This window comes from Bubalus bubalis, chromosome 14 (assembly GCF_019923935.1).
Source record: "Bubalus bubalis isolate 160015118507 breed Murrah chromosome 14, NDDB_SH_1, whole genome shotgun sequence".
Classification (NCBI taxonomy): domain Eukaryota; kingdom Metazoa; phylum Chordata; class Mammalia; order Artiodactyla; family Bovidae; genus Bubalus; species Bubalus bubalis.
In genome coordinates this window covers 29,840,551-29,892,287 of record NC_059170.1, presented here as the reverse complement: position 1 = coordinate 29,892,287, position 51,737 = coordinate 29,840,551, and the positions used below count along the sequence as shown (strand labels likewise).

Here is a 51,737-nt window from a genome sequence, read left to right as displayed (position 1 = left end):
AGCCTGGGGGTCCACAGGCCGCTGTCGGAGGGACCACAGGTCCCTGGGCTGAGAAGCAGGGGAGGGGAGGCAGGTGTAGGGGTGGGAGAAGTGCAGGGTGGGGGAAGTAGGGGAGAGAGAAGCGGGGTGGCAGGGGCAGTGGAGAAGGTGGGGAGGGAGGTCTGTTTCAACCATAACCCTCCTTGTTGTACCCTTTTCTTCCTGAATCATCTGTGCTAATGGCTTAGTTTCCCTCCCAAAAAAGTAATAATAAAATAAAGTATTTAATTGTTTAATCCCCAATCCTGCAATGTATCCACTCAGGACAGAGGTTCTGACCCTGGAGCCTGCAGGTGGGAACATCCAAGTAATTCTGAAACGCTGGGGGACCAGGGCTGGGGACAGCCCTTCTGAGAATGTTGCGGGTGTCTTCCACCCACTCCAACAAGAACCATGGCAGGCATCATAAGGGCAAACTCGGGGAGACACTGAAGCCCTCTGAAGGCTGAGTGGGCAGCCGAGGTCTGGGGACACAGGGAGGGGATCCCCAGGACCTGTGGGGCGGGTCAGGGCCACCTGGGCCTGGTTTTGTGTGGTCGGGCTGACAGCCCTTTCTGGAATGGCCGTGGACCCCAGGAAAGAAATGTGGCCAAGTCCCTGGGGCTCCACTGGCACAGACAGAGCTCAGGCGGGGGGATTGTGAGGGTGGGCAAAGAGAGGGTCCCCACAGGATGAGAAAGGGCCCACCGGGCTAGTCTCCTTCCAGTGTAGTCTCTACTTTCAGCTGTCTCACCCCTCCCCCACCCCCAGCCTCACCTGCTCCCCGTCACACTCCTCCACTCCTCCCCAATCCTAGGACCACAGCTTGAAGGCCACCTCTCAGGGCTGGCCCATCCAGACAAGCCTCTAGAGCAAGGAAGATCAACTCTGGATGGGAATTCCTGGGGGTGGGTCCACATGCCCCGGAACCCCCAGGGTCACGTCCCTCAACGGGAGCTCACACCTGTGTTGAATGAAGCCCTGCCGCCAAGCCTGGGGTTCCACCACAGGGCCTTGGCTGGGTATGTCTAGGGTAGACTTTGGGCTCCTGGGCTAGGGCCACAGGACCTTCCCCCTGGGTCGCCCCCAGGCCATCGGTCCCAAGTCCTCTGCAGCAGTGCTCAAAATTGGCCACTGGGGGTCAGGGTTGAGCTGCATGAAGAGAACCCAGCGCTGCAGGGAACAGAAAGACCCTTCCCACCCACCCACCCAGCCCGGGGGAAATGGTTACTGCTCCAGTGGCCACCAGGCAAAGCTGATCCAAGAGGGCCTCTTGGAAGAAGGGGGCTTCGAGTGGCTTCCCTTACAACAGAGCTCCACAGCTCGGGCCAGTGGCTGGCCTTCTGGTCTCCCAGTTCCCTGCATAGGCAGTGATTTCCCCGCACCACAAGACCACTGGGGACTTCTCTCCCCTGCAGCTCCTGACCTGTCAGTAGCCTCTGCTCCCTCACAGCTGACACAAAGCCAGCGTTTACTCCGAGCACCCACCTGGCCATCCGAGCCCAAGGCTGGAACCCCGGACCAGGTCCAGGGCAACAGGGGCAGGGGGAACTGGATAGGGTTCCTTCCAACATCACAGAGCCCTCACCCCATCATCTCAGCTAACCTCTCCACACTGAGGCTCGGATACTCTAATTCTCACCCGCACTCCCAACTGCCACCTGGAGGTGTGGACAGACATCAGGAGAGACCTGTGTCCACAGCACCAGCACCAGCTCCGCTCAAGTCCATGCTCCTCCGTGCTGGGAACAAAGCTGGGCTGTGAGTTTTCAGCTGCTCCAGGATCTGCCAGGCTCCTGGGAGCACCGGTGGGGATGGGCACTGGGGCCAGCCCCCTGGATGTCCTCCCATGGACTCTACTGATGGCGGCAGCTCCGCTAGCAGCTAACCTGCCTGTTGTGCTAGGACAGTGAGCACTCGCCAGGGGAGTGTCCGCCAGAGTCCCTGCCCTCACCTGGCAAGTAGTCAGCGAGGTGTGGGGGGCGGGGGGGGGGTGCAGTGGAGAAGCACATACTCGCGGGGCTCCGCCAGCAACTGGCAACAGCCGGCATTGAAACCAGAGGAGACAGACCAAGGGTATCAGCAGAGGGGCCTCTGCTAGGACAGGGTCGCCATGGTGACAGGGGCAGGCTAGGTGGAGGTGGGGGACAGGATTGTCTTCTGGCCACAGCACGCAGCCCTCCCTCCGGGGAAAGTGTCCTCTCATGTCCACCCAGGCAGGCCACCCCACCCCTGATAAGTGGTTCGTCCAGGACCAAGGGGTTTCCTGGAATGCGGATGTTCAGGGCTGAAACGTGGACAGTCACAGGTAATCTGGGAGGGCCAGCCACCCTCCCTCCATAAAGGGGACACTGGAGGTCACAGAGTCATAGGCAGAGAGGCTCTCGAGAGGACATAAAGTGGACACCAGGCAATGTGCCTGAGTGAGAACTGCTGGGACAGGATCACCATGGTGACAGAAGCACCCACACGTGGGCAGGGGCAGGTGGGAGCTGGCACTGATGCTGACTCACCAGGGCTGGGCATGGGGCCCGTGCCTCCTCCAGACCCGGCTGCTCCTGGAGCATTAAGAATAGGTCTGGGAAGGACGGACACCCAGGGCCTGGGCTTCACCTGCAGCTCCAAGGACACTGCTCGTTCTGTGGGCCTCAGTCCAGCGAGAAGAGAGAAGCCCATGGAGCACCCACAGGGCCCCCAGGCACAGGAAGGTGGCCCTGATCAGGGCGAGAGGCCACCATGAAGTAGGGTCCCGGCTGACCCCCACATGTCCACTGCTTCCTCCATCCCCAGGCTGGCCTGGGCTCTGCTCTGTTCCAAGGTAGGAGCCATGAACGCCATGCCCACAGCCCCTGCTGACCCTGATCTCCCCTCAGGGGCCCTTCCAGACAGCCTTGGCTTTCCCAAGACACCCTCACCCAGCCTGGCCTCTGACCTCCTCTTTCCCATTGCCAAGTCCACCACCTGCGACGCAAGGGAGCAGTCTGCACAGGTGAAGTCCCCACCCGCCCCGTGTTCCCCGCTGATGCCAACTGAAGCTAAAATTGTGGTGGGCGAGGTAAGGGGAGCTACCTGTCTGGATTCAAACCTCTGTCCTCTCCCTGCTCCAACAAGACAGTGCCTAGGGCCCTGAAACTGGACTGTCCCCACAGAGCTGTAGGACCCCACAGGCCAGGCCAACCGGGTCAGCAGGCTATCCCTCTCTCCCTACCGCAACCCATGTTTAGAGGTGGATGGGGGCTGAGGTCCCAGGCAAGGGAAGCTGAGCTGTGTCCAGGCCCTAGGCCTCACCTGTGCCCTGCACTAGCCCAGAGTCACCCTCATGGCCTCCATGCCCACAGCTGCGGAGGCCTGTGCTCTAGTGACCTCCAGATGCTGCAAACCTGTTCTGGGTCTTCATCTCCTGCTAGAAGCTCCTCTCACCACCATCCCTAAGGACACATGAAGCTGAGTGCACTGTGGTGCTGACGGGATGGCCCCAGACCCCAGCCCAGCGCTTTCTGGAGGGCGGACAGGTAGGAGAGATGTGCGTCCCACAGGACACACGGCCAAAAGGGCCCATTCAAAGGGCTTCCAGACCCGAGTCATCACTCACAGCTCCAACCAGCTCAGTCCCTGGACAGAAGCCCCACGCCGCCCCAAGCCAAAGGTTCCCGGCTGGGCAGAGTCACTGCCCTAACAGGGCCAGTAGGTCGCAGCAGCCCCTCCTGACACCACTGCCAGGGTGATAACAAAAGGGCCCCCCCAAGAGCCCTAGACAAAGGCTCTGCCCCCAGGCCGGGCCCACAGAAGGGCATCACTGCTCCGTGGACTAGCAGGGCTAAGCGGGGGTCCAGGGCAACCCCACCCTTAGGAGGCCCGCAACCCACAGCTGAGGCTGTCTCCTTCCCATCCTGGATGTAACCCCCACCCCCACCCCTAGCTCAGGTACTGGCCCAGCCCTGCTCAGAGTCCTGGATGCCCCTCCCTGGGCACCCTCAGCCAAGCCTCCTCCTTCCCAGTGCGCCAGCACATCCCCCTCTGTACTGCACCGCACCCCCAACCCTAGGCGTGGGCCCTCCAAGACTCCCACATGCTGCTCTGAGATCCTCCCACAGGACACCCAGAACCTCTCCCAGCTGTGGGTCTGGCAGGTCCTCAGAGCCCTGCAGACACCAGGCTTCTCCAGGGTCCCTCACAGCAGGACCCCAGAGGCCACAGAGAGGGCCTGGCAGTGGGCAGTGCCCTGGCAAGGGCCCCTCCCCAGGTTCTGAACCTTGTGGGAGAGCCTTGAACACGCCAACGAGACACAGCAGGGCGGAGGGCTGCTGCCACGTGCAGACCTAAGGGGGCCCAGAGGTGCATTAACGAGCCACGTGTGCATGTGTGTGTGTCAGCCTGAGGGGAGAAAGTAAACACAGCATATGCCGGCAGCACGCTGCAAACGTGGGGCATGGAACACACACGTGTTCACCATACCCATGCGACAGGTGCATGACCGTGGGGCTTCCAGCCTGCCCTTGCTACCTCCCCATCACAGATCCCCCTGCCAGAGATGCCCCCCTGCCCACACCCACCCCCCTGAGGAGGCCCAGTCTCTCAGTGAGTGGCCTGGACAGCCCAGATGGATCTAAAGGCACAGGCAGGGCACAGCCACGTGCAATCTGAAATGAATAGGTGGTTCACGCAGCCGCTGGGGGCGGAGGGCTGGGCACTAGGGTCTGTGTGCTGGGAGGGCACGTTTGTCTGTCTATCTGTGTCTGTGTGTCCGAGCCCGGGGATGGTACCAGGCAAGTGTGAAGGAGGAGGGAATAAGCAAAGCCAGAGGCCCGGCCCTGCAGGACCCAGTGCCCTGGCCCCACCAGCTTCATCCGTCCTCCCCATCCCACAGACAGAGGGCACCGTCTGAGGTCAGCAAGTCTAGCTTCTGGAGCATCCCAGACCCTCTGGGCCCAGAGAGTAGCTGAGCTGTGTGGCCTCTGTGAGGCCACGTGAGAGGACAAGCACTGCCCCCTCCAGCGTCATCAAGATGCCTAGCTTCCTGTCTGACTCACCTGCCCACCAACCTGCAGTAAGAACCACAGGTGAACCCGGAGGTCAGGTTCATGGACATGTCCTTCCTGGGTCTGGCTCTGGCCCAGAGCGCTCTGCCGCCCCCCACACACACTCCCACCACCCACATGCATGTCCACAGGCCCAGCCATGCCTGTGACCCTTCCAGCCTGAGAACCAGAGGCACCTGCTCCCTCCCTCCCAGTCCCGCCTATGCGCTGAGTGACCAGGGAACTGGCCCACAAACACTCCATGCGCATGAAGACTTCCCAGGAGATGGCCATGCACTCACATCAGGGGGAGCACCTTCTGGTTGGCCCAGGAGGCCTGTCTCTGGTTGCTGGAGTCTGGGCAGGAGGGAGGGGACAGGGCCTTACCCCCACCCCTGGGGAAGGAAGTTGGAGTCCCCTGCTAACACACCTAACAATCCCCCCAGGCTGAGAGGGCTGGTGCCCAGGGAGCCATGGGCCTCCTTTCTGTATCCTGCTTCTCAGCATGGGGTGGGGTGGGTGGGCAGGGCAGGCTGGGGGGCCTCCAAGCACACCCCAGCCCAGGCTGTCCTTCAAACCCCCGCATTCTGAAGGTCTCGGACGGGGTGGGCGCCCACAGCCAGCTGGACTCTGGACCCATCCTGACCAACCTTCCCGCCCCACCTGACTCCCAGGCCAGGGCTCCTGACCAGGCCCCTTGCTCCCCTAACCCCTCACCCGACAGACCTTTTCAGCCTGAGGACCTGATCCGCCCATGCTCCCCTCTTCATAACTGTCAGGAAGGCCAGAGCCAGTGCCCCAAGGGAGAACTAAGCCCCTTCCCCCCAGCAGCCTCCCTTCAGGCCCCAGCCGCAAGCAGACCCCCCACATCCTGTGCCTTCCAGCGCTGACCTGCCAGGCCTCTCCTACCTCCTCGATCTCAGCACAGGTATTGCCTTCTCAGCAAGACCACCGTGTGTGGACGGCATCTCTGCTTTCTTCCTCCACTAGCTCCTTACCTCGGATTACACCTGCGCTGCACTCGGCACTCCACACTGTCGTTTACTGCCTCTCCCGCTAAAGGGCCAGCCCTGGGAGGCCAGGGGTGTTCCCCTCCTGTTCACTGCTCTTCTCCTGGACAAACACTTGAAGGGCAGATGAATGACTCTGGACCGAGGACTGGGATATCTGCGAACTGCCTGAGCAGAGCTCCCATAGGACCCTAGCCTGGCTGCCCCAGGCCTGTCCTGCCAGCCCTGAACCCAGGACCTCCCTCTCGGCCTGACCCAACCACCGAGTGTGCCCTGCCCCTGGGGCGGCTTGGTGCCCACTGGTGCTGAAGTGCTGAAGAGGGAGAGGCAGCCGGGCACCGAGTTCTCTCTCTGCTTCCCTGGAAATGGGCCCGAATCACCTGTCTCTTCTCACTGAGCCAAGCCTCCCGGCTCCCTCCTTAGAGGCAGCACTACCTGCAAGGCCCTCTCTGAGCCCTGAACCTGACATCAGGAGAAGGGACGGGCCCGGACTCTGGCGCAGGGCATCTGCCCCCACCCACCGGGCCTGCCTGGACAGAGCCGAGCCCAGGTAGCCAAAGCACACACAGAGGCACGCAGGGGAGCACACACTCGCCTCTGCCTGAGGACATAGCTGTGTGTGTGTGTTAAGTGCATGCATGTGTGTGTGTGCGTGTGCGCGTCTGTGTGTGTGCGCGGTTTGTGTGTGTGTGTCTGTGTGTGCACGTACGTGAGATGAACCATCAGGGTCAGGTGGAAGGGGGCTGCCACACCAGACAAGTGACACACAACAGAGAAAGCCGCTGGACTGAGCTTGCTTGTGACTCACACTGTCTGGTCTTCCTGCTCTCTGGCCACACTGGGCAGGGGCAGGGGCGGCCGCACCCCCTCCCTCCTCCCTTACTCCTCCTCCCTTCCCTGGGGGTTGGTGAGGTGGTGGTAGGGTTCGCAAGGACCTGCTTCTCCCCACCCACAGTGAGCCGCTGTACAGAACACACACAAAGCCAGCGCAGACTCCCAAGGATTCCCACCACCTGGCCAGGCCCCCAGCCCCCGGCGACAAGGCGGCCACCTCCCCACCTCTCCCTCTACAGCCTGAAAGCCCTCATAGGCTAAGTGAAACAGCCGACTCATTTCTGAAAATGGAGCTCCTCTCCCCATAGAGACACGTACACAATGCCTGACCCATGTGCAGAAAAAGCCCCCTGCTGCTCCAAAGACCCAGAAGCAGAGGCTGGGGCACCCCTCCCCCTCCCCACTGCTGCTCCAGGGGATGAGGGACTTCTGAATGATGGACAACTGGGGGTCCCCATACCTGCAGGCCTAGTACCTCTTCCTCAACCCCCCAACCCCTACTGCCCCAGGGCCCCCCATCCTCTCAGCTTCCATTCTCAGCCCACCTCAGATGTGACAGGCTAGGTGGGGAGCCAGAGGCCCCCAGCACAGATTCAGGAGAGCAGAGGTCAGACTGAGAAGGGCTCAGAGCCCCAGACCAGCCATTCACTGGTGGGGTGAGCAGGGACCCCAGAATCATGGTTGGCCTCAAAGAGGCCAGGGTCAGGGTGGGAAACCACCAGGGAGGCACCCCTGGTTCTGACACCACTGTGCCTCCAGCAGCTTGAGGGGAGACCTGCTTAAAAACCTCAAGTCTGGAGCAAGTTTGGGGTGCCACTCAGTGACCCACAGAACTGGGGCAAAGAGAAGGAGGGGCCTGAGGGTGAGAATGCCCATCACAGGCCCAGGTCATGGGCCCAGAGGGACCACAGTCCAGAAAAGGAAGCAGGCCTGCCAGGGTGGCGTGATGGCCCCAAAACCCTGCAAGCAACAGCCCACCAGGCCCCCCCTGAGCTGGCAGCTCACAGACCCTTCGACCCAGACGTCTACCCGAGGAACTACCTGGGAAGGCACTAGATACTGTCACGAGGGCAACGTCACGGCAAAAGCACAACCAGAGACTGCCCAGCCGTCCACACGCCAGTGTCAGGAGTGTCCAGCAGAAAAAGAAAAGCAGAGTCGCCGGGAAACAGACGTGAAGCGGAGCAGCACGCAGGTCTCACCACCTATGCAGGGTCCTGGGAGCCCTGCTGGTGACGGCGCACCTCTCCGGGAGGGACCAGGCGCCAGGTGAGATGGTGCCTCCACCTGCGAGGTTGTTCACATGCACACGTTCCTCTTTGAACAACAGAAAAGAGGCTGGGTTGTGTGTGGGCCACAGATTCTATACCCATGTGAAGGCCCACAGAACCCCCGACCCCCACACCCAGCCAGGGACCTAAACAGACTCTCTCAGACACAGATACAGAGATCAGCGCAGAAAGCCCACGCACACAGACATGCACACTCACAAGGTCAGACACGAGACCCACCGAGATACACACATATACAGGAAAGGGTGCCAAGGCCCACAGGGACCCACAGACAGAGACACAGATGAGCTCACAGGAGCCCGTGGACCCACCCATGCCAGGAGGCCCCTGCAACGCACACCTCCCGACACACGTGCACACTCGTGCACACTCGTGCACACACACACCCCAGGGCCGCCCACTGGAGAGTCCAATCAGACAAGTGAGCCCCATAGTGATCCTGGGAATGAGAGTGCTGCCTCGGCTCCCCCACCCAGGGCTCCACAACAGCCAGCCGGACCGCCTTCCTCCCCACTCCTTCCCCCCTCCCCTCCTCCCTCCCCTCCTCCCTCCCTCCCTCCCTCTCTCCCTCACTGATGCAGCAGTGCTGCGCTGCCATCCGGCTAGAAACCTTGCGGGAAGCCAGTTCCTGCTGAGGCTGCCAGTGAGCAGGTCCTGAAAACTCCCCAGGTGATTAAGGACGGTCTGGGACCCTGACTGGGGTCCATCAGTGGAAGCCACACCTCCCCCGTCCACCCTTGACGCTGTCTGAGCTGGCCACCACCAGTGCCCACCAAGGACACCAACTTCCAGCCACGTGTCTCCGAACAGGTCAGTGAGTAAAAGTGCAGATGGCCACACATGGAGGGTCTACAGTGTGACTGGGAGGGCACCGCTCCAGGACTCCCCATCCAAGGGGGCCAGGGGTATACTGGGAGGTGCATTTTCCAAAGGCCTGCCTTGAGTAGCTTGTGCTTCTGGGTGTGGCTGGGACAGGGGCTGGGGTTGGGGGCAAACCCAAGCCCTCCCCTTCTGAGGGATGTGGTCAGCAGGGGCTGGGGTGGAGGCAGATCAGAGACCACCCTTCCCAGAAGGGTTATTGGCAGCCTCTCCAACAGGGAAGGGGCTTGGGGAGGGAGCTTGATCAGCTAGAAGCGCTGCCCAGGAGAAGGTATCCCCAGCACCCACCCAAGCTCTCTGAGGCCACTGGACAGGGTGGAGAGAGATTCCATGTGCCCATGACCCTGGCAAAGGGGCCACAGCCTCAGCCAGAAAACTTGAGGCCCCTGTTGTTCCAAGCTGACAGTCAGGTCCCAGAGATTCTGGTTCTTTCTTTCTCAAGATCCAGCCCAAGGAGGCCCCTGCCCAGAACCCCAGCTTGGAAGCACCTCCCACCTTCCAGGTCACAAACCGTTACGGCCTCGCCCCATGATGGAGAGCACCGGGCTGGAAGGCCTGGAAAGCACAAGCTCCCCCTGCCCAGGTAGCACAGGCACCAGCCTCTCATGGGACAATGGCACCAGACACAATGCCACCTTCCCCGAGCCGCTGCCTGCCCTCTATGTGCTGCTGCCGGTGGTATACTCCGTCATCTGTGCCGTGGGGCTGGTGGGCAACGCAGCCGTCATCTGTGTGATCCTGAGGGCGCCCAAGATGAAGACAGTGACCCACGTGTTCATCCTGAACCTGGCCATCGCCGACGGGCTCTTCACGCTGGTGCTGCCCACCAATATTGCTGAGCACCTGCTGCAGCGCTGGCCCTTTGGGGAGGTGCTCTGCAAGCTGGTGCTGGCCATTGACCACTGCAACATCTTCTCCAGTGTCTACTTCCTGGCCGCCATGAGTATAGACCGCTACCTGGTGGTTCTGGCCACGGCACGCTCCCGCCGCATGCCCCGGCGCACCGTCCGCAGAGCGAAGGTCGCCAGCCTGTGCGTCTGGCTGGGTGTCACAGTCGCAGTGCTGCCCTTCCTTACCTTCGCAGGCGTGTACAACAATGAGCTGCAGGTCACGAGTTGTGGGCTGAGTTTCCCGCGGCCCGAGAGGGCCTGGTTCCAGGCAAGCCGCATCTACACGCTGGTGCTGGGCTTTGTGGTGCCCATGTGCACCCTCTGCGTGCTCTACGCAGACCTGCTGCGGAGGCTAAGGGCCCTGCGGCTCCACTCCGGAGCCAAGGCCCTGGGCAAGGCCAAGCGGAAGGTTAGCCTCCTGGTCCTGGCCGTGCTGGCCGTGGGCCTGCTCTGCTGGACGCCCTTCCACCTGGCCTCAGTTGTGGCCCTGACCACAGACCTGCCCCAGACGCCGCTGGTCATCATCGTCTCCTATGTGGTCACCAGCCTCAGCTACACCAGCTCCTGCCTCAACCCCTTCCTCTATGCCTTCCTGGATCACAGCTTCCGGAAGAGCCTCCGCACCGCATGTCGGTGCCAGGGGGCATAAGCGCCCTCCTCATGGCCTGCAGACAGTAGAAAGGTTCTGTGCCTTTCAAGGACCATCCCACTGTTCACCTTCTATCACTATTTCCTCCAGACAAAGAAACACCCATGAAGCCTGGCCACTGAGCCTGCAGAGAGGGCCATGGACCTTCTAGACCTGTGACTCTGCCCCCTGGACAGCCCCTGGGCAGTCAGCTGTGGGGATTTGGGTCTTACCAAACCCTCCCCCCACCCTGCCTACCCCAGGAGATGATCCTGGCACAACAGATATCCTGGGGGACACCTCAGGCAACAAAGCCAGGTTGTTGTTCAATCGCTCAGTTGTGTCCGACTCTTTGAGACCCCATGGACTGCAGCATGCCAGGCTTCCCTGTCTTCACCATCTCCCGGAGCTTGCTCAAACTCATGTCCATTGAGTCGGTGATGCCATCCAACCAGCTCATCCTCTGTCATTCCCTTCTCCTCCTGCCTTCAATCCTTCCCAGCATCAGGGTCTTTTCTAAAGCCAGGGGTTGCTGCAGAAGCCAAAGACACATCGAAGGAGGCCACGAAGCTCTCACAGCCCGAAACCCAGGTGACATTCCACCATGAGGCCTGTGCTGCATCCCTTTCTGGCTCCCAGATCAGGGTTCAGGGGCCCCCAAGCACCCCATGCCCCTTGTGCTTTCTGCACCATTGACTGTGACCCCCTACTGTCCTGCTATGGGACCCAAGGCTCTCCTGCCAAGACTTCTGGGCCCCACCAATAACAGGGGGCATCTGTAACCTAGAAGGGCTGGCACCTGGACCCTTTCCTCCCTGACGTGTGGCCTGAGGGGCAGACTTGTGCTGAGTCTGGGGATGGAGTGGAACACTCATGGACTGGCTGCTCAGAGACCATTTCTGCCACTGGGGAGGGGGACACGGCAGGTCTCTGAAGACAGCCTTGGTGGGCCTTGGCCAGACCCCCTACTCTCAGCCCCAAAGCCCCCAGGTGCTCCCATGCCTGGGGCTCCAGCTTTACCATTCTGTGAGTTGCCTGCCTGGAGCCCAGTAACCTGGGCCCTTGTGGGGCCTCAGGTTGGCTTTGGTCCTTGTGACATGGCTCCAGCCGGTCTGTCCAGCTGGCAAGCAGGCCCCACCTTTCGACACCCCATGAGGTGGCTACCAGGGTGCATACCCACTTCCCCCAACCCAGGCATGTGGAACAGTTCAGGCACACCACCGCTCTCCAGCCTGAAACAGGTCAGCGGTTACCTCCATCCTCTCATCTTCCCGACCACATCGTATTAGCAAGCTACTGCTTGATGACAAATTTTCCCCCAAAATTAGCAGCTCAGAGCAACTCCATTCGCTCACAAAGAATGTGGGTCAGGAACCCCAGGGCAGGTCTCAGCTGGTTCCAGTTCAAGGTCTCTCCTGAGATTTCAGGCAGGACTTCAGCTGAGGACCCAGGAACCAGAAGGCTGAACTGCGGCTGGAGAAGCGGCTTCCTCACAGGTCACTGGCAAGAGGCCTCATTTCCTGGCCAGGTGGACTGTCCACAGGCAGCTCGGGCATCTCCCAGACATGGCACCAGGTGGGTCTCCAGGGCAGCATCAGAGAGACAGCCAGGGGGGAACCTCCACACCATCAAGGCCTATCTGGGAAGCCACTCCGCTACTTTCTGCTCCTTAGAAGCGAGTCCGCAAGTCCCCCCCGACACACACTCAGGGGCTGTGACCTTCTCCAGCCTCCACCAGCTCCCAGCCTCTCCAGGAAGAACCAGCTGTTCTCCAGGAAGATCGGCTTCCTCACAGCCTCGCAGTCACACCTCTCCAAGCAGCAGCCGTAATTACCTCGTCTGCGCTCATCCTGCGCCCTGTGAGCTCCTTGAGAGGAGAACTGAGACTCCCACACCCCAGCTGAGACCCCAGCGGCGCCGCAAGGTGTAAATGCGCTCGGCGGGAACACGGAGGGCGTGGGCCGGGCTGTGTCAGCGGGAAGCCGGCGGGAACACGGGGGAGGGGCGCCGCGGAGGGTCTCCCGCCCCGTCGCCAGCAGAACATCTCCTCAGCACTGGGGGGGCCAACCAAGCCTCCTCAGCGTACCCCACACTCTTTGTTCCCCGAGGTGGCCCCTCGACCCCCACAGCCGAGGCGGATCGGGCCGGCCAGGCGGCCCACAAGCCCCGCCCAGTCGATAGGAGGGAGGGTCTTCACGCCAGACCCCAAGGGTGGGGGAGCCAACCAAGATAGAGGGAGGGGAGAGTGAGTTACGGACCCCCGGGGAAAATGCCGCCCCCCCTCCACCGTGACGCCAGAGACAGGCTGGGGAGCGGGGAGGGGGTGTCCCCACGCTCTGGGCTCCTGGTCCCATAGAGAACTGGTCCTCTCCTCCAGTCCCCAGACAACCGCCCCCGCCGCCCGGCCCCATTGCAGGGACCCCGGCCCAGCACCGCCCGGCAGAGCCAGTGGGTGGAGTCTCCGCGGGCCACAGCGCCCCTGGTGGTCAAAGTCCGGAGCGCCAGGTGAGCCCGCAGCTTCCCCGGTCCAGCCCATCAGCTGACCCTTCCCCAGTCCCGCCTTCCCCGACAATCCCGTGAGGAGGATTGCGGTCCCTTCTAAGCAAGCAAGGAAACCAAGGCTCGCAGAAGCCAGGGGACTGACCGTACCCAGCTGGTGGGGGCGGGGCAGGGACCGGGAGGAGGTGCGGATGCAGGCTGGGGGAGGTTGGGAGCGCGGGTGGGGCTGGAGGAAGGTGGGGGAACCGAGGTGAGGTCGGGGTGCAGGTGGGGAGAGCGAGCGAGCCAGGGCCCCCCCTCCCCTTCCGAGGCCCCTCGGGCTCCTGGCCGACCCCTCAGCGCCCCCAGGACTGGGACGAGCGCAGACGATCCGATCGCTGTGGCGTGGGCCTAGTAGGCAGGATCAGCGCAGCTTCCAGGGGCCTACCCGGAGCCGCCGCCTCCGCTGGGACCTGAGTGCCCCCTCGCTAACGCCCAATGAGTGGCTCCTCCCTCCTAAACTTTACTCTGTTGCTAAAATTTTGTGTTAACTGCAATTTGCTTGTCATTAAAACATATGTAAAACCAGACATTGGCCCCTCTGCCTGTGCCCAAGCACTGCCATCCAGCCCTGTCTCTGACAGGGCTCTCTGCCCGAGGTTCAGCCTGCGTGGTACTGGTCCATTGCAAGGACCAGGAGGATCTCTGAATCTCAGGGCCACCAAAGGAGCAGTGCTGTCTGTCTGTCATCAAACTACCTTGGAGCCACCTGAGGAAAGGTGAAGGGGCGAGAGTGAGGTGGGGGTCTGCTAAGACTAAATGCAGGTGAAGAGAACCCGGCCCCCTGTCGGGAACCGCCCACCAACTTGATCCACAGGAACCACTGGCTGCAGAGGCACAGAGTCAGTGCTTGTTTGGGGAGCAACTCTGTGCTGAAGCAAAGGAGACAGGTCCCAGCACATCATGAACTATTCGACCCCCTCCCAGAGTGGAGGCCTCCCAGGAAGACCGTCGTCACACACAGAGCCTGGGCAGGTGAGGAGCAGGTTGGCATCCCATGCCCCAACCCCAGAAAAGCTACTCCCAAACCCCCCCGCAGGGTCAGAAACACCTTGTGGGCAGAGCGCTCTGACCAGCATGCAGGGGTTTATTCTGACCCTCTGTCATGACCCTGGAGACAGTTCAGGGCAGTTTACATGCAGGGGAAGTCACACTCTCGGCATGCACAGATACACGGAGGCATGTTACACAGGAACAGGCTGACACATCTTTCAGCATGGCGAGAAATGCCACAGTTGTGGTGGCTCTGGTCCTCCCAGCCTCTCGCTGCTGGCGGCACAGAGAGCCCCACCCTCCCCAGGAACAACCCCACAGGGCCCAGAACCCCAAAGCACGAGAGGCCAGTCCAGAGTCAGCATCGCCCCCTCTCTGCCTCAGGTCACCTGGCCAGGTCTGCAGCTCACCTTGCAGCTGTTTCAGCAGCCAGTCTGCATGGAGAGCCTTTGCCGAGTCACCGACCTACAGGCTTCATCTACAGACCAGGAGGGTGCTTCTCTAGGTGGCCATGGTGGGCAGGGTCCCCACAGCCCAGAGAGTCCTTGCAGCCTTGCCCCAGCTCTCCTACCAGCTCTGCATACGAAGCTGTCCTCTAACTGGCACTGCTTAAGACAAGTTGTAACAGTAGGAAGGTCCCCCACAGACACCTGGAGGCCTGAAAATGAAGTAGTGATCAGTCACTGGGGATGCAGAGCAGAACCTGGCCCACTACCATCCTTCCAAGGCCACTAGAACAGACAGGGCAGAGGGTTCTGCTGGCTGCACAGCCGCTGACCTCGGATGGAGTCTGAAACAAGGGATCTAAGGGGGAGGCTGAGGGGGGCTGAGGGAGGCCCGGGCACACCAGAAAGATCACCGCAGAGCCCTCCCCACTCCCTGCAGCTGAGACCAGGCACAGGGGCTGCTCCACAAATGACAAAGGCCTGCAGTGGTCCTCCTGGGCACCTCGCACACCTGAACAGCCATGTCTGCAGTGCAATGGTTCATGTGTTCTGGAGGAAACAGGCTTGCCGAGAAACCTCCAAAGGAAGTTCCACTCTCAGAACAAGTCCCACTGCCCGGGGATGCCCACTGGACTCTCCAGGCAGCCCCATGCCTGTCCAGCTGCCCAGAGGAGACACTGCAGGGCTCCCAGCAGACAGCACACAGCATGAGGGCACATGGGTCTGTACAGCTGCAGTTACACCTCCAGGTGTGTGTCCGTCCACAGCAAGATGTTGAGGGAGAGACCAGAAGGGTCCATGAGGCTTGACAATGCCAGCGCACCTCTGGCAGGCAGCTGAGTCCATGCATCTGCCCCCTGCCCTGCACTAGTAGGACCAGGGCCTTGAGGGCGGCCATCCTGCTCTGACCTGTCCCATGATGGCAGCAGACCCTCCGAGGCCACAGGGCAAGCCATGGAGGCTGGTAGTGCACAGTGACAGTGCGTCAGCCTAGAGAGCGGTGACCTGTGTGAGCTCTGTGTTGGGTGTAGATGGGCTCTGCGGGCTGACAGGCACCATGGGCAGGTCCACGCCTAGTCATGCTGGCCGTGGCACTGTCTCGGCGGTCTTGTGGGCGAGAGCCACGTCCTTGGCAATGCTGCGCACGCGGTCGGACACCTGCATCTCCCGTCGCAGGGTTGATGCACAGCAGAACTTCCGGAAGCAGGCTTTGAAGTTCTCATCCAGGAAGGCATAAAGGATGGGGTTGAGGCCGCTGTTGACATAGCCAAGTGCTGTGCAGAAACGCAGGATGGCCACTGCGGTCTCACTGCCCGGCTGGACACCCAGCCCTTGGACCAGCACAAAGACCTGGACAGGCGTCCAGCAGCCCACGAACACTGCCACCACCACCAGCACCAGTCGTGTGATGCGCCGCAGGTTCCGGTCCTTCTCCCGGGAGCCTGAGAGCAGGCGGACGCCACGCAGCCGCCGGATCATGAGGCTGTAGCAGATGGAGATGATGAGCACGGGGATGATGAAGGAGAAGAGGAAGATGCAGACGGCAAACACAGGGCCCCAGTAATCCTGTGGGGTGGGGATCTCCACCAGACACTCGATCTCTGCAGGAAGAAGAGCGGAGTCAGGGCAGGTGGGCAGGGAGGGAGCCACCCAGAGCCAGGGCAGCAGGGAGCTGGGGAGGAAACGCCACTGCACTGACCTTCATCCTCAACCTGTGCCGAGCCCATGATGGCAACAGGAACACCGACAACAGAGGCCAGGGCCCAGATGGCCACGTTGACGGCCTGGGCCTTGCTGGATGTCCGGACGTCAAGGGCGCGGATAGGGTGGCAGATGGCCACATAGCGGTCCACGCTCATGGCAGTCAGCGTGAAGGTGCTGGTGAACATGTTGTAATAGTCGATGGCAATGACTGTCTTACACAAGGCATTCCCAAATGGCCAGAAGCCCAGGAGGACATCTGTGCCCTGGAAGGGCAGTGTCAGCAGCACCAAAGTGTCTGCCAGGGCCAGATTAAAGATGTAAATGTTGGTAGCTGTCTTCATCTTGGTGTGTCTGCAGAGAGGAAAGAAGGCTTCACTTGGCCTGTGAGACCTGGCAGCAAAGGGTAAGGGGCCCTTCTTCTTGGCCATCACAGGGGCAACCACTCTGACCCCTGTCAAAATGTAGGCTCCTGGGCCCAGCCCAGTGATATGGAGCCTGGAGGCAAATATTTTAACAAATTTTTCAAGTACTTACAGTATACAAAACAGTTCATAACCTAAAGACTGCTCTGCTTTGGAAAAAATGGGTGTGTGGGCAGACCAGTATAAGCCTGACCCTGCATGAGAGCAGAGGAAGAACTCATAAAACAAAGAACCTGTCCTCCTCCCTTTTAAGGCTACCCTAAGACCCTTCTTGGACCAAAATGCTGGCCTTCCACCATCAAAGGTTTCCAGGGACTCCAGAATCTGTAAGAGCAGACTAAACCAGGCCTCACTGTTGCTTAGCAACTGAGACAGAAAATGGTGACAGGAAGGGGATGGATGCTAATGGGGTCTGATTGTATCCAAGAACTTGGCACAGGGCTGGGGAAATTGTGGGTGCTTAATATCTGCTGAATGAATTAACAGTTCTGAGAGTAGTGATGGTAGTAGTGTTGATGGTGGTGGTAATTATGGTGGAGATGGTGGTGATGATGGTGATGATGCTGATGGTGGTGGTGGTGGTGGCAGTGGTAGTGATAGTGCTGCTGTTGCTGCTACTCTTACTGGTGGCAGTGATGGTGGTGATGATGGTGATCGTGGTGGTGGTGATGGCGGTTGTGGTGGTGATGGTGGTTGTAGTGGTGATGGTGGTGGTAGCAGTGATGGTGGTGGTGATGGCGGTTGTGGTGGTGATGGTGGTTGTAGTGGTGATGGTGGTGGTAGCAGTGATGGTGGTGGTGATGGCGGTTGTGGTGGTGATGGTGGTTGTAGTGGTGATGGTGGTGGTAGCAGTGATGGTAGTGGTGATGGCGGTGGTGGTGATGATGGTGGTTGTAGTGGTGATGGTGGTGGTAGCAGTGATGGTGGTGGTGGTGGTGGTGGTGATGGCGGTTGTGGAGGTGATGGTGGTTGTAATGGTGATGGTAGTGGTGATGGTGGTGGTAGCAGTGATGGTGGTGGTGATGGTGATCATGGTGGTGGTGATGGCGGTTGTGGTGGTGATGGTGGTTGTAATGGTGATGGTAGTGGTGATGGCGGTGGTGGTGGTTGTAGTGGTGATGGTGGTGGTAGTGGTAGTGATGGCAGTGGTGCCGCTGCTGCTCTTACTGGTGGCAGTGATGGTAGGGCAATGGTGGTGGTGGTAACTCAGGTGGCAGTGATGGTGGTGGTGGCAATGATGGTGGTGATGGTAGTGGTGGTGGTGATGGCAGTGGTGGTGATGATGGTGGTTGTAGTGGTGATGGTGGTGGTGGCAGTGATGGTGGTGATGATGGTGCTGGTGGTGGTGGTGATGGCGGTGGTGGTAACTGAGGTGGCAGTGGTGGTGGTGGTGATGGTGGTGGTAGTGGTAGTGATGGCAGTGGTGCTGCTGCTGCTCTTACTGGTGGCAGTGATGGTGGTGGTGATGGTGGTGGTGGTAACTGAGGTGGCAGTGATGGTGGTGATGGTAGTGGTGATGGCGGTGGTGGTGATGATGGTGGTTGTAGTGGTGATGGTGGTGGTAGCAGTGATGGTGGTGGTGATGGCGGTTGTGGTGGTGATGGTGGTTGTAATGGTGATGGTAGTGGTGATGGTGGTGGTAGTGGTAGTGATGGCAGTGGTGCTGCTGCTGCTACTCTTACTGGAGGCAGTGATGATGGGGTGATGGTGGTGATGGTGGTAGCAGAGGCAACAAGGTTCCATGTCTATTAGGCTACCATGAAGGAATCTGGGGTTTAGTTCTGCATTTTAGAGAGGGATTAAGAATAATCCCAAAGAGGCTTTAATTATGACAGAATAACAATGATAATGATGATGGCACATGCCTGTGCCAAGTTCTTCATTTGAGTTTTATCTCATTTAAGATTTCAAAACTGGGGGGGTGGGGGAGAAAAAAAAAAGATTTCAAAACTGCTAGTTTGATGCCCACTCTGTACATGAGGATATTCAGGCTCAGAGGATCTAAATGGCCTTCTCAATGCCATAGAGCTGATAAAGGGAAAAGTGGGTCAAAAGGACTAGGAGAGAAGCCACAGACAGGAGAAAAGATTTGCCAAAAACACATCTGATACAGGACTGCTAATACTCAACAATAAGAGGCAACCTGGTTAAAAACTGAGCCAAAGACCTTAACAGAACCTCACCAAAGAATATATACAGACAGCAAATAAGCACATGAAAAAATGCTCCACCTCATATGTCATCAGAGAAATAGGAATTAAAACAACGAGATACCACCACATACCTATTAGAATGACCAGCATTTGGAGCTCTGACCCACTAAATGCTGGTGAGGACATGAAACAGTACAGCCACTTTGAAAGACAATTGATAGTTTCTTACAAAGCAGACTCCTTCCATAAGATGCAGCATCACCTACCCTTTGATATTTCCACAAATGAGTTGAAAACACACCCAAATAAAAACCTACATATGGATGTTCACAGCAGCATGATTCCTAGTTGCCAAAACTTGGAAGCAACCAAGATGTCCTCCAGTAGGTGGATGGATAAATAAACTGTGGCTTACCCATAAAATGGAATATTATTCAGCAATAAAATGAAATGAGCTATCAAGCCATGAAAAGACATGGAAGAAACTTACATGCATATTGCTAAATGAAAAAAAGCCAATCTTAAGAGGCTACAGACTGCATGATGCCAACATTCTGGAAAACGCAAAACTACGGAGAGAGTAAAAAGATCAGTGTTTGCCAGGGGTTGGGAGGTAGCAAGGCTGAGGAGGATTTTTAGGGCAATGAAACTATTTGGCATGATACTATAACTGTAGATGAGTGTGCAAGCTCAGTCGTGTCCAACTCTTTGTGACCCTGTGGACTGTAGCCCACCAAGCTCCTCTGTTTGTAGGGTTTTCCAGGCAAGAATACTGGAGTGGGTTGCCATTTCCTTCTCCAGGGGATCTTCCCAGCCCAGGGATCAAACCCACACCTCCTACGTCTCCTACATTGGCAGGCCGGTTCTTTTACCACTAAGTCACCTGAGAAGCCCCATAATTGTAGATACATATCATTATGTATTTGTCCAAAGCCACAGAAAGTATAACACCAAGAGGGAAACCTAACGCAAACTGTCAATTTGGGGGGATTATGATGTGTTGATGTAGGTTCATCAGTCGTGAAAACGTCCTGTTCTGGGAGGGATGTTGATAATGGGGGAGATTAGGCCTGGGGACCGGAGGGCAGGGACTATATGGGAAACCTCTGTACTTTCTGCTCAATTTTGCTGTGAACCTAAACTGTTCTAAAAAATTGCCTTTAAAAAAGAGCAAGGCCAGGCTTCCCTGGTGGCTCAGTGGTAAAGAATCCACCTGCCAATACAGGAGACACAGGTTCAGTCTCTGATCAGGGAAGATTCCACATGCCACGGAGCAACTAACCCTTGCACCACAACTACTGAGCCTGTGCTCTAGAGCTCAAGAGTTGCAGCTACTGAGCTGTGCACTGTAACTGCTGAAGCCCGTGCACCCTGGAGCTCATACTCCGCAACAAGAGAAGCCTCTGCAATGGGAAGCTCATGCTCCACAAATAGAGAGTAGCCCCCACTTGCTGCAACTAGAGGAAAAAGTGGGTGAAAACCCAGTACAGCTAAATAAATACAATTAAAAAAAGAAGGGACAAACCCACCCCCAGGTGCCACATTCACCCACAGCAAACCCTCCAGCCACAAGAGGCACGTGAGTCTGGTACCATGGTCTCAGCAATGAGGGAGGGGCGGCTGCTCCTCACAGGTCTGTGTCTGAGTGCACAAGTGATACACACCAGCACATACAAACGTACAAGGGCATGCTCAAACACATGCACACATATGGACACAGACACAGACACAAGGTCATGTGTACTTGCACTGTGCGGCACACTCACCTGTGCACACATGCATGTGTTCAAGCTCATTCATGTCCATGCTCACACATACAAACGTGTGTGCTCACATGTATTGTGGCCATGCACACAGATGCATGTACAAGGGGCAGTACACACTGAGTATGCACACACCCAGATGTGCACACACTCTCATGCATGTACTCGTGAACAGTCACATCTCACAAGTGCATGTACATATATGTACACACACACACGTGTGACCCCCATGCAGTCCCAATGCCATCCCCACACATTGTTCCCACCCTGTCCCCACACTCTCCCCCATGCCCTTACCACTCCGGTTCCCCATGCTGTGCTCTCACGCTGTCTCAGCCATCCTTCCACGCTGCCCCCACACTGCCACCTATGATGTCCCCTAGCAGCTTGGCTGTCACTCTTGACCCCACGAGTATTCCACTCTGAGCACCAGCAAATGCTGGAACCAGCCCAGACACCAGCAGTAAACTCAGCCCTGGAGCTGGAGGAAGGGTCTTCGTGCACCTCCCTGGCATGGGCCCTGGATCACCCCGACAAGAGGTGCCTCCTGGGATCACTGGGGGGCCCATGAGATACTTGCTCAGCAGCTTGGCCAGGAGCCTGGCCCATGGCTGAGACCTGGAAGTCATCTCTCAGGAGTCAGGGTGACACACCATCTGGGGCAGAGTGGCACCTCCTCCCTCACCCAGACTACCCCCTCCCCCAGTCAGGAGCCTCCACCCCGAGGAACTGAGCACCCAGGGCCTAAGGACTGACCCTTCCCAGTGACAGGATGACCAGGAACTGAAGGGGGAGGGGCAGAGCCCCCCTGCCAGACCCACCCAGAGCAGGCCCTTCTCCATGCCCCTTGGAGCTGCCCAGGACTCACCTGCAGTTAACTTGGGGGAGGGGGGGACACCCAGCTTACCTGAGGATGACGTACATGACGAGACAGTTTCCCAGCAGCCCCCCGATGCACACAGCCAGGTATAGCCCCACAATGGTGACCTTGAGCCCAAGGGGCAAGAAGGCGCCGTGGCTGGCGTTGAGCAGCAGGTGGGGGGGCAGCAGACTGTGGTTGGCGCTCAGGAGGGACAGGTTGCCCTGCAGGTGCTCTTGGTAGAGGACCTCCCAGAACGGGGCAGGGAAGAGGGACTCCATGCCAACACCCCGCACAAAAAGCCCACAGTCCCTGGGAAAGCACAGGGACACGTGAGCACAGCACCCCACACCTACCCAGCCCCAGGCCACAGACGTGGAGATACACGTATGTGCGCACACACACACACACACACACACAGTAGCAGCTGGAGACATGCAAACATGTATGCCCAGACAGGGACACGCAAACACAGGCGACATATGCACACTCAGGGACACAGTCTCAGCTGGCCTGAGGTTCTCTCATGGTGTGCGTGGAGGTGGTTACACCAGGGGCAAATGTCCAGCCACAGGGGCCCACGGACGCATAGTGCGCACACACACACAAACCCACCCTCGTGCACATGCAGGCACAAAAGCAACGAAGACACACCCAGAAACACCTGGAACACACGACACAGGGCAACCAGCGCAGGGCCTCCACCCGCCCCTCCCCAACCCTGCCTGAGAGCCGCAGCCACCTTGGGTCCCCTCCACACCAGCCCTCAGAGGCTCAGCCTTACCTCGGTAACCTCCGTGGAAGCTGGGAGCCCAAAGACCCTGACTCCCTTGGCCAACAGCAGAGCAGGGCTCGGAGCGCCTGCCTGACTCAGCCCTGGGTCCGGATGGGGCTGTGGCTGCCGCACAGTGGCAGCTGCTCCTGCTCCTTCTCAGACGCCAGACCAGACGCAGCAGCCTGGTGCGGAGCTGGGGGAGGGGAGGAGGCTGCAGCTCCACAGCGGGAGGGGCCATGCAGGCTGGAGGAGGGGGCCCCAGGCTGGCGGAGGACAGATGCGAGGACCAGGGTACACCCTCAGAGATGAACAGAGCCAGGCTTGGACACACGGACACAAGAATACAGCTGCACACAGGAACACAGACACATGGCCACGCACACACACACAAAGACACACAGGGACTTGGGGACAGACACACAAGGACACACAGAAACATACAAAAACATGGAATAGAGACTCAGGGGGACGGACACAGACAGACAGACATGGAGTCTTGTCTCACACAGAGACAGGGCCTTGTGTGGACTTGGACCTGCCCTGGCTGGAGTTCAGTGCCCAGAACACTGCCCCTCAGCTAGGCTCCCAGGGCTGGTGAGCCAGAGTGGGCTGGCAGGTGGGTGAATACATGGCAGGGCCCCTGCCCAGCCAGCCCCTAGCAGATCAGAACCTCATAAACAAGCAGGATGTCTGACTGTCCAGTGGGCCCCTGGGCCTCCTGTGTGCCAAGCCCATCATGAGCACAAGCTCGTCCATCCCCACTACCCCTGAACATTGCTCTCAGCATCACCTGTGTGCCCACAAGAGAAGTAAGCCTCAGCTTCTCAGCAGTATGAAGCCACCTGTCGAAGTGGCAGACACAGGGTTCAAACCCACGTCTGTCTGCCACTTAGAGACCCACCAAGGGCAACTCTGCCACAGCTGAGTCCCAGAGAAACATTTGGGCGTCATTCCCTCACAGCCTGGGCCCCCAGCACCCACACCACTGAACATGCCTCCTTCCCAGCACTGGGGTCACATGTCATACAGGTGACCCCTGAGCAGAACTGCCAGCCCTACCAAATCATGGGGTCGTTCTTCCTACCCAGGCTCTGCCCACACAGCCCGGACCCTGCTTGGAGCATGTGTCTCCAAGGATGGGGACCTGGTTGCTAGGCAACTGGCAGCAACGTTGCTAGGATACCTGGCGAATCAGGAGAGGACAGAGCAGACAGATACCCTAGGACTCAGCATCCCAAGCTGTCCCAGGATTTCTCTCTAGATCTTCACTGCAGTCAACTCAGGGACACGTGTGGAGACACAGGGCACAACCACAAAGGCAATCAGAACACAAAGACTCACAAACACAAAGATGCCCATACAGGCACCCGGGGAAATGCACAGACACAGCTACGTGCTCAGAGATGCACAGACATCTTTGACCCACAAACACATGGGCCACAGCCACGCAAACCCACACCAGGGTGCATGTGAAGCACATGGTAGACACGGGAGAAGAAACAGATCAAGGCCTCAGACACCCCCGGGACACGTACATGCATCACATTCTCCAGGCGAAGCTTGAAGCTCTTGGGAGCCCGGCAGGGCAGGAAGCCAGGGGGGCTCAGCCTCCTGCAGCCTCCCCAACTGAACTGGACTCCCCAAGGTCTGAGCAGCCAATCTCCTCCCACCCCCTACTGTCTGGGCCCACCTGGCTGCCAGCTTCTGGAGATGCATTTCCTAATGGCCTTCAGTGTGAGGTAGAAGTTGTGCTAGAAGGAGGCTGTGAGGCTGAATGTGAGTTCCGGTCTGGACAGACCTCCCAGGAAGGCGAATCAGATGGAGAAAGCACAGAGGGTGGTTGCAGGCTGACACCCGGCCCCTCAAGGGGCAGTCTCAGTCCAAGGACAGGGTGGCGGGTGGCCAGGCTGGGGTGCTGATGACATCCCCTGGAGATGGCAGCCCCCCAGCGCTGGACTCTGGAGTGTTCTCACAAAGGGGGCTGGCCCAGGAAATGGCCTTGTCTTTCTGGACCCCTGCATAGCCAGGATGAGACACAAAACGTATGTGTCATAGGTGGGGCAGCAGGGAACACATGTGGGCATTTGCATCAAAGCAAGACAACCCCAAACACACACACCACACGCAGGCAAAACAAAACACACAGGGGCACCAGGGATAGCCCAAGACACACAACTTCCACGAATGACAGCACCGACGTCCACAAGTGACAGCCTGACCAGGGATGCACTTGGAGGTCACAGGCATTTGGGGCAGGACACAGGTCCCAAAGTACCACTGATACCCACAAACACCTCACTCTTGCGCCAGGGACCCAGGCCCATCAACACCAGATGGCACACTGGCTGCTGCCCCTTGGTCCCCACATGTCTCGCCACCCCTGAGCAGGGCACAGGAATCAAAGCACAGTTGCTGGCAGCCTCCAGGGAATTCAGCCATCCCCAGGGAATTCAGTCACCAGACTAACTGTGCTGTTAAAAGGTAAAAGGATTTTCATAATTCTGGGCTTCTTCATAAAATATTACTTTTCCCTTGTGATCTTAACTTCTTAATATTTACATACAGTGACAGAGAATTGTAGGTTTGCAATATCATGTTAAATTTTGCAGCCATTTAATAATACTTATTAATATTATTTCCAAGTTTTCTTTTCAGGCCTTAGATCTCAGCAGTTCCATCTGCCCTTGACAAACACAAGACCTGGACACAGAAGCAAACAGGAGATGTGTCAGGGTATCTCACAGTGGCTGGTCCAGACAGCGAGAGCACCTCCCATCCCAGGAGAGCGGGGAAGATGGTGGAGAAGCAGGAAGAAGCTCCATTCAGGAATGTGAGCTCTGCCAGCATCGGGCCCCCTCGGGAATCAGGAGGAGAGAGTGTCCAAGGTTCTCAGTCCTACAAAAACAGAGTGAATCCCTTCTTGCAGGAGATTGTGCCCATTCTCCACACCCCACATCCACACCATAACTCCCACTCCTACAAGCCTCTTCCCCCTGCAGCACCCTGGCCTGGACCCAGGTAAGCTGAGAAGAGGGCCCAGACTTCTGGCTCAGAGAACTCCCTCCCGGGGGAGCACCAAGTAAGGGCTAGAGGTGGTCCCAGCCTGGGTTTCATATGTCCAGGAGGACTGCTTGAAGGAGGCAGCCTGCTAGGTCAGCCTGCCTAAGCCCTTACTGCTTCTTCTGGAGCCCAGAGACGTTTGTCTTCAAAAGCCACCAGGTGTAGAGTCACGGATGTAGAAAACAAACTTGTGGTTACCAGGGAATAAGGGGGGAAGAGGAGATAAATTGGGAGATTGGAACTGCCATGTACACACTACTTTAGAAAAAAAAGTGGATATATGTATATGTATAACTGATGTGCTTTGCTGTACACCTGAGACTAACACAACACTAAATCAAGTACACCCTAACAAAATTTTTTTTTAAAAAAGCAGCAGCAGCAGCTCCCAGGTGAAGCTGAATCCCAAGGCCTAGTGTGTTTGTTAGTCACTTAGTCCTGTCTGACTCTTTGTGACCCCATGGACTGTAGCCCACCAGGCTCCTCTGCCAATGGAATTCTCCAGGCAAGAATACTGGAATGGGTTGCCATTTTCTTCTTCAGGGGATCTTCCCAACCTGGGATCAAACCCAGGTTTCCTGCATTGCAAGCGGATTCTTTACCATCTGAGCCACCAGGGAAGCCCTATCCTAAAGGAACCAGCCCAGCTGCAGGAAGGGGAAGGTCCCAGGGACAGCTTCTCATAACTTGGGGGTGGAAAGGATGGACTGTTCCATGCAGCTTCAGGAAGGGGGTGGATGGCATGCCAGCTCTGGAGATACGGGGCTACCGAATCAGAGTTTACCCTCTCACCGGAAGCCAGAGCAAACTTTCAAAAAACAATGGGAACGGTCAACAGCCTCCTTCCAAAAGGCCAGAACCCCAGCTGAGACCCACCCCCCCAAAGCCAAGATAGTCCCTCCCCTCAGGGGCTCAGGTCATGAGCTCCCAAAAGGGCACCATCCACGGGCCCAAGTAGACAACCAGGAATGAAAGGGAGAGGCATGTCAGCACTGTGGGAGCCACCTATACATGAACAAATTATGGACCTAATGCACTAATTCTGGCCTAAGGTAAACTGGAATGAGTCCATGGATTAATGAATCTGGAATAAACTGATGAGTACATGAACAAATTAAAGAATCAAATTAAGTGAATCAGTTATAAAATGTTATGAAACTCATAAATACATAGATAACAGGAATCTAGGAGCCAGGACCCAGAGATTCGGGGTTCATCAAAGCCTGAGTCTTAGTCTTAGACCCCTAGACCCCAAACTTGCCCAGGGAGAGGGGAGAACCCCGTGTTCTGCTGTGGGAGGCCTCTAGGGCCACGTAGAGGGGAAAGGGGCTCAACTTGGAAGGTCTCCTCAGAGCTGCGCCCCTTAACCCCAAAACTGGCCAGCAGACAGCTCTCCAGCCAGGAAGCTGAGCCCACAGCCCTGGGGCGCTCTGGGGCTACTCGGAAAACAAAAGCCCGCACTCTGTCTGGAAAAGCTGTGGTCATCTCCCCCAGGGTCCTTTCACCTGGGAAGTCCCTCGGCGCAGGTGTCCAGGGCATCTTCGCTCTTGGACCAAGGCTGTAACTGCGCACCTTCCCAGGGGTCGCCCCGCCCCCGCTGGCATGGGGGAGGGGCGGGCCTCCTGGTTACCCAGCAACCGCGTCAACAAGTCCCTTAGAGTCCGGGCTGAGTTGGAGGTTCAGATCCGAGAAGGTGGAAATTATGGGGTGTGGGGACGGGATGCAAGGGCTAGGGGCACTCCACTGCCCGCTGCTAAGGATGGGGTGAGGGAGGGAGCGGCCGTCAGCCTCTGTCCCAGTGTGGGCCGGGAGCTGGCCTGGGGTCTGTGGGATGGGCTGGGTGAGGAAAGGAGCCCTGAAGGGACTTTCTGGGTATTTCCCTTTCCCACGTCGTGGGCCCTCCCTCCCCAACCCCTATCTCCTCCCTGGGCTCCAGTCTCCTTTACCCCATCTACACCCAGAGGGGACAGACTGGGAGGATGGCATCTCCCCCACAGCAAGCCAGCCTGTCCACTGGACTCTGAGCCTCCACCGCACACAAGTGAGACCTCTTACAGACAAACTGACCCACATAAGAAAATCAAACACACACACACACACACACACACACCCCTCCCAGAAAAGCATGAGTTGTCTGTTCAGATACAAGGAAGACCCACAACCTGTATCTCCAGTCCCTAACACTAAAACAGATGGGCCTAAGGCCAACGCAGGTGGTGGGACTAAACACAAAGAGGGTCCCAGCACGGAGAGTGTCCACCAAGCCTCACCCAGAGCAGTCTCAAGCCGTCTCCACCCCTGGTCAGTGCTTTAGGTCAACTCAGGGGTCTCAGCTTTTTCTCACTGGACAGAGAGACAGCCCAAAGGGAGTGGATCAGAAAGTTCTAGCGGACTGCCGGAGTGAGTAGGAAGGCTGAGCTGACTGGGACGTGTGCGAGGTCGGGGTAAAGGTGCAGAGATCAGAGGCCCAGGCCCTAAAGTGGGTTCCGCAGGGTCCAGAGGGGCCGGAGCTGGGCGCCCAAGGTGGGTCCAGGTCAGGCCAAAGGGGCGGGGGGCAAGGGCTGGATGTTGTCTTCCCTCCACAAAGCTCGAGGATGCAGCCGGAGCCAGCGAAGGAGACCAGGAGGAGGGGCCCGCGGGAGCGAGCGAACAAGGGCGCGCAGGGAGCAGGGTCCCGCGTGGGGCGCGCCCAGGCGGAGCCCCCCAGGCCGGGCTGGGCCCTCACGCTGGAGGGGCTGGCGGCCATGCGGCCCGCGCAGCGCCACAGCCACCTGCTCTTCGGCGACCTGCTGGAGGACGTGGGCGCGGACACTTGCCTCTTCCCGTGCGAGTCAGCGGAAGTGGGGTACCGCATGCCGGACTCGCGTGCGTGGACGCTGCCGCTTGAGCCACCCGCGCAGCGCCAGGACCGGCTCCTCGGCGTCCTTAAGGCCGCCGAGGCCCGCGGCCGAGTCCGCGCGCTTCGGCTGCGCTACGCCCGCATGCGGGTGAGGCAGGGACGGGGCCTGGGCGGGGGGACTGCCAGGACGGGAGCGCTACAGGCCAGGCGGGGCACCTGTCGTCGCTAAGGCTCCGCAACAGCCCGGCCCCAACCCCGATCCCGCAGGCGGAGGAGATCTCGCTCCTCATTCAGTGCCAGAGGTCCGCGCGCGCCGCCATCCGGCTGGAGCTGTTCCTGCCGCCGCAGCTGAAGCCCACGAGGATCCCAGACCCCCTGGACCGGCAAGAGGTGCCCGCGAGCCCGGGAAAGGGCGGGAGGGAAGGCCCGCCCGCCCGCCTCCCTGCACACCGGGCCCAAGCCCCTCTTCCCCCGCAGAGGAGGCGCGTGGAGACCATCCTGGAGGAGAAAGTCCACGGCAGCATCTTACCGCGTTGACAGCGACCCCACAGCGCGAAACCGCGCCCCACCCTCCTACATAAAGTCTCATTTCCCAACCACCCCCTGGTCTCTACGCTTCCCCTCTCTAAGTCCCCCGGCGGTGGAGGGAAGGGGTTAGGATGTATGCTGGATCTCCCACATCCTATGTCACAGGACATCAGGGTACACAGGGTGCGGCTCCTTCAACAAAGTGGAAAGATGCAAATTGGCGGACATCAGATTAACAGCAGGCAGGGACATTCCTAACCCCCCAAATCCCATGCTGCCCCCAGCAGGCAACCTGGTGCCCTGTGAATTCGTGGGGGTCTCCAGTCTGGCTATGCCAGGAAGAAGAGCCTGGCTGGGCAAGAGTTGCAACCCCAGAAGTGAGGGCAACCTCAGGGAGAAAGCAGGACCCCTAGACCACAGGCCATTCCATCAGAGGGTCAGAGAGGAAGCTGACGCTCTGGGCAAGAGACTGACTGCAAGAGCCAACGCTGACCTTCAGACAAGAGCCAACGCTGGCCTTCGGACAGTCAGCTCTGTCTAGGAGGGTCTTCAGAAGACAGGGAGACTGCGGAAGGGGAGATCTCTTAAGGCAGACCTCTGGTTCTTGTAGTTGAGTCACTCAGTCATGTCAGACTCTGCAACCCTGTGGACTGCCGCACACCAGGCTCCTCTGTCCTCCACCATCTCCATGAGTTTGCTCAAATTCATGTCCATTGAGTCACCCAGATAGAAAGTCACTCTTGGTTTTCCTTTCCATCCTGATAGTCCCTCTCTGCCCCTTTGATTCCCCCTTACTGGAACACACACACAGAGGACAGGAAGGACACCACCCCTGTCCCACTCTGACAAACCCACATCCTGCAAAACCTCTGGATTCCAAAGAACATCTGGACAAAGTTTCTGGACAGATTTCCCCTTCAAGAATTTACTTTTCTCCCCAACACAGACTCTTTGCAGAGCCTGGGATTTCTCTTAGCCGGCTCTCCTTTTTCCTCCCTCTCAGCAGTCCAGCGGGTTATCACAGAGGTGGGGGCCTCACACAAGGCCATCCCCTGCCAGGAGACTCCAGCAGAGTCACCAACCTGCAGCAGAGAACTGGTCCTAGAGGGGTGTGTCCTCTACTAACAGAGGCCAGAGCTGGGGTCAGCAAGGAGTCCTTTTTGATGGCAGCCCCTGACCGGGCTCAGGATGGGGACCAGAACCCTCTGTGTCCCCAGCAAGCCCTAACCCCACACAGGACACTTGGCCAGTTCTGAGCTGTTGCACCCTTAGCCTTGATCCAAGCCAGAACTGTGTGGAGCTGAAGTCTGGAAGCTCCAGAAGAGAGGAGGGAGCTCTCTACAGGAGGGTAGGCAGAGAGAATAAGGAACAAGGGAGAGAGGGTGATTTGGGCATGGGACAGAGCAACAACCACTTACCTGCTGACACGTGCAAGATGCCAACTAGCCCTGGCTCCCCTGGTTAAGCTCCCTGCATCTGAACCCCAGCATTCCATCTCTGGGGAAGTGCCAAGCACTGGAATGATTTCATCTGTTTAGTAAAAACACATTTTACTTCATCACTCCTCTGAGCCTCCATTTCTTTATCTTTAAAAAGGAAGCCTTAATGACCTCACATGGCATCATGGCTCCAGATAAGAGAAGGGTCACTCTAAACAGGCAGGCACTGAAGGGCAGAGGACGAGAGAGGTGCACACAGCCCTGAGGAGCCATCCAGATGAAGGCTCCACCCTTCACCTGGAGCTCTGCACCAGGTGGGGGCTGGGACAGGGGGTAACTTTGATCACCCCACCAGGAAGGCGGCCTTGGTCTGGAGGAATACCTGGGAAAGTGGCCGAGGACATTGCTGCAGGGCCTGGAAGAGGCTTCTGCTATGAGAAAGCAAAGAATGCAAGCCACAACCCAATGACTGGAGGCTATAAGGGATTTGGGTTGGGGGGGTCCCCAGGGCTGGGAGCTCATGCTCTAGACAGAGGGTCCTGGGTTCAAATCCCACCCCCAGTGTTACCCCAGGAGAGAGGTACACCAACCCCCACCACATCCAGCTGCCTTAGACGTCTCAGGATGCAGGTGGAGATGCCACGTCAAGCATCACAGCATGAGCATGGCTGTGTGGCCTGGACTAAGTGTTGACCCATCTTTGAAGGCCTTACCTCCTGGGACTGTTATCTAGGCTATATAAGAAGCAGCCACCTCCCATCTGGGCAGGCTTCTGGCCTCTGCTCCGGCCCAGCCAGCCTGTCAACATGACAGCCAAGCCCTCTGAGGACACAGCATAAGAGGGCCCCCAGCCTGCAGGGCCTCTCCCTCCTCCCTGGCCTTGGCCTGCACTCTCTCCAGCTCAGCTCTGCCTAGCTGCTCTACTGGCTCCAGTTCTATCCTTTGCCAAGCAAGATGCCGGTCTGAAACACCCGCTCTCTGCTCTGTGGTTCTCCTTAGCCCTCCTCACCTCTCACCCAGTCTGCAAGTCTATTTCTTGTCTGCTCCGCGGCTGGTCTGTCCTGCCCAATGCCAGGTCCCAAGGCTGACATGTAGAGAACACCCAGACATTTGCAGGATGAAGACAGTTGTAAACTCTCCCCTTCCCTTGATATCCCCAAGAGCGCTGAAAAACGTGAGCATGTACAACTTTGTGCAACTGGAAGGCATTTTGTGAGCAGGCCCGGGGACCAAGGGACAGGAGCTGTACACGCTCTGAGGCTAGGGGACTCAGACACTCTGCAGACCACTTCCAGAGCAGGGTCAGGGCCGTCCAAACACGGGCCCAAAGCATGCTGGGATAAGGAATTTAACTCATCGAGTCATAAAATACGAGATTTGGCCAAAGAGAAGAGACAGGCATTCCTGGCAAAGGGGAGGGTGTGGCTTTAAACTTTAGAACATCTTGGGGCAACTGGAGGGGTTGAAAGGGACTCAGCTGGCCACATAGACAGGGACTTTGGATATAAGGACAGCCCGGATATAAGAACCATTGCCCCCCACCCCACCCCACCCCCAGTGGCGCTGCAGCCCACGAACCGCCTTCCTTGGGAAGGCCCTACAGCACGGTGACTGACAGCACGCCCTTAACCGCGTTTCACAGCTAAGGATACTCAGTGCCAGAGAGCCTAGGGACGGCCCGGGAGTGACCACGGGGTCCAGTCCTTTCCAGCCGCCTCTCCCTTCCTTAAGAGGGACAAGAAGCCTATGGAGTCGCCCCCTTCCACCCCCGCCCCAGTAACTGCAACGCTGGACTGGCCCCGCCGAGAAGAGCTGGAGGCACGGCCACACCCCCAGCTGCCGCAGTACCACTTCAGCCGCTCCGGGAGCCAGAATCCCCAGCATCAGCACCTCATCTCCGCGGGCCACTCAGCGACAATGGGGACCCAGGCGCCGCGCCGCAGCGCGCGGAGCGGTGGGGAGGGGGCGGGTGGGGCGCGGAGCCGGCAGAGCTCGGGGCGGGGCGGGCCGGGCCGGGCACCTCCCCGCGCGAGGAAGTCCCGGCCCCGCGCTTTGGGGAAGTGCGGCCGAGGCGCCTGCGCACTGCAGCCTGCGCCCGCTCCCCGACGATCCGGCCGGACCTCGGAACGCGCGGGCCGGCGGCTGAGGCGCGAGCGGCTCGGGAGCGCGGCCGGTGAGTGCGCGCGCGCGGCGCCCAGGACGGCGGCCCTGCCCCTCCGGCCCGGGGCCCGTGGGCTGTGCGGGGCGGGAGCTTCGGAAACCAGCGCCCAGATCCGCGCCCCAAGGACTCCCGCCGCGGGGTCCACGTGGACCCTGGGCCGCGGCGGGACTGGATGCAGTCCCCGCGCGTGGGGGAGGGGGCGTTGCAAGCGGGTTCCCCTTTTTCTGCAGCTCAAAGCCTGGGGAAGTGATTGCTCAAAGTGGGGGGGGGCGGCCGGAAGAACCCAGGTTTCCGCGTCTCCCGTCCCCCCTTCAGCCTGGTGGGGAGGGGCCGAGGCGGGACACCCGTACTGCCCCCGCCCCCACCCCGCTGGATCTGGCAGCCAGTCATCCCCGCCAGTCGGAGGGGAGGCGCTGCGCCCCCGGCCCGAGCTGATCGGGGGCTCCTGGCGCCAGCCTCGCTCCAGAACGCGCAGGAGGACCTCCTGCCGTCTGACTTGAGTCCTGCTGCTGCAGTGCACGCCCCTTCGGCAGCCAGGGTGGGGCCCAGAGCGACCTGGCCCCTCCCGCCCCCACCTCGCCTTTGGGTCGCTGGTGAGTGGGGCGCGTGGCGAGTTCCTTGAGGGTAGGGTGGGGGCGTCGGAGGCCGGAGAAAGGGGCGGACTTCTCCAGGCCAGACCCTATTAGCCGAGAGAGAGAGAGAGAAGTGGGTTGCCCCTGCCATCGCAGAGGTGGGCTGGGGCGAGGGTCACCAGGGCTAGGAAAATTGGTCTGCCTTGGAGCCGCTAGGCTGGGACTTCCCTACCAGCCCAGTGGTGGAGGGACGGGGGCGAAGCAGGCAGGAAAGGTGCTGAGGAGGATGAGAAGAGAATGGAGCCCCTCTGGCAACCCCCCTCACAAAGGTTATGGCATTTTTTCCTGGGATTGTCACATTTTCTTATTCTTTTTTTGGACTGGGCGGGCTCGGGGACGTTCTTTTTCCTTCTGTGGAGCAGAGCAGCAGTCGCTCCCGAGGGAACCTCTGTCCCCAGAGGCCAGACTTACTGCCCGTCCAGCTTCTCCCATCCTAGACTTAGGGGCCAAAGCCTGGATGGGGCTGGGGAAGGGGAAGGAGCCCCCTTCCACATGCCCGGATGAGGGGCAGGAGCACTGATACTGATCCTGTAACCCCACCAGGAGAGAGAGCAGGTGCCCCAGAGGCATAAGTGGTCCCAGCCGGCCTGGGGATGGTGCAGGGAGCCAGGTCCAGGGGTGGGCGACGACGTCCAGGGCCTACAACCAGGGCAGAGGGGCAGCCTCTCCCCCTCTCTGCCACAAACTCAGCCCCCAGCACCTGGGCGCTGCACTCTCAGGCAGGTCCCCTCCTCCAGTTCAGAGCTGATTTGGAGAAGGCAGCCTAGGGAGTTTAATCTTAAGGGAGCTAGGGGGCGGTGGGGGGGAATTGGGGCCCTGCCCCCACTCACAGTGGGTGGAGATGCAGAGGAGGAAGAGCCGCTCTGCCTGGGGAAGTCACAGCCCGACTGGGGTACAGCTACCAGACCTCAGAGGTTGCCACACCCCTTCCTTTCCCTAGAAACTTGACCCCTGCGGGAAGGCAAGCTGTGGGGCTGCTGTTTCCCCATCTTGTCTGTTTGCTGGAAGCTTGAGGGTCCACCTTCCCATGATCCAGGGGAAGCCAGGCCAAGACCCCATGGGCCCCTACACCTGGCTCCCAGATCTGGGTCAGGACAGGGGCCTCTGCATGTTCAGACTGAAGACAGGGGTGCCCTCAGCGTGCATATCTCGGGCTGTCACCTCTGGGCACCAGCACCTGGCCAGGAGACGGGACGCTGGGGTTGCCCAGCCTGTGACCGCCCTGGGGCCCATCCTGCAACATCGTTTTCCTCTCCTGCCATCCCAGACCCCAAGAGGCCAACTGAACCAAACAGGCACTGAAAGGCCAAAGCTGAGGAATGGAGGCGGGGTGGGGGGTGGGGGCGGGGTGCAGCAGAGAGAATGTTCATTTAATGAGAAAATAAAGTGAAACCAAGTCGTGAGCCTCTCGCGGCGGGGTTTCAGAAGGTCCGCGCCCCAGACACGCCAGGGGCCGCCCCTGGGCCGGGGAAGGGGGCGGATGCCTCACCTGGGCCGAGGTGGGGGTGGGGTGAGGGCAGGTGGGAAGGCGTTCAAAACTGCCTCCTGGAGCCTGATTGGCCGCCCTCGGTCCCCGCGTTCCCAACAGGGGCCGCTCATCCGGGTGGGACTGGGCACCCCTGGCACGCCCGCACTGCGGAAGGGGAAGGTTCGCCCCGATGCCGCTCCGAGCGGAAGGGACCCCGCGGCTCCTACCCGCCCGGGAGCAAGACGCGCCACCGCCCGCCTGCGGCAAGGCCTGGGGCCGCAGCGGTTTCCGCAGCCTGGGGGTGGGGAGGGGAAGGGAGGCTGGGAGACCCGGAGGTGCCAGTCGAAGGCTGGGTGCGGAGCGAAGGTTGGGTGCGGAGCCAGCGTCCGGGCTGAAAAGGCGGTGGTGCCTGGCGGCTCTCAGCCCTCTTCAGCCGTGCCTGCTGCACTGCCCGCACCTTCAGGACGTCCTGCCTCAGCCCCAAGTCCTACTCCCGTGCTCCGTGCCAAAGGCCTGGTCTGCTCCCTCTGCGGAGTCCCTGGGAGCAGGTGGGAGTCCTCCAAGGCCCCGCAGACCTTCCCAACTCCTGGTGGGAAGCAGCCTCCCCACCTCTCACCACCCATCCCCTGGAAAACCTGGGATGGAGGGAGCTGGGATGGAGGTTCCAAATGTCTACCACCACCCCTGAGAGCCTCAGTCTCTGGGGGCCTGCAGCCCCCTGAGAGGGGCCAGGAGCCAGAAACCAAGAAAGAGGAACCCCTGCTTCCGGCTTTCAGGGAGTGAGCAGATGGGGGTGTCCCAGAACCTCCTGTGGAGATCTTGTCTGGGGTCTCCTCCTTCCTGATCCCCATCCCCTCACATCTGCCGTGTAGACTAGAGTGGGGGTTGGGCCTGGGCAGAGCAGTCTGAGGTGGGAGGCCGGGGAGGCAGGTAGGGAGAGACTCAGAATGCCTGGCAGGGTGCCGGCCAGGGCGGGTGTAAGGTTCTCAGTGAGAACCCGGGCCTCTCTTCTCAGACCCCCAGGCTGTGGTGACAGAAACAGGTGTCCTGGAACAGGCACCACGGAGCCCTGGCAACCTCCTCCACCCATCCATGCCCACCCCACCTGAGGCTGAGAAGCAGGTGGGCTGCCTCCACCCTGGCCTCCGCCCCTTGGGGGGTGGGGGGGCTAAGGGCATGACTAGGAATTCAGAGACCCATGGACATCTGGGAGGTCACAAGGGTCATAGCCCTGGGAGGGAGCGTGGCGTCCAGTGGGCAGTTGGGGCTAGAAAGCGGGTGGTAACCATGGGCTCTGCCTGGAGGCTGAGGCAGCCCTGTCTTCCCCCAGCAAACAGGGCCAGAGGAGGCGGACCAGCCCCCCTCGATGTCCAGTCATGATGTGGCTCCCCCGGCTCCCCCCAGGCGAAACCCCTGCTGCTTGTGCTGGTGCTGCTGTTGCAGCTGCTCTTGGTACGTGGGCCTGGGGATGCTTGATAGGCCTGGTGGGGAGGGGGCGCTGAGCAGACCTAGGATCCAGGACTCTGCTCCTTAGCCCTTAGGAGGCTTTTGAGGCATCACCTCCAAGTAGGGTACCCCTGCCACCCACAGCACTTATCCAGGGGCTTGGTGACTAGTGGTCAGTGCAGGTGGTATCCACATGCAGGCACCTGGCGTGCATGCGTGTGTGTATGTGTGTATCTACTGTAAGCTAGCTGTGTGTGTGTGTCTACTGTAAGCTGGGTGTGTGTGTCTAACATGCAGGCATCTAGCGTGCATGTGCGTGTGTGTCTCTGCTGTAAGTTAGGGTGGTATGTGTGTCTGTCTTGTCTCTGTCTGTCTCTGTAAGCTCATCCAGACTGGCCCTGGGGACTAAAACAACAAGACAAAAGCAGGTCCTACAGACAGCATCAGGTGGAGGGGCTTTGAGCAGAAACCTGGCCCTGGGACAGTCGGTGGGTGGGGGCAGGCACTGGGCCTCCAGGGGTGAACTAGTTTCTAAGCACATAGGGAACCTGTTGGGGGTTTTGTGGCTCAGAGGCATATGGCTCTTTACAGGTTTTCAGTCCTTGGCTGTTGAGTAGACAGTGCTGAGGGGACCCAAGTGGGGATCAGCCGACCAGTGAACAACTGAGACCTGAGCCCATGCCTGAAACAGAGAAACTGCCTGGGGTTAGGGCTGGGAGGCCATGAACTGTTAGGACCCACTTAGCCTTTGCCTGTAGGGACCAGGAGAGGAGTTTGGCATGGCATCGGAAAGGTGGGGTAAGGAGGGAACTGAGTTCTGTCCAAACCCTGAGTCTGAGATGCCCTTAGCAGTATCAGTGACCCTGGTGAGAGGTCTGGCTGGAGGTGTGGACTTGGAAGCCATCACCGATGCTGCGCCCGGAGCTAAGGAGGGAAGCAGATCGCCTGGGGAGAGTCAGGGGTCAGACACACGGGCTGGGCCTTCACCACATCAGTGGGGTCTGTAGGAAAAAGCAGCGAGGGTCTAGGTCAGGCCAGGGAGGGAGAGAGGCAGACACCTGGGGCCTGTGAAGCCCTGAAGGCAAGAAGACGTCCCAGGGCGGGACCAAAGGCTGGGAAAGAAGCAGACCCACCTGCGACGGGTTCACCTGTGTGTTGAGAACCCCGAGGCCTCCTGCCCGTTCTAACACCTGTGTGCGGAGTGTCCTGCATGCATACGTGTGCCTGGAGGGCAGTGCCACCTTCCCCTCTGCCCGCAGGAACGAAGAACGGCGGCGGGCCTGGCGAGCCTCCCGGGAGAGCAGGCTGCAGCCCCTCCCCAGTTGCGAAGTCTGGTGAGTCTGCCCCTGGGGCTCTGCGCGGGAGGGGGTGGAGCCTGACGCAGCCGGAATGATGCCCGGATGCCCCCCGCAGCGCCACGCCGACGCCGACCCCGACCCCGGAAGAGGTGCGGAGCTGGGCGCAGTCCTTTGACAAGCTGATGCACAGCCCCGCGGGTCGCAGTGTATTCCGGGAGTTCCTGCGCACGGAGTACAGCGAGGAGAACATGCTCTTCTGGCTAGCCTGCGAGGAGCTCAAGGCCGAAGCCAACCAGCATGTGGTAGATGAGAAGGCCCGGCTCATCTACGAGGACTACGTGTCTATCCTGTCCCCCAAGGAGGTGCGCTGCGTCGGGCCCAGGGTGGGAGGGTGGGGGCGTCTCCGCGCCCCTGACCGTGGCCCCTGTCCCGCAGGTGAGCCTGGACTCCCGCGTGCGGGAGGGCATCAACAAGAAGATGCAGGAGCCGTCGGCGCACACGTTCGATGACGCACAGCTGCAGATTTACACGCTGATGCACCGAGACTCCTACCCCCGCTTCCTCAGCTCCCCGGCCTACCGCGCCCTGCTGCTCCAGGGGGCCTCCCAGTCCTCCAGCGAGGCCTAGGCTGCTCACGTGGCCGCCCAGATGTGGGACGCCTCCCGCGGCAGAGACTCCTTTCACGAGAGCGCTTCAGCAGGTGTCAGGAACACCCACCGGGCCCAGCACCCCGGGGTGGTCCCAGGCAAGAGTGGCAGGTGCAGCGCCAGAGGCCCCTTGCCCACCCGGGGGACGCAGTGTACCAGGGTCCTGCTGAGAGGCAGGCGTGAGTGCCTCTGGGCCCAGGCGACCTTTCTTGAATCAACCACCCCCTGCCTCTGGCCACGGAGCCCTCCTGCTGGGGTTCGCACGTGGGGAAAGGAGGTACCCTCCCTGGAAGCATCCTGGAGCCACAAACCTCACAGGGTCCCTGGGAAACCCTTTCGTGGAGAGCAGACCTTCTGTTTAGTTCTGTGATACAAGGAGACCTCTGCCTGGTGCCATATGCACCCTGGGATTAGACTGAGGACCTCAGAACTAGGCTCAAGGCAGCAGGACCTGATTTCTCTTTTATATGATCATTGAGTTTAAACCAGGAAATATGGCACTGTGTGTCTTATCAAAAAAAGAAAATGTTTTCATATTTAACTCCGCTCCTCTTACTTCCAAAATAGAATATTATTGAAGATATTTTTAAAGCAAAAGTCTTTCCTCTCTGAGAAGATGAGGAGTTGTCTGGGACCCCCAGCAGGGGAGCAGCCCTGCCCAGTGCAGAGACCAGGTGCTCAGCCCTCCGCATTTGAGGGCCTGTGATCAGGCAAGTGCAGTCCCCAAGGCACCTTGCCGTCAAACTGGCAACACAAGAGGTACTGGCCAGGTCCTCAGCAGGCAAGGTCCCTGGCAGGTATCAAAGATTGTCTCCAGAGGCTGGGCCAGCTGGGGCAGGACACTGACGAGGTGACCTCTCTGAGAACCTGGGTGCCAGGCAGTGGCACCTATACTGTGTCAGAGGCCCCACAAGGCACAGGCTTGCCACTCTGATCCCTGAATTTCCAGTTGGTAAAGCAATTCAGAGCTGCACCGGGGCCCAGGACCCTCATCAGGGGTCCACCCCCATCCACACTGCCTCCACAAACAGTGGGGCAGGGGCATCCTGAAGGGTTGCAGGCAGGCACAGCTGTGGGCCCAGATTTCACCTCCCTGCATGATCCCTTGACCCTAAGCTGCAGTACCTGGAGAGATCCTGAGACCCTGGGTCCTCTGTGCACCCAAGACCCCTCCCACCATTCATGCTATGCATACCCAGCCTTGCCCCGCCATGGGCACACACTGGCTCTTCCCTCCAGGGCTGTCCCACCGGGCCAAGCCTGTGTCACCTGGCCCCAGGTGGACTGTTCCTACAGCAGCGGGTGGTGGGGGTGACAGACCAGAAGTGAGGGGATGGGGACCCAGCTTGAAGCCTGAGTTTGTGCGTGGCCCACCAGGACCAATGGCTAGGGACAAAACGGTGGCAAAAAGAAACATTTAATGATTTGAGGGGAAAGGTGCACTGCAGGTAGGACAGGGGGCAGGGTGTGCTGCCTTCTGAGGGCAGGTTTCCAAGAAGCTGTGTCTGTATCTGTCAGCAGAGGACGGGGAAAGGGCACTGGCCAGCACTGGCCATGGCCCAAGGCTGCAGGCACACGTGCACAAGGGCTCAGCAGAACTGCAAGAAACAGACAAGAGGCAGCATCCATGTGGCCTGCAGGACCCCAGAGGGCAGGAGGCAGGGCTAGGGTCTCCATCCACCACCTTCACAGCTCCCAAGAGACTGGCCGGCATGGCCATCCCCGAATTCACACTTCAGACAACCACCTCCAAAGAACAGGACGGCCTGGGCTCACCCCTACCTTCCAGCGGTTCCCACACTCATTGCAGACAACGAAGGTGGTCATGGGCTCATCAGAGCTGCGGGTCTGCACCTGTGGGGAGGGCCGTGATGGCGGGGTACCCAGCCCCAGGGCCTCAGTTACTGGCAGCTGGAGGGCCCTGGGAGCAGGACTTCCCCTGGAGTCACAACCTGGGGAGCACCCCCTACATCCTCAGGCAGCACTGGCCTCATGACACCTTGGCCCTCTTGGATGACCTGGGCTGAGCCTACCCAGCGACCCCAACCTTGGAGCCACCCCAACTGCTTTCTGCTTACAGGGCCCCCTGACATCTCTTGGGGCCCCATCAGTGTCTACCTCCATGACTCAGTGTATTCCCACTGCCACTACCGGGCATCCATCCTCCTGCCAGCAGCAACACAGTTGGGCCAGGCCCCCCCAACTTTAGTGACTCAGAGCACACTATACCCACCACTGAAGGCTGCTTACTGGGGACCTGGGCAAGGAGGAGGCCCTAAAGGTGAAGGCAGCTTCCAGCCCCGTCAGAGGCTGAAGTCAGACCCGAACCTCAGCATCTCTCACATAGCACACCCCATGTGCGTCCATGCAAGTGGGACCCAGCTGTCAGCAAGGGCAGGGCAGGGCCCCAGAGGCCACCAGCGCTTACCTGCGTGTAGGTGCAGTTCTTCTTTCTGCACTTGCCGCAGGTAAACAGGTCCGTCTGTGTGCCACCTGTGCGTGCCATCTGGTGCTCACGGATGGCCTCCTTGGTCATGGCCTTGCGGATCTCCTTCAGCTCATCGCTAGCCATCTCCTAGGGCGAGGGGCACATGCTTAGTCCGCAGCCCCCAGGGCAGCCCCCTGCGCCCCCGGTAGGCTCACCTCTGAGGTCATGACAGCAATCTGCTGGGGCGTGATGGCGCCACACAGCACCTTGCGCCGCAGGCCGGGGTTCTTGGCATCCTTTAGGTTGGAGAGGCGGCTCCGCACGCGGTTCTTGTACTTCATGTCTGTGTTTCCCACGTCCCGGAAGATACGTGCAGGTGTTTAAGGACCTGTCCCAAAGCCAAGGCCCTGCCCTCCAACCCGTCCCTGGGCTATTGAGGGCCTCTCTGTGGGGACCGTGTCAGAAAAGCCAGCAACACGGGGTCCGGACACTGACACATTCCTGGCTGAGGCCCAACTGCAGGTGCAGGGTCTGGGACCCAAGTCCACTGCAGGCGCGGTCAGACTCCATAGGGTCTAGGAGGGCCCCCGACTGCCCAACTCCCTGTCAAGGGGACCAAGCAGTGGCTGCCAAGGGAACGGGGCCTGGTTAACCCTGCAACCCCCAGAAACTGCAGCCCACCCAGCGCCCAGCCCCCATACAAAGGATATATTCTTCGATCTGGCCCGCCAGGCACTCGCAGTCTGCACCAATGGCCACGTGGTCATCTGTAAGAAAGAGCCCTGACAAGCTCTAAGAAAGAGCCCTGCCAGCTCTAACCCCCACGCCTCAACCTGTGTGGGATCCCCACCCCCAAGGGCAGCAGCAACCAGCTGGATTCAGGCCTCTGCAGGCAGGCAGGGCCCAGGCCTGGAAATGGAGTGTGTGTCAGGAGCCAGGACCCTGAGGTGTGCTGTGTGGCCCCAACCCAAGCACTCACGGTCTGTCTGCAGAGCAGCGGTCAGCATCTCACGACACTTGGTTCGCACAGCGTCACAGGTGACTGGCACCGGGGGAAACGTGGTGATCCTTGGTGTTGAGGGCATCCTGGGCAGCTCTGGCCTCTTGCGGCTGGAGAGAGGCCCACTCGGGCCACATGCACCCCCATGAGATGTGGTCCCCAGAAAAGCCAACGTCACAGCCACGATGCCCCCAGACCTCGTCTGCTCCACTCTGACAGCAGCCCACAACCCTGCCCATCTGCAGTCAGCTCCAGCGTGTCCATGCAGTCCAGCCAGAGGCAGTGAGGCTCACTGGGTGGGGCACAATCCCAGATGGGGTCTCTGCCTCAGGGAGGCCTGGAACATGGGGCCACAGTGCCCGATGCAGACTGCCAGGTCGGGGCTAGGGGTCACCCAAAACCTGGTACCACTACACAGGCAGCCCCACCCCTTGCAGGTCTGGGCACCCCCTGTGTCCAGCCAGCCCTCCTCTCACACCCCTGGATCTCGTGACCCCATGATCTCCATGGAAGTCAGTGGAAGCAGGCAGCTTCCTGAAAGAAAAACATGTGCAGGTGGGCGGATGAGCCCACGTCTCTACAAGGCCATGCCATGGATTCAGGGTCAGCTTTTCCTGGCCCTTGGCCACTGCTGCCCAGTGAAGTCAAGAGCACAGCTGCCTCTCAGCCACAGCCATCACCAGGGCGGCAGAGAGGCCTCATGGCTCCAGAACCTGCATCACGCCACAGGCTGGGGCACCCCCAGGGAAGGAGGGACCAGCATCAACAGACACCAGGCCAAGGGGGATATCCAGAGCTGGCCAGTGAGAACCACCCCTGGACTGGGCCTGGAGCTGGGGATGAGAGCAGCAGGCTCCCCCAGGCCTGCTCAGGGTGTGTGTCAGCCGTGTGCAGCCAGGCAGACTCAGCCTCCCCTCAGATGCTCGGGGCTGAAAAGACCCAGAGGAATCTCTAGGGGGTCAGTGTGCAGCAAGAGGCTAACCCCAGGGAGAGTCCCTTCCAAGGAGCGGGAAGGACCAATGTGTTTTAGGGACCTCAGCTCCCCCACCCCAGGGCTCCCAGAACTCAGCACCTTGGTCTGCCGAGAAAGCGGGGCCATGGAGGGGAGGCATGTGCCTTCTGGACGCGCTACCTGGGGTCCTGGGCCTCGGAGGCCTCCTTGGAGGACGACGTGGGCAGAGACCCGCCCCTCCTCCGCTCCCTTGCTTTGGCGTCTGAAGCATCTACAGGTGCCAGGAAAGAAGGAAGGGCTGGCCGGGAGAAGGCAGACCAGGAGGGCAGCGCAGGGCCAGCGAGGGGGGCAGACCACCACCAAGGCACAGCCCCAGCCCTCGGACCCTGCCTCCAACCCCAGCTTCCTACTGAAGACCAGGGTCCTCTCTCCCCGGCCAATGAAGGTCCTGGAAAGGTCTCCTGAGTACAGAAACTCTCCATAGAGTGACAGCTCCCAGAGATGGAGCCCAGGACATGCAGCTCTCTTTCCTGAGGGTTTGGACAGAGCCCAGGAGGAGCTGGGAAGGTAGGGGCACCTCGGGGTCCAGTGGTGGCATCCCAGTCACCCCACAGCCCCACTTCCTCTGAATGGCTGCAGACCACCCCCCATCCTCCTCTTAACCCCATGTCCTTCCTACCTGTTCCTCCTCCATCTCCCCTCCAAGCTCTCCTGCCTCAGGTCCGGGGCTGCCCCCTGGCTGCCCTGACACTTTTCCCCACGTGACCTCCCCCAGCTCCCCCTCAGGTTCCCCCTCCAGGGCTCAGAGCAGTCCCCCTCCACCTCTCCCCTCCCTCCTCATGGGGCCCCTCTCCTCCTGGTGCTTCCTAGACTGGTCACTTCCTGCTCCAGGACAGCACAGCTGGCGCCCTACCCAATGCTGCCCAGCGAGGGGCCAGAGTCTTGGGTGCCCCTTGCCCCCGAACTCAGCCCAGGCTGCTTGACCCGTACCCAGGAGCTTCTTCCAGGACTTGATGAGGGACTTGGCTAGTGTGACGACCTCCTCGTCCGAGCTCTGCTTCCGCAGGGCATTGACGGACATGCCAACACGGGTGGACTGCAAGGCAAGTGGCCAGGCTGGGGGCAGCGGGCAAACCCTCCCCACAGACCCATGGTGACTCCCACAGGGCAAGGCTGGGGACCAGTAAGGGGAGGGGGCGCCGTTCCTGAGGGTGACCATTCCATTTGCACGAGTCTCAGTGAGAAACACCGTCAGTTTCTCTTGAATGCCCATTCCTATCTCATGGAGCAACAGAGAAAGGCAGGGACCGTTTCCTCAGGGACAGGGATTCATGCCAACCGAAAGCAGGGCGGGGGCAGGAAGCCCTGCCAGGTGCTGGGAGCTGGGGGGCTCGTGGGGCCCTACCTGCAGCAGATGCAGTGTGACAGGCATGGCCTTCAGCTCCCGCAGCAGGTCCATGGCTCCCTCCTGGAAGAAGGGAGGACCCACATAAATGACTCTCAGCTCTCGGTGGGCGAGCCCCCCTCATCCTACACATGAGGGTTGGGGGAACAAACACAGGCAGTGACAATTTGGACACCCACCTGGGTCAGATGCCCCGGGAATGCAGGCATGATATAGGAAGCGGCTTTGCACTTAATCCCAACCCACCACCGCAGGGCCAACAGGGGAAAGGGCCACAGCCCTCCCTGGCAGGGGCACCATACCAGGAAGAAACACAGCCCTGAGAAGTGCCCACTCCTGCCTGGTCCCATGTCCTCCACCCATGTAACTCTGGCAGCCTCTCCTCAGCGCCCCTTGCTGAGGCCAAGACCTCAGGGGCCTCTGCTCTCCTCACATGAACCCCCACACCCTACTCACTCCCTCCAGCCGTGTCACCTCACCTGGCCCAACAGAGCCCTGTCTCCCTTCTCTGACCAGCACTCTCGCCCACGTCTGCTTCCTCCAAGCCACACACACACACACACACACACGAGCCACATGACGCCACGCAGCTCCCTGGGGCCCTTCAGGACCTCTGGCCCTTCTCCTCCCACCACCAGCAACACACCTGCCCCCATCTCCTCGTAGAGCTCTGCTGAAACCACAGCTCTGTAGCGACGGGGAGGTCTTGCACCACCCCACCCGCTCTGGGCTTTGCCTTCCTCCACAGAAACCTCAGGGAACCCACCAGTGAGGTTTCACGTGTGTGTGTCTGAGGACATGGGGGAGGCAGCCACCCAAGGCAGCCTAGCTGTGGGAGAGGCACAACCTGCCCCTCCCCAGACTGGATAGCATCTCTGCTCAGGCTGCAGCCTCCCCCTCATCACCCCTGGCAAGTCCTGCCCCTCGGGCTGCAGAGTCCAGCCCTATGGTAAGCTCCTCACAGGGGACAAACGGTCACCAGAGACAAGGGCACAGCGCAACTCAGCAATCATCTTCCCCAAAATGGAGCCCCAGGCTGCAGGATACCAGCTTTCTGATGCCTCCGGACCAGGGAGGCATAAAACAGGATTCCCAGTCATGGCCCCCTACTCCCCAAGGGGACTTGAAGGCACTGGGACCCACCAGAAGTCTCTGCCAGCTCTCACTCACCGGTCCATGGTGCCTCAAACCTCCTCACGCCCTTCCCAGTCCATACCTGTCCCCCCTCCTCATTTGCCCCTGGGCTTCCATCCACGCGGTGTTCCACCTAGGTATCCCCTCCCCTAGCCCTGCCTGGCCCCACTCAGTCCTCCTTGGGTCCCATGACCCATCTCTGCCCCTACCTGGGGGGCATTTGTTTTGTCTCCTCTGGGGAAAGCAACTTTTTTCTCTTGGCATCTCTGGAAACAGCCATAGACGTTCCCACACCCCTGCTCTGGGCTGCCCACTGCCTCCCAGGGGTGTGAACATGGTGCAGGGTTTGGGGACGAGGCAGTGCTGTTGCTGTTGCTTGATGGATGAATGACAGCATGGGGACCAGCCCCCTCCACCGCCTGGGTGGAGAACCCTGTCCAAAGACCAACTCAACCATGCTCAGCCCAAAAGCCAGCCCCAAACCACCAGTGAAGGCACACAGCCCTGGGGTGGTTGGGCAGGCATCTTAAGCTCCAAGCTGAACCTCCCCCACAACTCCCACCACCACTCGCCCACCCCAGGAGCTGAGTCTGGGGAGAGAGCACGTTTTGTTTATTGAGCCTCTCTAGGAGCAGCAGGACCCCCTCCACCCCTCGAGGCAGGTACCACTGAGCAAAGATGCTTCCTGTGAGGGTACGCAGGTCACCTAGGCCCAAAACTGAGAAGGGCCTGGAACTGGAGGCCCAATTCTAGGCCCTCTGAGCCCCAGCTCAGTCTTTCCCAAAGATTCACTGGCCTAGGGACAACGGAGGACCAGCCCCACAGCGAGCATGGCTGGCTGGAGTCCGCAGCCCCGGGATTCCCAGGGCAGGCTCAGGGCCTCCAAGGGCTCTTTCCCGAGGTGCCTACGCATTTACCCATTCCCCAGGAGCTGCTGGCTGAGCCATGGCTATGGAAGGGAAAGAATTTATTAGGGCAACCTGGTTCTTGGGTGACTGAACAGACAAGGAAAAAAAAGGCCTTCCCACCCAAGAAAGCCCTCTGGCCGGCTGGCTGAAGAAATGAGACGTCGGGGCCTCCGCAGCCCCAGACCAGGCAGAGGTAGGGGAGGCGCCACAGCTCCAGGGAACAAGGGTTCCAATCTCACACTCCAAACTCTTGAAGGCGGAGAAAGGATGTGGGAGACCTAAGGTGGGACAGAGGGCTCTGAGTCGGGGTGGGCCTTGGCAGGGAGTTCTGGGGGACTCCGAGGATGCCTAGGATGGGCAGGAGGAAGGCCAAGGCGGCGGGCGGCCAGTCAGGGCTGTACAGGCCCGGACTTCAGCGAGGCCTGGAGGGGCGGGGCAGAGGAGGGTCTCCGCCAGCCCGGCCTCCCAAGGGGGTCTGGAGTGAGGGGTGGAAGCGGGCGAATCCCAGGCCTGCGGGGTCTCAGCCTGACAGTTGGGGTCTGAGTCCAAACCGGGTGGTTCCCGGGACAAGGTCCAGGTCGGATCGCGGCCTCTGCCGTGGGTGCGAGGTGAAGGGTAGGGCTGGCCCAGGACGGGGGTCTCGGCCTCTGGCGGGGGTCTCCCCGCGTCCTGAGAGTCTCTGCCAGGGCGGAGCCTCGTCCTGCCCTTCGAATGGTCACCGCGACCCTGACGGGGGCTCGGCAGGCTCGGCGGGGGCTCGGCGGGGCGGGGGTCCCGGGGTCCTGACGGCCCGCGCCCCTCACCGCGCTCTTCTTGGTCACCATCTTGTCCAGCCTCCGGGCGATCCGCGCTATCTCCTCCTCCTTGCCCATCATCGCCTTGGGGGCAGGGCCCCCAGTGCCCGCCGTGCCAGCCTCAGCCTCCCGGCCCGGACCCCGGCCCCGGCAGCCGCAGCCTCCCGCACCCTCCGCAGTAGACGCAGCCCCGCCACGGGCGGGAGACCCTCCGTTCAAACCCCCGGCCCCCGCGACGCCGCGCTGCATATTGGGACATGTAGTTCCCGCTCCCGCCCACCCTGCACGAGCCCGCCCCGCTCCCGACCACAACTCCCAGGAGCCAGGTAGGCGCGCAAGGCATCCTGGGAAGTGTAGTTCTGACCCGGGCCGCCGCCCAAGGCCTGCACACGCGCTGGCCGGTTAGTCGGCGGAGGGCGCTGCGGCAGCACGGGACCCGGCCGTGCATAGGGGCCGCAGCGCCGAACGCTGCACTTCCCTCCGGACACCGCGCGGGGGCGACCCGAGTCCGACTGCAAGAGGCCGCTAAGGCACGCTGGGGTCGGTCCCCTCTCCCCACCCCTTGAGCCCTCCTTCGCCACCTTCTTCAGTCCAGGGGGCCGCTGCCCGACCCCAGTCCTGCGCGGAACCCCTGAGCGCTCTGGCCGGAATTGTGGTCTCGGGGACCCTGGAGGCCTCAGTCACTCAGTCACTTTAGTCGCTCAGTCCTGTCCGACTCTTTGCGACCCCATGGACTGCAGCACGGCAGGCCTCCCTGTCCATCACCAACTCCGGGAGTTTACTCAAACTCATGTCCATTGAGTCGCTGATGCCATCCAACCATGTCATCCTCTGTCGTCCCCTTCTCCCGCCTTCAATCTTTCCCAGCATCAGGGTCTTTTCAGATGAGTCAGTTCTTTGCATCAGGTGGCCAAAGTATTGGAATTTCAGTTTCAGCATCAGTCCTTCCAATGAATATTCAGGACTGATTTCCTTTAGGATGGACTGGTTGGATCTCCTTGCAGTCAAGGGACTCTCAAGAGTCTTCTCCAACATCACAGTTCAAAAGCATCAATTCTTCAGTGCTCAGCTTTCTTTAAAGTCCAACTCTCACATCCATACATCACTACTGGAAAAACCATAGCTTTGACTAGACGGACCTTTGTTGGCAAAGTAATGTCTCTGCTTTTTAATATGCTGTCTAGGTTGGTCCTAACTTTTCTTTCAAGTAGCAAGCATCTTTTAATTTCATGGCTATAGTCACCATCTGCAATGATTTTGGAGCCCAAAAAACTAAAGTCTATCACTGTTTCCACTCTTTCCCCATCTATTTGCCATGAAGTGATGGAACCAGATGCCATGATCTTAAGTTTCCTGAATGTTGAGTTTTAAGCCAACTTTTTCACACTCTTTTTTCACTTTCATCAAGAGGCTCTTTAGTTCTTCACTTTCTGCCATAAGGGTGGTGTCATCTGCATATCTGAGGTTATTGACATTTCTCCCAGCAATCTTCATTCCAGCTTGTGCTTCATCCAGCCCAGCATTTCTCATGATGCACTCTGTATATAAGTTAAATAAGCAGGGTGACAATATACAGCCTTGACAAACTCCTTTTCCTATTTGGAACCAGTCTGTTGTTCCATGTCCAGTTCTAACTGTTGCTTCCTGACCTGCATACAGATTTCTCAAGAGGCAGGTCAGGTGGTCTGGTGTTCCCATCTCTTTCAGAATTTTCCACAGTTTGTTGTGATCCACGCGGTCAAAGGCTTTGGCATAATCAATAAAGCAGAAATAGATGTTTTATGGAACTCTCTTGCTTTTTTGATGATCCAGAGGATGTTGGCAATTTGATCTCTGGTTCCTCTACCTTTTCTAAATCCAGCTTGAACATCTGGAAGTTCACAGTTCAGGAACTGGTGAAGCCTGGCTTGGAGAATTTTGAGTATTACTTTACTAGAGTGTGAGATGAGTGCAGTTTTGCGGTAGTTTGAGCATTCTTGATGTTGAAGCTGAAACTCCAATAGGCCACCTGCTGTGAAGAACTGACTCATTTGAAAAGACCCTGGTGCTGGGAAAGACTGAGGGTGAGAGGAGAAGGGGACGACAGAGGATGAGATGGTTGGATGGCATCAGCGGCTCAATGGACATGAGTTTGAGTAAACTCTAGGATGTGGACAGGGAGGCCTGGCATGCTGCGGTTCATGGGGTCACAGAGTCAGACACGACTGAGCGACTGAACTCAACTGAACTAAACTTGAGCATTCTTTGGCACTGCCTTTCTTTGGGATTGGAATGAAAACTGACTTTTCCAGTCCTGTAGCCACTGCTGAGTTTTCCAAATTTGCTGGCATATTGAATGCAGCACTTTCACAGCATCATCTTTTAGGATTTGAAATAGCTCAACTGCAATTCCATCACCTCCACTAGCTTTGTAGTGATGCTTCCTAAGGCCCACTTGACTTCACATTCCAGGGTGTCCGGGTTAGGTGAGTGATCATACCATTGTGATTATCTGGGTTATGAAGATCTTTTTTGCATAGTTCTTCTGTGTATTCTTGCCATCTCTTCTTAATATCTGCTGCTTCTGTTGGGTCCATACCATTTCTATCCTTTATTGAGCCCAACTTTGCATGAAATGTTCCCTTGGTATTTCTAATTTTCTTGAAGAGATCTCTATTCTTTCCCATTCTATTGTTTTCCTGTATTTCTTTGCACTGATCACTGAGGAAGGCTTTCTTATCTCTCCTTGCTATTCTTTGGAACTCTGCATTCAAATGAGTATAACTTTTCTTTTCTCCTTTGCTTTTCGCTTCTCTTCCTTTCACAGCTATTTGTAAGGCCTCCTCAGACAGCCATTTTGCTTAATCCCCAGCACTTTGTCTTGGTTTATCCTGGGGAGAAATCAGATGGGGTCTAGCCTCGAGGCTGGCTCCCTAACAGTGATGGCCCAGACCCTGCCCCAACTGGTGCCTCCACTAAGGTTGAGTCACTGTCTGGCATGGACCCTTCTTGACAGCACAGGTGATGCTTCTGAGAGGCCTTTCTTGATCCTCTCCTTCTGACTCTAGTGTTAGGGACCAGAAGCAGTTTGTCGGACATATATCTGCAGTGCTTTGCTGTATGCTGACCATATGGGTTGACACTCTCTCCCCTGTGCTCCAGGCTTGTCAGAAGCCATGGCTGAGCTCAGCATCTCCAGAGGCAGGGCCCTACCCACATCTTCAAGGTCCCTGGCACTTTCCTAACCCCATCCAGTGCCGGGGTTTAAGTGAGGGAGGCTTCCAATGTGTGGCTGGGTTGGACGTTTTAAGCCACAAAGACTCAAGCATGACCTCTGAGCTGGTTAAGAAGGAAAAGCCTTGCCCCTTATCCCCAAGGGTGGGTGGAGCCTGGGGGGTTTGTCCCCTGTCCTCAAATGGCAGAGGCACAGGCCTCCCAGCCAGCCCGGTGGACACTGAACTTTGGGCACCCCAAGGAGGGCAGGGATTTGAGGGATTGGGGGCTGTATTACAGGGGTTTGGAGTTTGTCCCCCAGCCAGTGACCATATACAAGCTGCTAAAAGGGGCAGGGGTGACCACAAGTCAGGGGCCAGCTAGGGGGATGGGGGAGATGGAAACAGGGCAGGTCTGTGAGCTGAGGAGGGAGACTGGGCCAGGTGGGAGGGAATAGGACAGGGTCTCAACCTGGGAGTCAGAGACCATCCCCTGGCAGGAAAGAAACCCCATAGGAAAGCCTCCCAGTCGCCTCTACATTGCTCTTCAAGGGATGCATACTGTCCCTTCAGTTATGAATGAAGCCATGAACATATCACAGCAGGGCCAGGACTGACCACAGCACAGACTAGAGCCCCTTCATGTCTCAGCCATTGTGCTGATGCCCCCAGCATCCTGCCACGATCTCTGCTGCCCTGCGCTGCACCAATAAAGAAGCGCTTGGGTTCTATATCCCACAGTTTAGAAAATAATTTTCTGTCTTTCAGTGTAATTGTTTCCATGGCAACCTGGGCTCTTACTTTGGGACAGGAAGGCAAGAGGGGGCTGTCAGCTGAGCACAAGGGCCCTGCCCTAGCCCAGCCAGGAGGAAAACCCACCTCGGGCCTTCCTCCTCCTCCCTCTGGCAAGGACCACAGAGACAGCTCATGAGGAGCCAGGCATGGCTCAGAGGCTCTTGACTGAGGCCACCAAGGCTGCGGATGAACAGAGACCAAGACACCAGCTATCAGGAGGTGTGGGAGGAGGGAGGGTGATTGGGAAGAGTGGACAGGCAAGTGGGGGTGGGTGACGGGAGGCGGGGGCTTCCCAGCTGGACCTGGGGACTACAGCCCTTTGCCCCGTGACGGGAGCCCTGAACCCTGACAAGGTGCAGTCCCATATGGAAGCCACCGCCACAGGGGCGGAGTGTGACGCCATGCAGGGTCCAGGCCCGGTGTCCGGTCTTGTGGCCTGCAGGCCCCAAGCAGAGGCCTCTGGGTGGCGGGAGCGAGCCACAGATGGCCTGTGGGCCAGGCCCCTCCACCCCCACCCCTGCCAGGCCAGGAGGTCCAATTGGTTCTGGCCACAACCATGAAGCAGCCCAGGTGAGATTGTGGTTAGTCCTGGAGAGAGACCCTCATGTGTGGATTCTGGGGGTGAGTCCCACTCTGGCCAGGGCTCAAGCTGGAGTAGTATTGACTGAATAACCCCCAAACCCCTGACTCTCCATCCTAGAAGTTCCTGGTCCTCTCATGAGTTCATGACCTCCAGAACCTTTCTCAGGACAGTCACCATCCACCCAAGACCCCTTGGACCCTACTGAATCTTGGGAACTTCCTCCTCCAAGGAATTTACCCCAGCAAGCTGCCTGGGCCCCCAGATCCTCCCCCCCTCCAACCCCCGCCAGAAACCTGTGCCTGCAGGGTGACCTCAGGACCGTGAAGTGAACCTGGCTATACCCACAGCAGGGTGCTCACTGGGGCTCCAGACCCCACATCCTTTTTGCTGTATCTGGGGTACTGGCACACAACCCAAGTCACGCAAGGGTTGTGTCCCACCTTGCAGGGGTCTTCCACACTTGGCCCCTTTATGGTGAGAGATTCATGGGTCTGCCCACAAGGGCCCTACTCTGTGGGGAGCCTGGCCTGTCCCAGGGGCTCTCTGTGGGCAGATGCAGCCCTGACAGCGGCCTGGGGACACCCCAACAACACTTCAAGGTCCATCCCACACAGACAGGCTGCACTATTGGCCCAGAGGCCTGTCCCTCCCCCATCCTCAGACCACGGAAACATCGGAAGCTCAGGCCATTTATTTTTCTATTTGTGTCCCCACGCTTGCCTGCCCAGAGCTGGCCATGACCCCCGCAGGTCGAATCCTGCTTCCCTTCTGGCTGGGGCAGGGGCCTCGGTGGGAAGCCCAGTGCTG

General features: G+C 59.2%; 5 protein-coding genes across 26 annotated transcripts; 3 read left to right on the top strand and 2 right to left on the bottom strand.

The window, feature by feature from the left end:
- The first annotated feature begins 9,579 nt into the window (after window positions 1-9,579).
- On the top strand, window positions 9,580-10,590 carry NPBWR2 (neuropeptides B and W receptor 2). The gene has a single exon (XM_006045438.4). The coding sequence runs from the start codon at window positions 9,580-9,582 to the stop codon at window positions 10,588-10,590; it is 1,011 nt and encodes a 336-aa protein (XP_006045500.1).
- A 3,584-nt stretch (window positions 10,591-14,174) lies between these two features.
- OPRL1 (opioid related nociceptin receptor 1) lies at window positions 14,175-32,119 on the bottom strand. Of its 16 annotated transcripts, none has more exons than XM_006045442.4 (6): window positions 31,979-32,034; window positions 30,068-30,179; window positions 24,965-25,117; window positions 21,496-21,759; window positions 16,246-16,601; window positions 14,175-16,147 (listed from the first exon to the last, which is right to left on the bottom strand). In XM_006045442.4, exons 3-6 carry the CDS (start codon window positions 25,042-25,044, stop codon window positions 15,624-15,626), a joined length of 1,224 nt encoding a protein of 407 aa, XP_006045504.1. In that variant the 5' UTR covers window positions 25,045-25,117; window positions 30,068-30,179; window positions 31,979-32,034; the 3' UTR covers window positions 14,175-15,623. The 16 variants fall into 16 exon arrangements, with proteins under 16 accessions (XP_006045504.1, XP_044783355.1, XP_044783359.1 ...); XM_044927420.2 differs by lacking the exon at window positions 31,979-32,034 and adding an exon at window positions 31,937-31,955; XM_044927424.2 differs by lacking the exons at window positions 21,496-21,759; window positions 24,965-25,117 and adding an exon at window positions 31,098-31,253 and having other exon boundaries at window positions 31,937-32,085.
- On the top strand, window positions 27,877-28,725 carry LKAAEAR1 (LKAAEAR motif containing 1). The gene is made up of 3 exons (XM_044927478.1): window positions 27,877-28,269; window positions 28,389-28,511; window positions 28,599-28,725. Exons 1-3 carry the CDS (start codon window positions 27,877-27,879, stop codon window positions 28,656-28,658), a joined length of 576 nt encoding a protein of 191 aa, XP_044783413.1. The 3' UTR covers window positions 28,659-28,725.
- RGS19 (regulator of G protein signaling 19) lies at window positions 32,113-38,323 on the top strand. Of its 5 annotated transcripts, XM_025263917.3 has the most exons (7): window positions 32,114-32,261; window positions 32,705-32,842; window positions 35,365-35,471; window positions 35,680-35,801; window positions 37,055-37,129; window positions 37,209-37,455; window positions 37,529-38,323. In XM_025263917.3, exons 3-7 carry the CDS (start codon window positions 35,442-35,444, stop codon window positions 37,718-37,720), a joined length of 666 nt encoding a protein of 221 aa, XP_025119702.1. In that variant the 5' UTR covers window positions 32,114-32,261; window positions 32,705-32,842; window positions 35,365-35,441; the 3' UTR covers window positions 37,721-38,323. The 5 variants fall into 5 exon arrangements, with proteins under 5 accessions (XP_025119703.1, XP_025119702.1, XP_025119704.1 ...); XM_025263918.3 differs by lacking the exon at window positions 32,705-32,842 and having other exon boundaries at window positions 32,113-32,261; XM_025263916.3 differs by lacking the exons at window positions 32,114-32,261; window positions 32,705-32,842 and adding an exon at window positions 34,680-34,897.
- Window positions 38,324-39,141: 818 nt separating this feature from the next.
- TCEA2 (transcription elongation factor A2) lies at window positions 39,142-46,616 on the bottom strand. 3 transcript variants are annotated; one of them, XM_044927438.1, is made up of 10 exons: window positions 46,371-46,616; window positions 43,526-43,588; window positions 43,111-43,216; window positions 42,301-42,391; window positions 41,148-41,278; window positions 40,879-40,950; window positions 40,384-40,538; window positions 40,169-40,312; window positions 39,523-39,594; window positions 39,142-39,338 (listed from the first exon to the last, which is right to left on the bottom strand). In XM_044927438.1, the coding sequence occupies exons 1-10, from the start codon at window positions 46,608-46,610 to the stop codon at window positions 39,330-39,332; spliced, it is 1,083 nt and encodes a 360-aa protein (XP_044783373.1). In that variant the 5' UTR covers window positions 46,611-46,616; the 3' UTR covers window positions 39,142-39,329. The 3 variants fall into 3 exon arrangements, with proteins under 3 accessions (XP_044783373.1, XP_025119698.2, XP_006045516.2); XM_025263913.2 differs by having other exon boundaries at window positions 40,169-40,315; window positions 46,371-46,614; XM_006045454.3 differs by having other exon boundaries at window positions 40,169-40,315; window positions 40,879-40,935; window positions 46,371-46,612.
- Window positions 46,617-51,737: the final 5,121 nt, after the last annotated feature.

What these genes read in the sequence shown, in the direction of transcription:
- RGS19 (XM_025263918.3), top strand. Translation starts at nt 35,442, where the DNA reads ATGCCCACCCCACCTGAGGCTGAGAAGCAG. An exon ending in CACCTGAGGCTGAGAAGCAG is followed by an intron (nt 35,472 to 35,679) that starts GTGGGCTGCCTC and finishes GTCTTCCCCCAG; the next exon opens with CAAACAGGGCCAGAGGAGGC. An exon ending in TGCTGTTGCAGCTGCTCTTG is followed by an intron (nt 35,802 to 37,054) that starts GTACGTGGGCCT and finishes CTCTGCCCGCAG; the next exon opens with GAACGAAGAACGGCGGCGGG.
- NPBWR2 (XM_006045438.4), top strand. Translation starts at nt 9,580, where the DNA reads ATGATGGAGAGCACCGGGCTGGAAGGCCTGGAAAGCACAAGCTCCCCC.
- LKAAEAR1 (XM_044927478.1), top strand. Translation starts at nt 27,877, where the DNA reads ATGCAGCCGGAGCCAGCGAAGGAGACCAGGAGGAGGGGCCCGCGGGAG. An exon ending in TGCGCTACGCCCGCATGCGG is followed by an intron (nt 28,270 to 28,388) that starts GTGAGGCAGGGA and finishes CCGATCCCGCAG; the next exon opens with GCGGAGGAGATCTCGCTCCT. An exon ending in ACCCCCTGGACCGGCAAGAG is followed by an intron (nt 28,512 to 28,598) that starts GTGCCCGCGAGC and finishes CTTCCCCCGCAG; the next exon opens with AGGAGGCGCGTGGAGACCAT.
- TCEA2 (XM_025263913.2), bottom strand. Translation starts at nt 46,610, where the DNA reads ATGCAGCGCGGCGTCGCGGGGGCCGGGGGTTTGAACGGAGGGTCTCCC. An exon ending in GTCCTGGAAGAAGCTCCTGG is followed by an intron (nt 42,392 to 43,110) that starts GTACGGGTCAAG and finishes TGGCACCTGTAG; the next exon opens with ATGCTTCAGACGCCAAAGCA. An exon ending in CGCTGCTCTGCAGACAGACC is followed by an intron (nt 40,951 to 41,147) that starts GTGAGTGCTTGG and finishes AGAGCTTGTCAG; the next exon opens with GGCTCTTTCTTACAGATGAC.
- OPRL1 (XM_006045444.4), bottom strand. Translation starts at nt 25,044, where the DNA reads ATGGAGCTTCTTCCTGCTTCTCCACCATCTTCCCCGCTCTCCTGGGAT. An exon ending in CGCTGTCTGGACCAGCCACT is followed by an intron (nt 21,760 to 24,964) that starts GTGAGATACCCT and finishes GTGCTTTCCCAG; the next exon opens with GGACTGTGGGCTTTTTGTGC. An exon ending in GGCACAGGTTGAGGATGAAG is followed by an intron (nt 16,148 to 16,245) that starts GTCAGTGCAGTG and finishes TTCTTCCTGCAG; the next exon opens with AGATCGAGTGTCTGGTGGAG.